Raw genomic sequence first — 72,089 nt, 5'->3', positions numbered from 1 at the left:
TTTTAAAATTATTTGCTCTAGTTCTGTGAAAAAATGCCATTTGTAATTTCATAGGGATTGCACTGAATCTGCAGATTGCCTTGGGTAGTATGGTCATTTTAACAATATTGATTCTTCCAGTCCAAGAACACGATATATCTTTCCATCTGTTTCTGTCATCTTCAATTCCTTTCATCAATGTCTTATAGTTTTTGGAGTACAGGTCTTTGCCTCTTCAGGTAGGTTTATTCCTAGGTATTTTATTCTCCTTGATGCAATGGTAAATGGAATTGTTTCCATAATTTCCCTTTCTGACATTTCATTGTTAGCATATAGAAATGCAACAGATTTCTGCATATTAATTTTGTACCCTGCAACTTTACCAAGTTCACTGATGAGCTCTAGTGGTTTTCTGGTGACACCTTTAGGATTTCCTATGTATAGTATCATGTCATCTGCAAACAGTGACAGTTTTTACTTCTTCCTTTCCAATTTGGATTCCTTTTTTTTTTTTTCTTCTCTGATTACCGTGGCTAGGACTTCCAAAACTATGTTGAATGAAAGTGGCAAGCATGGGCATTCTTGTCTTGTTTCCCATCTTAGAGGGAATGCTTTCAGCTTTTCACCGTTGAGTATGATGTTATCTGTGGGCTTATCATATATGGCCCTTATTATGTTGAAGTAGGTTCCCTCTATACCCACTTTCTGGAGAGTTTTTATCATAAATGATGTTGAATTTTATCAAAAGCTTTTTCTGCATCAATTGAGATGATCATATGGCTTTTATTGTTCACTTTGTTAATGTGGTGTGTCAGACTGATTTGGGATACTGAAAAATCCTGGCATCCCTGAGATAAATCCCACTTGATCATGGTGTATCATCCTTTTAATGTATTGTTGGATTCAGTTTGCTAGTATTTTGTTGAGACTTTTTGCATCTATGTTCATCAGTGATATTGGCTGGTAATTTTCATTTTTTGTAGTATCTTTGTCTGGTTTGGGTATCAGGGTGACGGTGGCCTCAAAGAATGAGTTCGGAAGTGGTACTTCCTCTGCAATTTTTTGGATTAGTTTCAGAAGGATCAGTGTTAACTCTTCTCTAAATGTTTGGTAGAATTCACCTGTGAAGCCATCTGGTCCTAGACTTTTGTTTGTTGGAAGTTTTTAAATAACTGATTCAATTTCAGTACTGGTAATCAGTCTGTTCATATTTTCTATTTCTTCCAGGTTCAGTCTTCAGAGATTGTACCTTTCTAAGAATTTGTACATTTTTTTCTAGGTTGTCCATTTTATTGGCATAGAGTTGCTCATAGTAGTCTCTTAGGATCCTTTGTATTTCTGTGGTGTCCGTTGTAAGTTCTTTTTCATTTTTGATTTTATTGATTTGGGCCCTCTCTCTTTTTTTCTTGATGAGTCTGGCTAAAGATTTATCAATTTTGTTTATCTTTTCAAAGAACCAGCTTTTAGTTTCATTGATTTTTTTTGACCGTATTTCATTTATTTCTGCTCTATTTTTCGGATTCCTCTCCTAAAGTAAAGAAAATATAAGCAAAAATAAACAAATGGGACCTAATTAAACTTAAAAGCTTTTGCACAGCAGAGGAAACCATCAACAAAATGAAAAGACAACCTATTGAATGGGAGAAAATATCTGCAAATGATATGACCAATATAGGATTCATATCCAACATGTATAAACAGCTTATAAAACTCAACATCAAAAACAAACAACCCAATTAAAAAATGGGCAGAACTGAATAGACATTTTTCCAAAGAAGAAATGCAGATAGCCAATAGGCATATAAAAAGATGCCTAACATCAGTAATCATCAGGGAAATGCAAACATTGGGTGGGCCAAAAAGTGCCGTTAGTTATTAAGGAAAAATAAAAGACACATCTTTCATTTTCACCAAGAACTTTATTGAACAACATATTCACCCATTTGTTCCACTACCTTCTGCCATTTTTCAGGCAAATTCATGATTCCATCTTCCCATAACATTTTATCTTTTTGAGCAAAGAACTGTTCCAGGTGCCTTTTACAGTCTTCCGGGGAATTGAAAGTTTTTCCATTAAGAGAACTTTGTAAAGACCAAAATAAACGGAAATCCAAAGGTGCAATGTCTGGTGAATAGGGCAGATGAATCACAACTTCCCAGCCCAGCTGTAACAGTTTTTGCCTGGTCATCAAAGAAACATGTGGTCTTGTGTTATCCTGGTGGAAGATTAATGCATTTTCTGTTGACTAATTCTGGATGCTTTTGTTGACTGCCACTTTCAGTTGGTCTAATTGGGAGTGCTACTTGTTGGAATTAATCCTTTGGTTTTCTGGAAGGAGCTCATAATAGAGGACTCCCTTCCAATCCCACCATATACACAACATCACCTTCTTTGGATGAAGACCAGCCTTTGGTGTGGCTGGTGGTGGTTCATTTCGCTTGTCCCATGATCTCTTCCATTCCACATTGTTGTACAGTATCCACTTTTCATCACCCATCACAATGTGTTTTGAAAATGCAACGTTTTCATTACGTTTCAGTAGAGAATCGCAGGTGGAAATATGGTCAAGAAGATTTTTTGCACTTAACTTATATGGAACCCAAACATCAAAGTGAGTCACATAACCAAGTTGGTGCAAATGATTTTCAGTGCTTGATTTGGATATTTTGAGTATGTTGGCTATCTCCCACGTGGTATAATGTTGATTGTTCTCAATTACTGTTTCGATTTGATCGCTATCAACTTCAACTGATCTACCTGACCATGGAGCATCATCCAGCGAGAAATCTCCAGCACGAAACTTCGCAAACCACTTCTGACATGTTCAATCAGTCACTGCACCTTCTCCATACATTGCACAAATCTTTTTGTGCATTTCAGTTGCGTTTTTACCTTTCTTGAAATAATAAAGCATAATATGCCAAAAATGTTGCTTTTTTCTTCCATCTTCAATATTAAAATGGCTACACAAAAATTTACCAATTTTGATAAGTCTTTCTTTATATGCATGCTGATATGACAGCTGTCACATACAATCTAACAAAATTGTTTTGAAGAAAGTTAAAGACAACTAAGTGCTACTAGAGCCATCTTACAGAAAAAACTGAACGAACCTTTTGGCCCATCCAATAAAAACCACAGTGAGATATCACTCCACACCTGTCAGAATGGCTATCATCAAAAAGTCAACAAATAACAAATGTTGGTGAGGATGTGCAGAAAAGAGAACCCTTGTACACTGTTGTTGAGAAAGTAAATCGGTGTGGAAAACACAGTGGAGTTTTCTCAAAAATCGAATGGCAGAGATACCATGTGACCCAGCAATTCCACTCCTGGGTATATACCAAACAAACAAACAAACACTAATTCAAAAAGATACATGCATCCCAATATTCAAAGCAGTGTTATTTACAATGCCAAGGTATGGAAGCAACCTAAGTGTCCATCAACAGATAAATGGATGAAGAAGGTGTGATATATATATATATATATATATATATATATATATATATATATACACACAATATATATATATACAAATATATATATAATGGAATACTAATCAGCCATAAAAAAGAATGACATTTTGCCATTTCCAGCAACACGGATGGACTTGGAGGGCATTATGCTAAGTGAAATAAATCAGACAGAAAGATAAATACTGTATGATATTGCTTATATGTATCATCTAAAAATACAGCAAACTAATTAACATAACACGAAACAAGCAGACCCACATATATAGAAAACAAACTAGTGGTTACCAGACATGAGGGGAAAGGGGAATATAGGGGTGGGGGAGTGGGAGGTACAAACTCTTGGGTGTAAGACAGGCTCAAGGATATATTGTACAATACGGGGAATATAGCCAATATTTTGTAATAACCGTAAATGGAAAGTAACCTTTAATATTGTATAAAAATTTTAAGTACTTTAGCAAAATAATTTTTAAATGAAAGAATAATATGAGAATTTTAAACAGTGGTGATACCATATGATCTGTAAGAAGAAAATAAATCTCCAAAGAAATAAAAATAAATACATTATGGCTGCAACTAGAGAAAACCCGCATGCAGCAACAAAGACCCGACATAGCCAAAAATAAATTAGTAAATAAATACATTTTTAAAAATAAAGAAAATAAATAAATAAATACACAAGACTTTGGAAACTGAGACATTTACCTCTTAAGCAGTAGGTGATTAACATCACAGATTTATATTTGTTACTCTATAGATCCAATTGCAATCCTTGATTTTTCCATGAATAATAACAGTTAGATTTTTATCTCTTTCATGGTGCTTACAACAATGCCCATGAAAAAGCTGTTTTCTAAAGATTTGATTCATCTTGGATTATTCTTTTATCACAGTATTTTTCATGACAGAATTAATTGTTCTAAACATGTTTATTAACTTGTCAAGGGAATATTTATCATTTCCTTTGTTAGATGTAGCTGAATGATGTTTTCTACCTAACTAACAAGTATGCCTTAGTTTCTCCTTGTGAATGAGGAATGATAAATGCCTCTTTTGCCTCTGGCTCTTCCTCTGTAAACTGGACTCAATATAGATTCTTTCTAAATTTCGTATGAAATCAAACAAATGGGTTATTTGTAAATCAATATAATTTATGTAACATGGTTTTGCATGTTATCTGTCTCAGAATAAGCATCCAGTATAATATTGCTATTTCATACAGTATAATTAGAATTAGAAAACAGAAGTACACTATATTCAACGCATAAAGGGGAAGCAAAAGTCATAGAGATCTTCTTATATCTCACAAATATTTTCATTTATTTATAGGAATATGCTTTAAAGTCTCAAGACATTTAGTAGATTTCATGTTTATTTATATAGTAAGAGAATTTTCATAAGGGTATAATTTTAGCTTCCTTACTTAGAAAAATTCTGAGGAACTTATATAAGAGCCAATGTTTCAACCATTCCCTTTAATAATACTGTAACTAGCAAGCTAATGAGTATTCACTTCTCTAAAATATCCTAAAGTTCAACTGGGCAGCTTCAAAATTTTTCATATGACTGTTGATTAAAACTTTTATTTGTACCTTGTATCCATTTCATTTTTTTTACTTTCCAAAAGAATATATTGTATAAAGGACTCATATCTAGGATATATAAAGCACTCTTAAAACTCAACAATGAGAAAACAAGCAACCTAACTTTATATATGTGTGTATACACACACACACACACACACAATCTATAAGAACAAAAGAAAGAAAAATACATATACACATATTTTTACCAAAGAAGATATACAGATGGCAAATAAGCATATGAAAAGATGCTCAACATCATATGTCATTAGAGAGATACAAATAAAACCACAATGAGATATAACTACACACCTATTAGAAGAGCTAAAATCCGATAACTGACAATACCAAATGCTGTTGAAGTGCAACAAGAACATACATTCATTGCTAGTGAGAATATAAAATGATACAGTTATTTGGGAAGACAGTTTGACAGTTTCCTACAGAGCTAAGCATAGTTTTACAATAGGATCAGGCAATCATATTCCCCAGCTAATTGAAAACCTATATTCACACAAAGGCCTATACCCAAATGGTTATAGCAGCTTTTTTTATAATTGTCCCAAACGGGAAATAATCGTATCATATTATCCTTCAACAGGTGAATGGATAAACAAACTTGGTATTCGAGATGATGGATACTTCAGGGGATAAAAGGGAAGAAACTATAGATTCACAGAACAACATGGATGAATCCTAAATGCATGTTGCTAAGTCAAAGAGGCCAAATTCAAAAGTCTACATATTGTATGATGCCGTTTATTCAACATTCTGGAAAAGACAAATTATAGGGATGGAAGACAAATCAGCATTTGTCAGAGGTTGGGAGTGAATGACTACAAAGGCCACTCACAGAGAATATTTTAGGTTGATGAAACTGTACTGTATGGTACTAGGCATAAGATACATGACTACGCATCTGTCAAAACACGTAGAATAGTACATCAAAGGGTGAACTTTAATGTATGCAATTTTTAATCAGAGTATCCTGGATGTAATGCATACTGGGACAAATAAATTTAACTGTATTCCCAATATATGATAAAACGGCACTGAAGGGGGTGGAGAAAAAGGAACTGACATAAGTGACTTTGGAAAATGATGTTCTGATTGGTAAATCTAAGACTAGGTGCAAAAATAACTGTACATAAACACCATTTTAGTTGGTAAGTTTGTTTCTCACAGGAATACAGTTAAGAAATATGAAAACACATTTACACTAGTGTAGAACAAATAAGTAAATAAATGGTAAATAATTTGAGTCAGGTTTCTCACTGTTAGTAACAGAAGTTACAAATAAGCAAGAGGCAAAAGCTAGAATGAACCATGTGATACTGGATTAGAGTCAGACATTACTATGAACTCTCGTTTAGTTTAATAGGTATAGAGATAGACACCTATAGAAATGATTATAGATATGTGTGTATATATTGGTTAATATACATGCATATATTCCATAACTCTGCGGACAGACTAGAAACAATGACACCAAGTAGCAACAAACACAGCTAGCATCCAGGCCTTAGTTTCTAAACATGGTTCTCCAAAATGACAAAAACCAGACATCCTTGGAGAAATGACTAATTCTAGGCCTGGGGCAATGAAAACACAAGATGAGCCTGGAGCATTATGTAGGGACAGGAAATAAGGCGGCACTCAAAAATCAAAAGGATAGAGGCAGATCAAAGGGACACAAGAACCCAACTGAAGGAGCACCTGATGGCCTAAGCTGGAACAATTTGAGTCATAAAATTAATTAAACTTTAAAGTTATAGAGAAATATAAAATAAATATTCATGAGTCCATACTGATAGAAATAACTGAATACATAGATAAATGGGGAAAAAGGTACAAATCTTTCTTACAAAGAATTTCAAATAACATATGTAAATACTCTTCCCTCCAGGAGATGGGGCTTAAGCTCCCTCTTCGGAGTATTGGCTGGATTCCAAAAAATAGATTATGGAAAGGGAACAATAGTAACTTCACAGTGAAGAAATCTGGCAGACCTCACCTTAACCAAGTGATCAAGGTTAACATCACCAGTAAGTCATGACTGACACAAGGTGATGAGAAAGACATTTCACCTCTATGGTAATCTTCCCCAAAACCCCCAAAACCCTGGTCTGTCTAATCATGAGAAAAACAGCAAACAAAGCCAAATTCAGGGCCATTCTACAAAAGGCTGGCCAGTACTTCTCAAAATTATAAAGGTCATGGGAAACAAGGAAAGGCTGGGAACCTGTCAGAGACCATAGAAGAGAGATGATAACTAAATTCAATGTGATATACTTGATTAGGTCCGAGAACAGAAAACAGACATAATTGTAAAAAAAAAATCGGTAAATCTGAATAAAGTCTGGAGTTTAGCTAAAAGTAATGCACCGCTGTCTTTTTAGTTTTAACATATGTACTACGTAAAATAGTAACATTAGAGTAAGATGCGTGAAGAGTATATGAGAACTCTCTGTACTATTTCTGCAACTGTTTGATGAATCTAATATTCTCAAAAGAAGGTTTAGTTTTTGTTTAAGTGCATAGTTGCATTGCATTATGATGAATCAACACAGAATAGCTATTAAGCATAGTAGAAACTGTAGCTCCTGTAAAGTGCAGATTTGCAAAACCCCCTCTCTCCATATAAATTGTATCAGAATTTTCTAGAAATGGAGCCAAGAACCTGCATTTCATATAGCTATAGGTGAATTTTATGCACACCAAAATCTGAGGATTCCATTTCTAGAGCCCTGTGCCTTTTATAGTCCCAAAAGACTTTTAAAGGCTTTAAAAACCAAAGTAGTAATGGTATTATCCAAGGTAACCAAATTTGAAGAAAGTCAAAATTCAGCATATGCAAGATAGTAAGGAAAGATAATATGTATATAACTGGTGGGCACACAGGATAACAGGGTCATGATAGTTTGGCAAGTGGATTCAAAGTATGGTAAGTATCCAAGTGGCAGCTCAAAGACTAAAAGTGGAAGCAACTTGCTTATTCAATCAACCCTTCCTGGGTTGAAGAAAAGTGATATTGCTATGGAGTGCAGAGAAATTACAACGGGCCTGTTCAATCAATAGGCAACAACTGCCTTAGTATGAAGTGATACTACTCCAAAAATGAAGAGTGCTGTACTGACAACCAAAACCAACACCACTAAGCTAATAAACAAATGCTCAAGCAAGTTGAAAGGCTCTGACTGGAGTGTTCTATAATGAACAGATGAACAAGGGAATGAGAATAAACTATGAAAATCAACGTGATGAAACTCACTGGTTAAATGAAGCCTAATTGGTCTCAAGTATGACATCCTCTGTGTCTCTGCCCACCCTCAGTTGCCTACCACATTTACTGTGGTAGAATTCATGCTGGCTCAGGGCACCAGTTTTGAGCCCCAACAGATTCAAGTAGTCCACAACCTTGCTGCCTCCTCCACCCACACAGCGTATGCCAGCCCTCCTCTGACACCCAATCACATTCCCTCTGAATGAACCCACTTCGGCATTCTTCTGCCTGCATCAGCTAGCCCTCACTCATGTTTACCATTTATGATGGTTAATTTTACATGTGAACTTAGTCTATGGTGCCTGGTTCTTTGGTCTAGAAGCTGCTGTCAAGGTGTATTTTAGATGTGATTAACTTGTAAATCAGTAGACTTTGAGAAAAGCAGATGATTCCTCCATAGTGTGCTGGACGTCATCTAATCAGTTGAAGGCCTTCAGAATGAAGACTGAAGTCTTCCCATGAATAAAGAACTATGCCTCCAGACTGCAATAGAGAAACTCTGTCTGAGTTTCTAGCTTTGGGACTCAAGACTGCAACATGAACGTTTACCTTAATTTCCAACCTGCTGACCTACCCTGCAGATTTCTGACTTGCCAAGCCCCAAAATCACATAAACCAAAGCCAATAGACAATTCCTTAAAAGAAATCTCCCCTCCCCACATATATACATTTGATCCTTGGACAACATGGGGGTTAGGGTGCAGTTAAAAACTGCATAATCCGGTTCTGCGTCCGCAGATTCAACCAACCACGAATCGTGTAGCACTGCAGTATTTACTGAAAAACATCCGTGGATAAGTGGACCCACACAGTTCAAACCCATATGGTCCAAGGGTCAACCGCAATACGATAGCTTACCCTATTATATAAAATACAATAACCTATTATATATCCAATCCAATACAATATAATATAAATATCCTATTAGGTCTGTTTCTCTGGAGAACCCTAACTAATACACTATTCTGATCATTTTTCTACCAGTAACACTGTAACCATCTTCTCTTATAATGAAATACACTGCAGCTATTTTACCATTGCTACACCCAATGATATTTTTTCTTAGTAAGGTATGATATTTAGATAAGTTATAATCAATATATAGACTGAGAGATTCCCATTTTGTTCTTTGCATCAAATAGCATAGAATCAATATTCCATATCCTGGCTGAGTATCAGAATCACTTGTGGCACTTCTTAAAAGTACAGTTGATCCTTGAACCACACGGACTTGAACCGGGTGGGTTCACTTAATCTACAGTACTACTCAGTCTGGGGTTGACTGAATATGAAGATGTTCAACCATAGATACGGAAGGCCGATTGTAAAGTCATACTTGAATTTTCGACTGTGTGAGGGTCCACACCCTTAACCCCAAAGTTGTTCAAGGGTCAACTGTACATATGCCAGAGTTCAACCCCGAACTTGCTGAATCAGAATTTCCTCAACTGATTTTGATTCACAGCCAACGGCTGGAATCCCTGGGCATAAAATCATTTGACCACAGTATCTGCAACAGGATCTAGTCCAAGGTCACTTTTTTAAATAGAGAACTTGAGGTTAAGGGAGAATAAATTACTTATTCAAATTCCCAAAAAGGGTAAGAATGAACAGTATCAGGCTGCTATGTTTTTCATATTTCTATAAAGTACCTTTTATTTTCTTATATAGACATTTCCAGAAAAAAGATAACAAGTGGCATTCCAATCACTCAGTGCACACAGTTATGCATATCTTATCATCTGATCCACAGCTCCAGTTCACTAATATAGATAGATTATAATATTTAGAAAATAAAAAGAGGCAGCTCTATTTTATAAGGTAGTTCATGCCATGTACACATCAAACTATCTGGTATATAGTTAGAAGACCTTGTAAATAGCTAAAATCTTGGCTATTAATTGTGTTGTAATAAAACTTTGAGGACATGTAAATGGTACTATGTTATGTTTGATGATTTAATCAAAGAAGGGTGACCTCACTTTCCTAGTGATGGAACTTCGGTAGATGCATTCAAAGAGCTAACATAAATCTTAGCTTATTTTCTAGTAGCTAGCAAAAAACTTCCAAAATCACTTCATATTGTGGATATGAAAACACAAAATCATCAATAACCTCAGTTTTTCACTACCGCTGACTTCTAACACTCCATGGCTTCTAATACAACATTTGTATTTTTTAAAGAATTAAAAATGGACAGAGTATATACATACACAATCAGCTAAGATGCATGTTTCCACTAGTGTCTGCTTTACCTAACTAACGTCCAATATTGGAAGGGTAGGCAAAAATATTCAATATTATTATTATTTTTAAATTATACCACTCTAACCCTAATTATAAAATACAGAATACTATTTTATATTAATAATCATATCTCTTTATAATAATTTACTACATATATATTCATACTACAATCCACATTAAGGTACAAATTTTAGCGAACATTAACATTCGTGATCAAAGCCCAATATGTACGTACGAATCTGTGCACTCCATACATACATACACACAGAATGGTTTTCTAAGATGTCACTGAACGTAGCGCAAAATGTGAATTGAGATGTTATTTTGTAGAGAGTTCTAATATTATATTATTACCTGTTTTCTCTTGTTCATTTGACCCAACAGCATTCTTTTGCAACAAGATAGTCTGAGGGATGCTCTACATCATCCAGCTATGAAACAGAGTTTTATAAACCCAAGTGTCCCATAGAGACATTTACTCCAAGGAACTGGTATAATTCAAAATGTAATCTAACCAAACATGCTTCATAGTCTGGCTAGGAGAAGCAATACCATGGTTTATAGAATAGTGTCTCTGGAAAGAAAAGGAAGTGGACTCTTGGTTCTGCATAAAATCTTGTTAATCCTATTTCCATTTCCCCCTCCTACATTTGTAACAACTGAATAAACTGATTATGTTTTTTTATCTTGTAGCTGCAATCTCTGTAGACAGACTGATTAAAATACTTACATTGATGTGATCAATATAGTTACCAATCAATAACGCTCCAGGAATTGATTTTTATAATCTGAGGAATTCTGCACCTTGATTCATTTATATACTATTGTCTTTTTTTCTAAAAATTAGGGATTGTTAATGTGGAAAATAAAAAAAAAGGATTAAGGGGGAAGGGCCACGAAGGGAAAATTGCAGTTCTCTACAGCATAACTGAGGAATACATGTGATTAAGGAAAAAGTGATGATTTGGGGGGGGGGGATAAAAGCGTGGATAATTGATAGAGAACTCGTGAAAGAGGGAAGCAATTGTAAATAGATTATTGTGGATGTGGAACTGACATTTCCAGTTATCATTACTGTTTTTTGTCCTTGACAGTTAAGACCTGAGGAATGTTAAGCAATGTTTCAATAGCTGCATGTATAAGACAATAATATTCCCGCCACCAGAAGCTGCTCTAGTACAGCTTCCCCCTTCTACACTAGGCCATGGACTCTACCACACAGACACTCAAAGGCAAGAAGAGTGTTATCCCTTAAAATTGTCAGTAGTTCTCTTCCCCTCAACTCCCAGTTCCAACAGCCTCTTCCCTTTCTAATGGGCTGCCTTTAGCCTCACCTTCCTTCCCAGATCCAGCAGTTACTCCACAATAGATCTGCATTGCACGTCCTGTAAAGGAATGCAAGGTTTTGTCTTGGCGTTCAGTCTTCCAAGAGATACACACACACACACACACACACACACACACACACACATAATGTATAAATTCATATTACTGCCAGTGGTTTCAAAGAATCACTTTTCTGGCAGAAGAAAATCAAGGGATTACATTACTAATGGAGCATTGAGTCATACAGCTGACAGTATTTGGCAGATTATTAATGAGCCTTTAATCCTGGGTTGTTTGTCATGTATGAAATCAGAACTGAAGAGCACCATCTACATTAGCAAAAGCAGGTTGATAATCCTTCTATTTAAAGAACGTATGCCAATCTTTTAATTCACTTTATAATAAATGAGATTTAAAATCATTTGGGCAGAAAGTTACTAAATATCAGATATTTCCTAGAAATTTGAAACTTTAAATAGGTTTAACTGACCTTAACTACTCAGATATATTTGGAAAATGGCAAAAGACTTCAAGAAAATAAGTCAAAAGGACATTGTTTATTTTTCATGTATGAACTGAAATATAAAAAGGTCAGAGGAAAAGTAATAAATGTGAGTAATACACAGGAAACACTTTACAAAACATTTACTTTGGAAACTGCTTTTTGCTGAGTTTAACAGTGGTTGGTTGAGGTATCATATTTTTATAAAAAAGGAAATCAGCAAATAAGTCATTGAGAATATGGTTTAAAAGTTTAGAAAATTAGGGCTTCCCTTGTGGCGCAGTGGTTGAGAGTCCGCCTGCCGTTGCGGGGGACACGGGTTCGTGCCCCAGTCCGGGAGGATCCCGCATGCCGCAGAGCGGTTGGGCCCGTGAGCCATGGCTGCTGGGCCTGTGCATCCGGAGCCTCTGCTCCGCAGCGGGAGAGGCCACAACAGTGAGAGGCCCGCGTCCTGCAAAAAAAAAAAAAAAATTAGAAAATTAAAATGTGAGAGCACATTACTTATGTCAAATTATGAAGAATAATGATTACATTAAATACAAGCTTATTAACACATTGGGTTAATAGTATAGTAAGGTATGGAATCATAAGGAACATTTTATAAGGATTTTGCATTTTTTTCCTAACTTGTTTGGAAAAACTTACACTTGATTTTAGTGAAACAAAGTATCTACACCTTCAACCAAGACATTCTGGATTTGTAGGTTGACTAACACCATTCCACCAAAATTATTTTCCCTAAACCTAATTGCTATGTAGGAAAAGGTATGAGAACGTCTATAGCAATTTCTGTATCTGTGACAATAGTAGTAAAGATTTCAAACAAAATATTATTGAATATATATGAATATTTCAATATATATATACATATTCTATTATCAACTCATTAGCATCTAATTTTACATTCATCACATATACATTCTGTCAGTGAACATAGTGAACTGAAACCGACTCTAGGGCCCATGAGATTAAAGTCAACGCCTGTTGCAATCATTCAGCATTTAGCACAAAGCTGGAATATATTAGGTCCTAGATAGTTATTGACTAGATATATGGTGTGTCCATGCCATTCTAACTCAGTGTTCTCTACCTGTATTGGTGAATTCCATGGATCTGTTCTTGTGTTTACATCCAAATGAAAAATGACTGGAAGCATTTTCAGAATTATCTGGATCTGTCTATAGCTCAATGCAGCAGCACAAACTCACTGTCCATGCCTGCGTGTGTGTTTTGAATCACACTGAGTGTGACTGCTGCTAGGCTGGCATGTTCTAGTGTAAAAAGGACAACTGTCGCATGTCCACCCTTATAGTCACATTTTACCAGCTGCAAACACTAAAATTTCCTTTTAAAGTGATGACTGGGAGGTGAAAAATAGTTTAATAGAATGAAACTCAAAGGGAAGAGTGTTATCCCTTAAAATTCTGTCAGTAGTTCTCTTCCCCCTCAATTCCCAGTTTGAACAGCCTCTTCAGTTATTGAAGTTACTGAGGCTTTTAATGGTATTTCATGAAATCAACAAACTGCATCAGAATTACTTTTCACAAACTAATAAAAAAGAACATGGACAGACACTATTTGAATGATGACTTCCACTACCTGAAAGCAAAAGTACATTATGAATCATCATATGAGCTAAAGTACGTCATGTCTTCAGTACAGAAGGGCGGTAGAGCACTGAGATCTTTCACGGATGTCGGGACACAGACACGGCACACTCGAAAGGGAACCTGCATCTCGTCAACTAGTGTGTTCTCAGTGACAAGGGACTGTGTTTAAGACAAAAAGCATAATCGGGTGCATAATTGGAACTTCTTACTTTTAATAGTTTTATAGTTCTATTTGCATATATTTACAAATTGTCTGGTTTACAGTTATAAAAGCATACCAATTTCTATGCCTGGTTTTATGTTTATGCATATTAAACTAAAATTATAATAGTAATTTATCACCATTGGGTGTCTTTGATTTTTTTTCCTTCTAAAGGAAATAGAGTTTAAATATATATTCAACATCTACTCCCACTCATTTTTTTAATTTGGAGAAATAATGAGACTAAAGCTTTTCATAGGCCACTCAATATTTTAATTTATATTTTTGAGCCCCTACTATGTGAAATTTAGCATCACAAGTTGAACAGTCTTTGTTCTAATGGAGCTCATGGTCCAGCCAAACTTCCCAAACTACCTAGAGAGGAATCCAATTCAGAGTGTCACTCTCTGCTATTTATAAGCTCTGTGTTTGATCATCTTACATACTTTAATTCACAATTTCTTTATCTGTGAAATATGGGTAATAATAATCTAATCCAGTATCTGTAATAATGAGGTAATGCAGAGTGAACGGCCCAGAGATATAGAATATCGATGTATCACTTTTCACTACCTCTCATTAAATGATTGATTTATACATATGTATACACACACACACACACACACACACACACAAAACACAGAGAGTGAGATAAGCCACCGACTGCTGCTACTTATGGTCTACTTCCTTAAGATTATACCATTGATCCTACTTCATCTATTAATTTTCAAAGAAGGAATTATATGTAACATTTACTAGCACTTAGCTACAAAAGAAATACAAATATGAGGAGCTTACAGAACAAGTTTTTATGTTAGTACCTATAAAATACCTGTCATATAATAGGTGCTCAGTAGAAATATGCTGAATGAATGAATGAGAGCTAATCATTGACACGGAGTCAGAACTTATTGTCTAATATCAGTTGTGTAACTATTAGTTCTGTAACATTTGTAAATTAATGAAGGGAACTGAAAGTCAAAACAGTTTTTGCAGATTATAGCATGAGAATTTTTATTTGTTGACTCTGCATTTATCATGAGTAATACTGTGATAGCTAATTTTTATATGTCAACTTCAAAGGGGGTACCCAGATATTTAGTCAAATGTTATCGTTTGTGCCTGAAAGGGTGTTTTTCCATGAGGTTAACATTTGAAATAGTAGACTAAGTAAAGCAGATTGCTTTCCTTAAAGTCGATGAGCCTCATACAATCATTTGAAGGCCTGAATAAAATAAAAATGCTGACCTTCCTCTGAGTAAGCAGGAACTCCTCTTGCCTGACTGCCTTGGAGCAGGGACATTGTTTTTTCCTGCCTTCAACTTGAATTTCCTGGGTCTTGAGCCTCCTGGCCTTTGGACTGGACCTACACCATGGACTCTCCTGGTCTCAAGTACGGCAACTGCAGATTTTGAGACTTGTCAGCCTCCATAATCACGTGAGCTAATTCCTTATTTTATATAATATACAAATATATCTTCTATTGGTTCTGTTTTTCTGGAGAATCCTAACATAATACCAACACTGACCACAAACATTTCAAAGAAACCTTCATCTTATAGTCCTATATTGATATTTTAAAAGACATTATCTTAGCACAGACCAAGTTATAAACTATAAAATTTGATTATCAAATTTTTTTAATTTCGGGGGCTTCCCTGGTGGCACAGTGCTTAAGAAACCACCTGCCAATGCAGGGAACATCCGTTTGAGCCCTGGTCCGGGAAGATCCCACATGACACGGAGCAACTAAGCCCATGTGCCACAACTACTGAGCCGGCATGCCACAACTACTGAAGCCCAAGCACCTAGAGCCCGTGCTCCGTAACAAGAGAGGCCATCGCAATGAGACGCCCATGCACTGCAACAAAGAGGAGCCCCCACTCGTTGCAACTAGAGAAAGCCCACATCCAACAAAGACCCAATGCAGCCAAAAATTTAAAAATAAAATAAATACATTTAAAAAATAAAATTTAAAATTTTTCTAAAAACATCATCTGCTCTGAAGTTTTTTCATTCTGTGTTTGTATTTAGCTTTACATTCCTCATTAAAGAAAAACTGGATGCAATGTTTTTGTTTAGATATATGTATATTTCCTTCATGGAAATTTGAGGTTCCAGTTCATGCTAGTTTATTGATTTCCCTTTAAAAAGTTAGATTTTAAACCTTAGGTTTCTCTTAGTTATAACATGTATTTTAACATTATCTTCTAACCTAGAGAGTAATGATGAGGGATAAAAAATCTGAGAAACACCATTATCACCCCTTAGTAGACATACAACCATTCAATAGTATTATTTTAATATTTGAAGAGTAAAGTTGTCCAGATAAATTAATTATTAAATGATCTTGGGACATAAGGAGAAAATGTTCTACAAAATCAAGATTTCTTCTATTTAAATAGATTCTTCCAGTGAAGTCTACAATGGACTCTTCCAAGGAAATTTTTGAAAGATTGCAATTATATTAAGACTAAACACTGGTGTTAAGCAAACATAGAATACAATTTTATCTCACTGAGAAACTGATCATGTAGTTCTTTTCCATCTCTAATGTATGATCCTATCATTAACATCAACTTATCAAATAGACATTGTTATTATTCTATTTCTTTACAGACTCAACAATTAAATGCCTCTAAAATTGCTCAGATAAGTGTACAAAGTGACAGTTGATATTTGATCCTTTGCTTCCTTCATAAACAATGATTATAGCACAGCATGAGCTTTCAAAGAGAAATAAAGGGACCCCCCAAAAAAGTACATTAGTCAAAGTCATGGTAATAAAACTGTAAGTGAAAACAGCTATTTTATCCAAAAACTTTAAAACCATTGAGAGCACTTAAAACAGTCCATCACTCTTTCTTGTACCTTGAGAACAGAGACCATGTCTGATTCTTCTGTGTATCTCCAGAGTCAAACACTGACACATATTTGGAATACTGTCTAGAAATGGCTGTTGAATTAATTAATTATAAATACCTAGATTGGTCTTATGTCTTCCACTATAACATCCTTAACTTCTAAGAAAATATTGACTTATACATGTGTAATATCTTATACGTATTTACTGGAGACAAGAAAGGGAGAAAAACAGTAGTTTTTTGTTTTGTTTTGTTTTGGTCTGCTTCTCCACTAGAATACAAACCTCATGGGAACAGACTTTGTCTTTCTTTGTTACTAATATATGCCCAAATCCCATACCAGTGCCTGGGCCATACTAAGTAATCAATAAATATTTACTGAATGAATGAATGAAAGATAATTTGAGATCAATGGTATTTCCTACCACTGTGGCTCATTCCATACAACATCATTGAGGGGTTAAAAAAAATGCTTGCTGAGTGGCAGTGAAAGGACAAATGAGGCTGGAGGGGATAAATACATCCACACAGTTAAGCTCTTTCTCTAAGAATACACCTAAGCCTTTTGTTTTCTGACAAACAAAAGAGAAGTCTGCACTTACCCAAGACGAAGGAAATTGCTAAATCACGTGAAAGGGACTCCGAGACAGGTACCGCAGGCCCCGCGGCTTCGCCTTCACCTTGGCCTTCACACCCACCACGCTGCCCGCGCCGCCCTCGCAGGTGCGCCAGAGCTACCACGCCGACTGCGAGGCCGCCGTCAACAGCCATTTCACCCTGCAGCTCCACGCCTCTTTCGTGTGCCTGGCCGTGGCCTTTTACCTCCACCGCGACGACGTGGCCTTGAAGCACTTCAGCCGGTTCTTCCTGCGCCACTGTGGGCCCAGGGCCTGAAGCGCCTGCAGAACCAGCGCGGGGGGCCGCCTCAACTTCCAAGACATCAGGAAGCCAGTCAGTGACGAGTGCAAGAGCGGCCTCAAGGCCATGAAGTGCGCCTTGTTCCTGGAGAAGCTAGCGACCCGGAGCCTGCTCCACTGCACCAGCTGGCCACCGACAAGTGCGACCCCCACCTGCTCCACTTCCTGGCAACTCACTACCTCAGCCAGTAGGTGGCGCTCATCAGACAGCTGGAGGGTCATGTCACCACCCTGAGCATGATGGGGGCCCCAGACATCGAGCTGGCAGGGTAACTCTTTGACAAGCTCACCCTGGGCGACAGCGACAAGAAGAAATGAGCCTGGACTGGACTTCCCCAGAGCCACGGGGTGACCAGAGCCCTGGTCACCATGCCTGCCATGCAGACGGCAAGAGTGCCCTTGCAGAAGAAGTTCACTTAAGTTTTGGTTTTGTTTTTTTTTTGGCAACAAGGGCAGGACTCTCTTTTCCTGGACTTTATTTTATCACTTAAGTTTTTTTCTTCCAGTTTTTCCGTTTCTTCCAATAAAGTTATTGGTTCATAAATAAATAAAGGTCTCTGGTTGATTCATGTGGGCAAATCTCTCATTTTTTAAGTTTTAAAACAGGTATCCAGGAGTTTCTGAACACAGCCATACCCCAACCAGATGCAGCTCAGGATCTCCACAGTGGGAGGGAGAAGGTGTTCCATGGGGCCCTGGAAAACACAAAATCAGTCTTCCCCTTATAAATAATGTAGGTATATGGGGGTAGACTGGGGTGGGGTGGGGTGAGGTAGGGGTACCTGGTGAACGTGGGTGCATGTGCATAGTGAAAGTATAGAACCATAGCCTGAAAATCATGATTGCAGTTGCCTCCGGGGAACAAGTGAAGGGAATGGGATTGGGCAGGGATTAAAATAAAGGGTGTCTGCAGTTTCACCTGAAATGTTTATGTGCATTAATTATGCAAATACTAATGGTTAAGTATGAGTAGCAAGATGGGGGGTGGAGGGGTTTGGAAGTCTGAATGGTGGAGTATCTCTTTGACAAGTTCACTCTGGGCAACAGTGATAATGGAAAAATGAGTGTTAGGCTGTCTTGCTCAGAAACACGGAGGTGACCTCCCATGGTCACCAATGCCTGGCATGCATGTTGTAATAACAAAACATCCACTTATATATGTTTTCTTTCTTTGTATCATATGTATATATGCATGCTTGTGTGTGTGTGTGTATACATATATATATGTATAAACATATATATATATAGATATATAGATATATAGATATATTTTAACTCCAACAAGCAGCAGAGCTCATTTTGAAGTTCATTAGGAAGACGCCCTTTGTTGAAAAGCAGTTCGGCGATCACATTACTGGAAATGATATAGCTGCTTCCTAGACCTTTCCTGAGCCTGGCTGTATTTCTGCCCTTGGGTTTCACATATCCAACTTTGATTTAGTTTTTGTTATTTGCTACCAAGAGAACCTAAGCTAATATGTCTTATTATCAACACACTTTTACCAGCCTCCACTGTATTTACACTAGAGTAAATAGCTCTTCTAGGGTAGTAAATGACATTCTCCCCTTTATCCCTACTACAGAGTCCACTGAAAGGAAAAAGGATCAAGGGTGGAAGGGATCAAATAAGAACAATTTCCCGAATGGAAATACAGAATACTGAAGCCTGCTACCATATGCATCTCTTCTCACCTAAAAGTGTTTTCCTCATAATTTACAGAATTTTAATTCCTTAGATCAACCTTCCCAAGACTGTGTTCAGTATCAGCCAGTGCCTCAAAAACATTCACAAGTGTTCAGTGGAAAACTTGTATTAATCGAATTAGCAGGATTTTTTGGTTTGTTTTTTCAGTTTTTGTTTATTCTAGGAATTTTAGGTCTGATGTAAAAAATATACATTTTGAATGTATAACGTGGGGATAAAATATTCAGTGTTTCCCAAACATTCTGATCATGGGATTCTTTTTCTACCAAATCTCACAGAACAGTATTCCAAAGAAAATAGCTTTGGAACAACGTTAAAAGGTCCCACTGTGGGCTTCTCTGGTGGCGCAGCGGTTAAGAATCCATCTGCCAATGCAGGGGACATGGGTTTGATCCTTGATCTGGGAAGATCCCACATGCCGCGGAGCAACTAAGCCCATGTGCCACACTACTGAGCCTGTGCTCTAGAGCCCGCAAGCCACAACTACTGAAGCCTGTGCACCTAGAGCCCATGATCCGCAACAAGAGAAGCCAGCGAAATGAAAAGCCCATGCACCACAATGAAGAATAGCCCCCACTTGCCGCAACTGGAGAAAGCCCGCATGCAGCAACAAAGTCCCAACGCAGCCAAAAAATAAAATAATATAAAAATAAAATAAAATTAAAAAATAGGGCCCTTCGTGTGTTGTTCCAGAAGCACACACCTGGTAGCTAAACCTCATTCACTTTCACTTAGAGGTCATTATGAGGAACGGGAACCTTTGCTGTGAAGGTTTCAGCACAGTAAGCTTTAGACAGTAAGTGTAATGCAGGGCCCTCACCATGACAGTGGGTAGATATCACACACATCCATTTTGTTTCCTGATAGGTAACTCCCAACACTGTATTTTTCCATCTGTTCTAATTTCCATTTCTAAATGAATGGTCTCTGGGAATGATAACATTGATGTTTCTCCAGCACTTATATCAAAGTCAAGAGAAACTTTAAGGCTGCTAAGTAGTTTATATTCTTCACCTCCCTCTACCTATGCATTCATCTCACCAGCAGCAGAATTCTTCATTTATTTTCCAGACTAGATGGCTGAATTTTGGTCAGTAATACACCTTTTGGTCAAAAACAGTCTGTGCCTGCATCTTTTTGAAAATAAGATGACTGTTCCTCTCACCAAAGCATGCTGAAATTTCTCAGAATTCAGACATTTAACTATAAGAAAAGAAATAAGGCATACATACTACAAAACACTGTAGTAATAAAGTCCAAGATTGTTAAATAAATATATAATAAGTAATGTGTTTAATGTGTAGCATGTTTTTCCTCCAGCAGAGATGATCAACATTATTCACATCATTATTTGATTTTTGAATGAGCACCTTATGGCAATGCATTCCTCTTTAGGTTCAATGCAGGACTTATCAAGTTTCTCTCCAGCCCTAAAATACATGATGCAAGTCTATAAATTGAAACTGCATGATTCCCAAACAATATAGTGGGCATGAGACAATATCAAAAATCTTGTATATTTTTAAAATTTAAATGTGTTCCCACAACAACCCTTAGGTATCAATTCTCATGACACCTCCACTGAATTTGATAAGGTGTCTATTTTATTCCCAGGCAGATTCAGCGTAATACAAAACTATTATTTTCTCAATATGAGAAATATTCTATCACATTAATACATGATTATATAAGGCTGGAAAATAAGAAGGTGATTAAAGCAAGCTTCTCAACAAGAATACTATTTCAGTCTGGCCCATCTTATTAGCCACAACTTTCATTTGTCTACTGTTTGGCTGATTAATTCGATTCAACAGGCATTCACTTTTTTTAAAATAAAGACCAATATTCTCGACTGTTTATTCTATTTTATTTTATTTTATTTATTTATTGGCTGCGTTGGGTCTTCATTGTTGCGCATGGGCTTTCTCTAGTGGTGGCGAGCGGGGGCTACTCTTCGTTGCACTGTGCAGGCTTCTCATTGTGGTGGCTTCTCGTTGCAGAGCAGGGGCTCTATGCACGTGGGCTTCAGTAGTTGCAGCACATGGGCCCTAGAGGGAACGGGCTTCATTAGTTGCAGCATGTGGGCTCAGTAGTTGCGGTGCACGGGCTCTAAGGTGTGTGAGCTTCAGCAATTGTGACTCACGGGCTCTAGAGCGCAGGCTCAGTAGTGTGGCGCCCAGGCTTAGCAGCTTCGCGGCATGTGGGATCTTTCCAGACCAGGGCTCAAACCCGTGTCCCTGCACTGGCAGGTGGATTCTTAACCACAGCACCACCAGGGAAGTCCCAAGCAGTTATTCTTAATAAATGAGTTTGTGCTGGGGAATCAAAGTTAAATAAGACATGTACTTGGTCCAGTTAAACTAAATAGATTAGCACTTTGCCAATTTTCTAAGAGGAAAATACAAGTCCAATATGAGGTTATTTTAATAAACAATTAAATCAATAGTATAGCTAGGGAGTGTTTTCATTTATTACTCTCCATTTTAGCTTTATAAAGAGGTATGCTACCCAGTCGTTCAACAAACTCACAAATGGGAATGCAGCAATTTTTAATAAGTATGATAAATAATGTAGGCCAGCTATTCTTCCTCTCTGAATGGTGGACTCTAAATGAATCTAAAGCATCATCAAAAAAAGTAAAATAAATCAAAAACAAATGAAGCATCATCATAATGACCATCATCTGGGTAAATTATGCTGTCGAAATAACATGTTAAGGAACTTCCTCTTCCTAATAATAAGGAATGTTACCTGATGGAGAGAGAGAATTTGGGGAAGAGCAATAATACAACATGATCAACAGACTAAATTTTAGCAAACAAGGACACTCATTTGTTTACATATTTTACACTGCTGTTCCCTACAGACAGAGGAGGCACCTGAAGGTATATTTTACTAGTGTGGGTCACATAGGAGTCTTCTAAGGAACTGGTTTAAAAACATCATTCCAAAACTAGTAAAAAAAAAAAAAAGTTATTTCCACTGTAGATTTGAACCTGTAAGTAATCTATAGGTAAATGTAATCTAAAAAATATTAGGGCAGCCTTAATGGCAGTTCTTTATATAAGAAAGAAACACATACTTGCTGAAAGCTTTTACAGCATCACTAGCTTGCATCCAATAATAAAAACAGCTTACACTTTTTATTTTTACATCTTTATTGGAGTATAATTGCTTTACAATTTGGTGTTAGTTTCTGCTTTATAACAAAGTGAATCAGTTATACATATACATATGTTCCAATACCTCTTCCCTCTTGCGTCTCCCTCCCTCCCACACTCCCTATCCCACCCCTCTAGGTGGTCCCAAAGCACCGAGCTGATCTCCCTGTGCTATGCGGCTGCTTCCCACTAGCTATCTATTTTACGTTTGGTAATGTATATATGTCCATGCCACTCTCTCACCTTGTCACAGCTTACCCTTCCCCCTCCCCATATCCTCAAGTCCATTCTCTAGTAGGTCTGTGTCTTTATTCCTGTCTTACCCCTAGGTTCTTCATGACATTTTTTTTCTTAGATTCCATATATATCTGTTAGCATACGGTATTTGTCTTTCTGACTTACTTCACTCTGCATGACAGACTCTAGGTCCATCCGCCTCACTACAAACAATTCAATTTCGTTTCTCTTTATGGCTGAGTAATATTCCATTGTATATATGTGTCACATCTTCTTTATCCATTCATCCGATGATGGAAACTTAGGTTGTTTCCATCTCCTGGCTATTGTAAATAGAGCTGCAATGAACATTTAGGTACATGACTCTTTTTGAATTTATGGTTTTTGAATTATGGTCTATGGTATATACCCAATAGTGGGATTGCTAGGTCATATGGTAGTTCTATTTGTAGTTTTTTAAGGAACCTCCATACTGCTCTCCATAGTGGCTGTACCAATTCACATTCCCACCAGCAGTGCAAGAGTGTTCCCTTTTCTCCACACCCTCTCCAGCATTTATTGTTTCTAGATTTTTTGATGATGGCCATTCTGACTGGTGTCAGATGGTATCTCATTGTAGTTTTGATTTGCATTTCTCTAATGATTAAAGATGTGGAGCATTCTTTCATGTGTTTGTTGGAAGTCTGTATATCTTCTGTGGAGAAATGTCTATTTAGGTCTTCTGCCCATTTTTGGATTGGGTTGTTTGTTTTTTTGGTATTGAGCTCCATGAGCTGCTTGTAAATTTTGTAGATTAATCCTCTGTCAGTTGCTTCATTTGCAAATATTTTCTCCCATTCTGAGGGTTGTCTTTTGGTCTTATTTATGGTTTCCTTTGCTGTGCAAAAGCTTTGAAGTTTCATTAGGTCCCATGTGTTCATTTTTGTTTTGATTTCCATTTCTGTAGGAGGTGGGTCCAAAAGGATCTTGCTGTGATTTATGTCATAGAGTGTTCTGCCTATGTTTTCCTCTAAGAGTTTGATAGTTCCTGGCCTTACATTTAGGTCTTTAATCCATTTTGAGCTTATTTTTGTGTATGGTGTTAGGGAGTGATCGAATCTCATACTTTTACATGCATGTACCTGTCCAGTTTTCCCAGCACCACTTATTGAAGAGACTGTCCTTTCTCCACTGTACATTCCTGCCCCCTTTATCAAAGAAAAGGTGACCATATGTGTGTTGGTTTATCTCTGGGCTTTCTATTCTGTTCCATTGACCTATCTTTCTGTTTTTGTGCCAATACAATACTGTCTTGATTACTGTAGCTTTGTAGTATAGTCTAAAGTCAGGGAGCCTGATTCCTCCAGCTCCATTTTTCGTTCTCAAGATTGATTCGGCTATTCGGGGTCTTTTGTGTTTCCATACAAATTGTGAAATTTTTTCTTGTAGTTCTGTGAAAAATGCCAGTGGTAGTTTGATAGGGATTGCACTGAATCTGTAGATAGCTTTGGGTAGTAGAGTCATTTTCACAGTGTTGATTCTTCCAATCCAAGAACATGGTATATCTCTCCATCTATTTGTATCATCTTTAATTTTTGACTCTTAATGGACATTTCGTTTGTTTTCAGTTTGTGCTAATGCAAATCATGGACAGGAATCCTGCTGTACCCGTTATTCTGGTGCATTTACACAGGGCAGGGGTGAGGGCTGCTGGCTCACAGGCTATTTATATACCTTCAGTTGATGGAGAGGGCTAAATGCTTTCCAAAGTAGTTGTGTCGATTTATACTCCAGTATAAGTAGGGTAGAAGATTCCCATAGTACTCGAGGTCTACAATACCTGATACTACCAGATTGTATGTATTTGTCCATCTCATTGGCATGTAGTTTCCTTGGTTTTGACTCACTTGTCTCTTATTACTTAACGAAGTCGTACGCTTTTCTCTGTTTACTGGCTGTTTGGATTTCCTTTTTTATGAGGTTTACATCAACTATTGTTATTTTTTATTATTATTTTTATTATTTTTATTATTTTATTATTTATTTATTTGTGGCTGTGTTGAGTCTTCATTGTTGCGTGCAGGCTTTCTCTAGTTGCGGCGAGCGAGGGCTACTCTTCATTGAGGTTGCTTCTCTTGTTAGGGAGCACAGGATCTAGGCGCACGGGCTTCAGTACTTGTGGCACGTGCGCTCAGTAGTTGTGGTTCGCAGGCTGTAGAGCGCCGGGTCCGTAGTTGTGGAGCATGGGCTTCGCTGCTCCGCGGCATGAGGGATCTTTCCGGACCAGGACTCGAACCCATGTCCCCTGCCTTGGCAGGCAGTTTCTTAACCACTGCGTCACCAGGGAAGTCCAACTATTGTTATTTTGAATTCTTCTCCATTTCCAAGTAATACTCTTACATGACTATTTTCTCACTAAATTGGAGGCATTATCTCTTCATTTTCTAACTTACTAATAAGTAAGGGTTTAGTTCCTTTACACTCTTTCCTATGTCCACACTGCTCAGTAAAGTTATGTCATCATGAGTTATTCCACTGCTCATGATCTCTTTGACTTGTAGTCATATACTTAAAAACCTACATTGTTGATCAACTAGAAACTCTCTCAACGTCACGCTTTGTAAAATGAGGACATTCATACCATCTTCCCTTTTTTCTACCTCCTGTCTACCTTCCAAACCTAGCTTTTACGTTGTCAAAGTTGAAATTTATATTCTGTTCTATGTGCAGTTAAGTCTTCTGTTATTTGAGAGTCAGTACGGAGTAAGGTTTAAGAGAACAGGCGGAGAGCCTGAACTCAAAGGCTCGATCCAACCTTAAATTAGGTACAGCCTGGGCAAGTTCCTTCCCTGACTTAGCTTCCTGTTCTCAAAAGTGGGAATGATATTAGCACCAACCTCATAAGGCAATTCAGAGAATTAAATGAGTTAATATATGCAAAAACACTTACAGCCTAATATATACTAAGTACATACCAGTATACAATACATTTCAGTACATACCAAGTTAATACTAATACATACTAAGTATAGTTTACTTTAGTTATTTGTGTTTACATGCAAATTGACAATAAAAGCTGAAAACCAAGACACTATTGCCATTATTACAATGAAATTAATATTGCCCACTGCAGATGTACTGTGTCTCTGTGTATAGACTACACCTCGTTCCGTACTGTGCCAGTGTCACTGCCCTTGTGCAGGGTGACCACATACCCCAAGCCGCCTTGGGCTGTTCCAGTTTATACCTGTTGTCCTGATGTTACAGCATTCGAGTGCCTCCTTACACTATTGAAGTGTAAGGAGTTTGGACAAGTTCCGGTTTGGACAACCAATTAGATAGGTGGTCATTACCCCTGTGTGTCACTGAAAAGGGGGACATCTATAGTGTCAGGTTGAAGTGGATTCTTCCCTTCCTCACCAATACTAGGTTAAAAATCAACCATAGTTTAGTGTGCTTCAAGTCTATGTCCGTATAGCCTTTTCTCCTCTGGAGTTCAAGTTCCTTCTCCTCTTCCTCTCCCTCCTCCCTTCCAACAGTGCCTAATACCTAGTAAGTACAATATGCCTCAAGGTGTTTCTATGCTCTCAATCACACAATCAATAGAAGCCTCTCCACTCTAGACTAGCTGCAATCTGCACTGAATCCCCTATTACCTTCCTTCTTGGTTTATTGCCTCATTTTGCTGGATTATTTCTATAAATAGCTTCAGGTGTAGCACAGGAGGTCAATTTTTCAAATTTCTTTCTGTACAAAATATCTTCTTCAGCCTCCACTTATGACTCATAGTTTGGCTGGATACAAACCCCTAGGGTGAAAAGTATGTGCCTGAAAAACTTTGGAGGTATCTTTCTAATGCCTTCCAGGATCCATGGTGCTCATGACAAGTATGATAAAGTCAGATTTTAAATTTTCTTTTTAGGTAGCCAGTATTTTTCTCTCTGGAATGGATGTATCCTCTCAGTATTTTATTCTATTTTAATTTATTTTTTCAGTATTTTAAAGTTTCACAAGGAAGGGTGCCTAGGTATGAGGCTATTCTTGCTCGTCTTGTATAACTATTTTCAGTCTGAGGCCTGATGTCTACTTTCAGCTGTGGGGAATTTTGTTGCCCTTTGATAGCTTCCCTCCAGTTTTTTTCTGGGTCTGGAGTTTCTAATAGTAACATGTGGGATCTCCCAGATGCAGCCTCTCTAACATATTTCTATCACATTTTCCATTGTGTCTTTCTTTTTTATACACTGAGAAATTTTTTAAATTCCTACTGAATTTATTTCAGCAACCATATTTTCATTTCCAGGAGACCTCTCTTGATTTCTGACCATTCTCTTTTTAATTAACTCCCTAGTCTTATTTTATAGTTTCTAGCTGTTTTTAAACCTCTCTCAGGATATTAATTAAGGTTTTTCCTTAAATTATTTTGTTCCCTAAATTGTCCCTGGTCCTACTAGGATATGTTTTCACTCTTTTTCCCCCTCTCTGATGTTGTAAGCTTTACTCAGCTATCAGGCAAATGACAGTTATTTTCTATTTAAGAATGAGTGCAGAGAGCTTCCCTGGTGGCGCAGTGGTTGAGAGTCCGCCTGCCGATGCAGGGGACACGGGTTTGTTCCCTGGTCTGGGAGGATCCCACATGCCGCGGAGCGGCTGGGTCCGTGCGCCATGGCCACTGAGCCTGCGCATCCGGAGCCTGTGCTCCGCGACGGGAGAGGCCACAGCAGTGAGAAGCCCCCGTACAGAAAAAAAAAAAAAAAAAGAATGAGTGCAGAAAGCTCCCTGAAGTCAACGATTGATTGGCTTCTTATGCAGGAAGAAGCGGGGAGTAACTGTAACAGGATCCCCCCCAAACACAATTTTCTCGGGTGTAAAAACTCACACTAGCTGCCCTAGATCTCGCCAGTTTCACTGTTTTCAAAATGAAATCATCTCATTTCAGGAGGGTGAGGGCGGGGCTGGGTGTCCACTCCTCCAAACACAACCCTTCAATGAGCTCCCCTATTTCAGTCACACTTTTAACTAATTCCACCCTCTCTCATACATGCGCATCAAAGCACAGAGATACTTCTGCAGGTGGGGTCAGAATCCTCCTCAGTTGCACGTGGTCCCTGTGCATGTTCTAGGTGATGCTTTTCCTCTGTTCTACTGCTTCAGTTTCACACTCTTCCACCTGTCTTCCGTCTTCCCAAACTATGTTGAAATCTCTTGATTGTTGTGGGCTTATATACTTAAATACTTTGATACCATCATTTTTGTGTCTTGTCAAAATGGAGAAGAGCTAAAAGGGTTCTCATGCATTCTGAATCTGCTATTCTGTGGTCCCAGTGTTTAAACTTCTTGGTCTTCCCCAGTGTCTATCACTGCTTTTAGAAATACAATCTCCTGGTCTACTCGTGAAGGAAATGAATACACCACATCTAAAATGACAAGGAATGCGGGTTACATGCTCTAGGGTCTTGTCGTACTCTGCCATTTACTAATAAACCACTTACGTGCTACAAATTGTAGGTGCTCATTTATAAAACAAAAGGGGGTAACTCTACATGAACTAAAGATTTCTCCTGCTCTAAATCATAATTTTCTAAGTTCTTTTCTTAAAATTTCTCTATATTATCATTAATTTTCATTAAAAAAATAAAAATCGGGCTTCCCTGGTGGCACAGTGGTTGAGAGTCTGCCTGCCGATGCAGGGGACACGGGTTCGTGCCCCGGTCCAGGAGGATCCCACATGCGGTCGAGCGGCTGGGCCCATGAGCCATGGCTGCTGAGCCTGCGCGTCCGGAGCCTGTGCTCCGCAACGGGAGAGGCCACAACAATGAGAGGCCCGCGTACTGCAAAAAAAAATAAAATAAAATAAAAAAATAAAAATCTAACTTTCTCTTTTGAAAATCAAAGAGTAATTCCCATAGTCCTACAATAATGGGATAATTAGTTCTGAAACCTGTCAAGTTTCATGTTTCATATGAAAAGAAAATCACATTAAATAATTTTTAAATTTAAATAATTAAATTTAAATAATTTTTTAAAATTAAACATGGACTTTGTAGCACAAAGACAAGGTCCCCCCAAATGGTGTTGCTTTATTTACTAGAAGTGTTCAGCTCTGCATTGAAGTTGAAATAAAATAAATATATTATTTTTGAGGTGCAAAAATTTCTTATGAAAATCAATTTTTCTTTTCTGTCCATACAAACAAAAGTATGGAATGACATTAGAGGTCAGGTTTATTTGGTAATAGAATGTAGCTTCTTGATATTTTTGATTTTAGGAAAGGAGAATATCAACATCAAAACTTTTTTCAACTTTACTTTTATTTAAAATGAGGCCATATTTTCCTCTTACAAAAAGAGAGTTCAACTAGAACTGTCAATTTTCTCATCTGTAAAACAAGAGCACTGAATCAGCTGACTGTATTCATTCAGAACTCAATTTCCTTATCTTATGATCACTAAGCTTCTCCCTAAATCTAATATACTAAGGTTCTAAGCAAAGGAAAATATATTACTAATGACATGTTTTGATTTTCGTTTCTTAGAGTTCAAATGTCCACCATTCACCTTGGTCTAAGCTTAAGGAACCATTCAAGGGGATACAATGCAGGTGGGAGGAGAAAACAGAACCCTCACACAAGCTGTGCAGTGTTGCAATCAGCCTTCCGTTTGAAAAATAATCTTCTCTATAGCTTTAAAGTGATAACTTTGTACCTGCAATGCTTCTTGTTTCAAACGGATTTTCTCTGGCTCCTCCTGAACACGTTCTGAGGAATCGTCGACCTCTTCGATTTCTGAGGAGGAAGGACTCTCTACTGTCACAGTCACAGGAAATTCTGATGGACCTGAGTGTCACAAGAAGAAGATAGGAAACCACAGAGTTGTTAAACTAAAGTGCAAAGAAAGAAGACAAGATTGTATAAAAGACAACACAAGCCAGATACCAAATATCCAAATATTAGAGGACATTTAACAAAAGTGATCTGAGGTATCATTATTTATAAATGTCTCTCACTGCTCTTTAGTGTAAAACAGGCAATGACTAAGTAAAAGTACAGTAACTTATTTTTGCTATGTTACTGTACAGACCTCTGTTGTACGTGGTTAGGATTAGTAATGGGAATTGCCCATATTATTTTATTAAGTTTCTTTCACAGAAGCCAAGTGAAGATCCAAGGTAAACATTTCTTCTCAGATCAACTTTATACTGCAAATGAAAAATTTATTCTTCACCATCAGACAAAAACAGTCTGGAAGAAAATGTAGTTTTTCAGAGGAAAATACATCAGTAAAGGGACTGATGAATAATCAGGAAGTCAACATATCTAAGCTGTGAATAATAGACATTAGAATTTTAAAAGATAAATCACATACACACACACAACTAAAACTGACCCATCAAAAACTTCATCTTCTCACCACCCTTAAGCCAAAACCAGGGCAACGATTCTCCCAGCAAGCTCACTGCCACTGCAGTGTTGTTCAACAGGACATTTCCAAACATTTAAAACTGACCTGGCCACAACCCCATAAAAGTCTACACATCATAAAGAGCTGTGCTGGGATTATATAACCACGCAGAGGACAAGTCACTAGGACATCATGTTGACAACAAGCAGCAAACCCTGCAGCCTAGGAAAACCCTAACAGGAGAACGAGGTGCACACCCCTCTCTCCAGGAACGCAAGGCCAGGACTGACACCCAAGATGCTCTTCTCTCAACCTCAGCAGTGGTGCCTTTCACAGAGCAACTAGGCAGTCTCCCAAGACCACTGGGAAGGAGAATCTGATACTGACAGTATTCGCTTGCCACGAGGCCATAAGCGAGGGAATGTGTGTGGCCTTGGTGAGAGAGCAGAGGTTTGGGAGATGTTGCTTTATATTGGCTTTCAGATCAGGAATTTGTACATACAGCCCTCAAACAACGTTTCTTGGAAACATGTGAACATTCTTGAGTATGACAGCTCCATGTGAGGGGTCAGAAATGGCAGTCAAGTTCGTCTCACTGGGTAACAGCTGATTTGCGGACTGGAAAACAGGCTTCCTTGTTTACAGACATAGCCACAAGGCTGCCCGTTGTGTGCCAAATCCACACAACTACACAGTTGCATTGGGAGAGTGACCAAACATGTTTTACATGGATTTATTTCAGAGAGGGAAATGCTTCTTGTAAGGCTCTGTCAGTTTAAAAAGCAAGAAGAATGACCATCCACCTTTCCCAATTCAAGCCCTATATATCATAAATATGATAGCTACACACCACCAACTGATTACATACATCACGAGCTTTGATGAATGGAAAGCCCCTAAAAAGATAGCAACAAAACGAAGTTAGATCTTCATGTAAATACATCACCAGTTAAACCCAGTTAATACAACTATTTAGTAGTATGAACAGTATCCATACAGAATTGTGTATAAAAATAAATAAGCTCAAAACAAGGACCTGGAGGGCTCTGCTACGGAGAAAACACAACAGAATTCAGCCTACTGGCTTGCTAATAACTCTCTGAACTGCTGAGAGGCCCCTTCAGCTCCTATGTTCAGGATGGTTGAGATTTCAGTCTCTCTTCTTTAAATGGTGATATTAATCGTTCTCTAATTTACCCCCCTGTGTGACGAGGATGGACCTGCGATTAAGTGTCTCAGGAAGAAGACAGGAAACCACAGAGCTGTGAAACTCAAGTGCAAACACTGGGGATTCAACACTATAGTTTATGCAACAGCAATTCACATTACCGGTTTGCAAAAAAGTAGTCGGTTGTCCAGTGGGGATTAGAAACATCCATTTAACATGAGCAACTGAACAGATATTTTACACAGGAACTACTTCAAGTACTATTTAAAATCAATTCTCTTTGTTTTCTTAAGCAATTGTTAATCCCCAATTTCCTGATTACTACCAAGTAAGTCACCTGAAGATCATCTAGAGCCATCTATTTCACTTAGCAAGCCTAAAGCTATAATTCAACCATTTTATTTACTGTTCTGTGACAAAAATTACTATGAACAGCTATCCCCTGGATAAGAAATCAGGTAATGCTAGTTTGACTCACTAAATCTGATTTACTGAGTTAATAAGCCAGTTGATTTAGGTCTAATGCATATTTTTCATCCATTCTGCATTAAACTATTTCCCATGCCTAAAATGTCTTTTTTCCCATTCGTACGTATCCAAATTCCTACTTCTGTGCTGTAGGGCTTCGCTCAACTACACCTGCCTTTAATCAAACTTTTCTCACATGCACAATTGGTGATCATTTTAGTCTCCTCAAGACTCCCACGGAGTTACCTCTGTTGTGACACTTGAGAAACAACTTGAAACTCCCAATTACTTTTAATTTTTCTTCCTTAGAGGGCTCATTAGGCAGAAGCCAAGCCATGTGTGAGTTACCTTTTTTCCTCTACACAAAGCACCAGAGACCACCCACATAATACAAGTTCCAAAATAAAGAACTCTAAATGACTGAAAAAGACAGGGAATGCAAACAGCTTACCTGTTGCTTTTTGCACTTTCTGCAGGACACAATGGCCGGAAACCAGACACTCCAGGTGGTAGCGCTTCAGGAGGGTAGCATTCTTTACCAGCAGAGTGTTTCCTTCCATTACTTACAGGCTTCTTTGCGGCCAAGACTACGTTTGACAAAGCATGAAAACAAGGAATCAAGATGCACCAAAGGTCTACAGAGCAACTGTCACACGTGCACACGTCGAAAGGAATCAAAAAGGCACTTGACAATGATGCCAAGCCCATTTAAAAAGAGGATCGGTTTTGTACAAAGGTTTTACATAAGCCAGCATTTTTTTTTTTTTTTTTTTTTTTTGCGGTACGCGGGCTTCTCACTGTTGTGGCCTCTCCCGTTGCGGAGCACAGGCTCCGGACGCGCAGGCTCAGCGGCCATGGCTCACGGGCCCAGCCGCTCCGCGGCATGTGGGATCTTCCCAGACCAGGGCACGAACCCGTGTCCCCTGCATCAGCAGGCGGACTCTCAACCACTGCGCCACCAGGGAAGCCCTAAGCCAGCATTTTAAAAAAATATAAGTTCTCTACAGTAACAAGTTATTTTAACTAAAACAGAAGTATTGACATGTGCAGAAATGCAAAAATAAAGTTTAAAAAAAGATCCCAAAGTATGATACATTTTATGTATCATGCAGAAACACTCAAGTTTCCTGAATCGTAGAACACCTTTGGCATTTCTGAATCTCAAGGACACAGAAACACAGATATACCCATGACTTCTGCCAAACAGAATCTTCAGAAGTAGACCAAAAGTTAAATTTAAGATGAATTTTTCTATGTAAAAACAATACAAGTTATAAGGCTGCAAGTTGCTGGGGGGTAGGTGAGTCAATTTTACCTTCCTATAAGCCTGTCAACCTTCACTGCTCCTTTGATTTCATATAGAAAACACAAAAAAACCAAATGAAACCCACTGGATGAAAGAGTGAAATGTGGAGACTTACCCTATATTTCAGTAGTAAAGAGGCAAGTATCTTTATATGAAACATTTGGTTGCAGAAACTAGACCTACGTGTTAATATTTTACTTAGAACAAGCCATATATTAAAATTCACATTTAAATATTTAATTTGAATTTACTGAAAACAAACATCATAGGTTAAAATGGTTATATTTATCCTTCACAGCTACTATATTTTATTTTATTTATTTATTTTAATAGATCTTGATTGGAGTATAATTGCTTCACAATTCTGTGTTAGTTTCTGTTACACAACAAAGCGAATCAGCCATATATGCATACCCATGTCCCCATATCCCACCCTCTTGAGCCTCCCTCCCACCCTCCCTATCCCACCCCTCTAGGTCATCGCAAAGCACCAAGCTGATCTCCCTGTGCTATGCTGCTGCTTTCTACTATATTTTAGCAGCATTAGGATGCAGGGTAAAATGGAGTGTATGTGGTAATATAGGACAAATATTTCATAGAGTGTAGCTTATTGATAATCACCACACGATCCTGTGTGATTTACATGCCTCTTAAAAATATATAGGAGCTCAGTTCATTTTGTGCTATTTTATTGTGTTTTTTAACTTCATTGCCATCAAAAAAAATGTTTGTATGCATACGGTTTGTATGTGTATACCCTTCCTTTACTTTCAGAAACTAATGCAAATACATTTGTATTAAAATTTTTTTAAATTACACTCTTCTTGTTAGGAGATTAAAAAATTTCTAATAAAAGTTCCCATCTTTTATTAGGCATACATAAGTACAATACAAATGTGACACAATTCACACCATTATTTCACTCCTATACTCACCTGGATCTAGGTATATACCCAGATACTGATTTGGCTTACCTCTATGTCTCCAAATAACTGAGGCAAATACAAAAAAAAGCCCAAGAAATAAAATTACTCTTAAAAGAGCTCAATGAGCTTGTATACTTCAGTTACATTTCCACTTTGTTTAATCATGCTAACTAAAAAAAAATGTTTAACTGTTCTCATTCCATGATGCCCTATTATTCTGTACTAATTTTACAGAATTCCTAATATGTTTTACATATACATGTTTTATTTATATATCTTTCCATTTCTAATATCATAGCAAAAGTCAGTGTAGCTATTTTAAGAATGCTTTACATAGGATATAAATTTTTAATAATAATATCTAATTAGTGTGATATCACAAATCTTAACTTCTTTGAATGTACTATTTGATTATTAAAATATCACTCTCTTGAAATAACAATTGGCAGACGATCATAAGTTTTTTGACTTCATAAACACTCTTAACAACTTATTTAATACACTATTGTCCAAGCAAGTTAATAGAGAATCAAAAACATACAACTTGAAGTATAAAAAAAAAAAAGCTGTATTTATGAAGATGTTTACAATAGTTTATTTGAGGTTATTTCCAATTTTTCACCAATTTAAGAAATTGACCTACTCAATGAAACCTTGTCAATGCAATGTTAAAAAGTATAACTATGAATCACAGAATTTAAATTTAGTATGAAAAGAATGGCAAATTATATTGAAGCTATGTGGAATTATGTTTATAGACAGCAGGAAGAGAAAATAAAAATGTAAATATTGCTTGATAGGATAATGGGATTAGAGGTGTATTATGCTAATACAATACCGTTATAAAACCCAAAAATCTTCAAACAACACATTTTTTAAAAATTGTGGTAAACTACACAAAACAGAAAATTTATAATTTTAACCATTTTAAAGTGGACCGTTCAGTGATATGAAGTCAACAAAGTTTTAAAACTTTCAGAGGGCACCTGAATAAAAGATGTGTTGTCCACTGGTGATTTTAATGTATCTGGTATATAACTAAAGTCACCACAAAACTCTTTCTGGGAAATTGGCAGATCATAAACATAAAAAATTTATTTTGCCTTTTATTAAACCTTATTGTTTTGCTGTTTCAAAATTCAAATTTACTCACAAGAAAGAGTCAGTTTCATATTAGATTTGGTTTCACAAATGCTGCTCCTGCTATTCATTCTTATCACCAAAAAAAAAAGACTATTTGTGACTAACGATAATATGTTACAGAAAATAAAAAGTTAAAAGGTTTTCAATCTGCATATCTGGGAACCTAAATTAAAGCATCACACAACATTTTCAAAAACAGAAAAGCCATTTGATTTGACTCAAATCTTAGTTTTAAGATGGCAGAAAGTACCTTGATAATTTTCTTTTAAGAAAGAAAGAAAACCAAGCCATTAAAGAGAAATTCTTCCGAGAGAACTGAAACATGTTATATACCTCTGACTTGGCACTCCTTCCATCTGGAGAACTTTTTTGGTAACTGTTTTCATCACAGAGTGATCTAAAGTAAAATGAATTGAAATTAGAGTAATTATTTTCCAGTGAGTGGCTATTTCCATTTAAAACCAAAAGCCAACTAATTATTGCTTTTCCCATACATTTAAATATGAAATCTACATTATATAATTATACACTTATTTCCCCCTTTGTGTATTCTAATTTCTTCCTCAGAAACCTAAGATGCCATCTTGCAGACTGCCCACAGTGGCTACTATTTGGGCAGCAGCAAAGGTCAACTTGAAACATTTTGCATCTAAAGTGGCTTTGGCTACCTTTGGATACAAAGTACAGTCTGAGCACCGTCCAGACGCTTAGATACCTAAAGAGCATCTAAGATATCAAACCAGGGCATCCAAGGTAACAAACCAAGTCCTGATATTCCCTCAAAAGCTGCTCCTCCCATCAGCCCCCTTCTTCTAAGGGATACTACCCAGTTGCACACATAATCATCAACGACTTGTCTCCTTGTTACTATTTCTTTCATACCTCACATCTATCTGCAGGTCTTGATAGCTACACCCTCAAAACACAACCTGAATTCAACCACTTTTCACTTGCTGCAAACTTCCAACCTAACCTAGGCCATAAACATCTCTTATTTGGAGCACTGGGATAGTCTCCTAACTGGTCACCCTGTTCCTCTTTTTTTTTTTTTTTTTTTTTTTTTTTTTGAGGTACACGGGCCTCTCACTGTTGTGGCCTCTCCCGTTGCGGAGCACAGGCTCAGGACGCGCAGGCTCAGCGGCCATGGCTCACGGGCCTAGCCGTTCCGCGGCACGTGGGATCTTCCCGGACCGGGGCACGAACCCGCGTCCCATGCATCGGCAGGCGGATTCTCAACCACTGCGCCACCAGGAAAGCCCCCTGTTCCTCTTCTTTATCCTCCCAAGTCCCTTCTCTATACCAGGTCACCTTATTCAGATACGATTTGCATCATGCCTTTTTCCAGTTCAAACCCCTCTACTCATTTAGAATAATCCACATCTTTACTCTGGCCTTCAAGACTTTACAAGAGCAGACCCCTGGCTAGCTCCTTGACCTCATGTCATACCACACTCTTCTTCACTCGGTACTCTGCCCAGATTGGTCTCCTTGCTTTTCCTTAAATACTCCACCCACCTACATGCCTACATACTCATTGCCTCCTTGTCCTGGAATGTGCTTACTCCACATCTTCCATGGCTTGCTCCTCTCTTCATTCAGGTCTCCGTTCAAATGCCACTTCTCCAGTGAAGCTGTCCCCTAACAAACCTATCCAATGGAGTCCTACCTGCTCTCCCTCACTCTCCTTACATTAAGATAGTTTTGCACTTCCTACTCTCTAAAATTATATGACTTATCTATTTACTCATTTCTATCTGATCTCCTTCACTAGAATGTAAGCTCCATGAGGGCAAGACTTTTGTCTGTCTGGTTCACTGCTTTATCCCTAGTCCCTAAACCCGTCTCTGGCACACAGAAGATGATTACAAAATTACTTGTGAATCTGACAAATGAATAAAGTACTCCTGGCAAGAATTCAGAGGTTGCACAGGAAAGAAAGAATGCTCTTGGTGGAAGCAGGCTTAGTATCTAGGTTCACCTCTATTCAGAGTAGAGATAAGAAAAATTGACAAGTATAATTCACTTTAATTAGTACCTTAGCTGCTAAAAACATAAGGGAAGTGCAACACTAGAAAAGTACAGTTGAAGCTTGAACAACATGGGTTTGAACCTCACGGGTCCACTGACACACGCATAGTTTTCAATACATATGTACTATCGTCCTACATGATCCAAGGTTGGTTGAATCCACACATGTGGAACCACTGACTATAAACTTATACCCAGATCTTCAACTGCGTAGGGGTCGACACCCCTAAGCCCACGTTGTTCAAGGGCCCACTGTATATGATGAGGAAAGTTAAACACATTAAGTTTTAAAAAACTGTCAATACCTGAACAAATTTTTTGTTTTGCTATGTGTTTATCAATTTAAAAAAAGTGACCACATACCAACAAGCAGATTTTTTCTTATATCCAGAACGAGCAGAGTTCTGTTGGTTTCAAGGGCCTTTAGGAAAGCCTTTGCTCCTTCACTGGTGAGGCCGCACTGCTGCAGGTCAAGTGCTTTTCGATGAAAGACAAAAGGTCACTTGCTAACTCTACAGATTTAACATATAGAAAACTCTCATTTTCTCACGTGTGGAAGAGTCCTGCACAAGACAAGTCATGGCAGGTTTGTAATTTTGGCTATGGAAAAAAACAGAAACATATACGCACACACATAATGCATAATCCAATTTAAAAACCTCTTCTTGGATGTGCAATGATAACCCTGGCTTTAGTAACAATAAATCAGACAACATATTTTACAATTACAGAACTGAAGAATAACTGTATATAACCTATGAGCAAAAAGCATCACAAAATGAATCTCAGTTCATAATTAGCAAGGGCGGCAGGGGCGTGTAAACCTCACAAGCAAAACCTGGTGGAGCTCAGAAATGCACTGCATTCTTCTGATCATGATCTTCAGCTCCAAATCACACTTGAAACTAGTTCAAAGGGGAAAACAAAATAGAAGAAATGTAATAACTGTTAGTTTTAGAGGAAAAAAAGACAAGTCTAAGAGGATACAAATAATAAAAACTTTCAACAATGTGTGAATACAGAATACATACTAAAAACCTATCATGAAAGTATGATGGTCAAGAACCCTCGCAGTAAAAGGTCAGACAAAAACCAGAAAAACGGATCATGAATTCTAGTAGTTCTGGGGCTGAACAACCTACTCATTTAAACCAAAGGGATCATCACTAAAGCACAGGTATTAAAAAATATTACATGAAAGGAAACTATCATGAGTCTTTTGTTTAAGTGTTGTGTGGACCATCACATTAAAATAACTGGAGTCTTTCAACACCCCCATGACACACAGAAATAGCAAGTCAGACATATGGATCTGACAGGATATGATACAACCCTTACAAGCTCTCACTACAGAAGAATGGACACAGGGTATAATTAACCAAATAGCCAAATTAATACAAACAGCCAGTAAACCTCACCAGTCAATCAAATGAATACAAAATAAAACACAATGTGGTTATTCTCCTATCAGATGAAGCCAAGATTCTGTAAGAAAAGCCTTTAAATAATGTCTATACCCTTTGGATCCAACAACTCTCTTTCTAAGAATTTAACCAAAAGAAATAGTCAGAGATATAGGTAAGGATATATATCAGAGTACTATTTGTAACTGAAAAACTGGGCAAAGCTTATATACAAGAATGGATAAGCTATGTGCACTGTGGCATATTCATATAATGGAATACTGAACAATCACAAAAAATGATGCAGGAGATGCAAATTTACTGACTTGCTAAAATGCTCATACTAAATTAATTGAAAAAAGTTATAAAATTTGGAGTAATCCCACTTGCATAGAAAATGGAGAGGTACTCATTTTTGTAGTTTTACATTTTTTTACAAGTGCTACAGGCCAGTGTTTGTGAGAGGCAGGCTTCGCATCTACTGTTGGGGTGGACTACAAATTGGCATAGCCTTTCTGGGTGGTAATTTGGCCATGTGTATCAAATGTCTTAAAAATAGGTCACACTTAGTCATTCCACTTGTAGTACCTTATTTTACAGAAGTAATCCCGATGGACACAGAGATGTATATACAACGTATTCACATTGTTTCTGACAGGGAAAAGCAAACTGTCTAAATAGAATTGCAAAGAATCGATTAAACTATGGGACATCAATACGACACAATACTACATGATACATCATTAAGTGAAAAAAGCAGGAATATGAAATAGCAGGTATACTACAATTCTATTTTTGTAATCCCTAAGTGTACATATATATTTGTAGAAAAAAAAGACTGAAAGTATATACGTCAAAATGAACAGTGATTATATCTGGGTATTAAAATTATAGGTAATTGTTCTCTTGTTACTCTGTATTTTCTATAAAGGATATATGCAACTCTTAGAGAAAGTTTAAAAGCAAAATAAAAGCTATCAGTACAATGAGGCTTTAAAAAATCCTATCACAATAGTATCATGCCAAAAGCTAAGCATATTTCATATTAAAAATTCAATATTTTCAATTTTAGAATTTCCCTCTAAGCCATAAATCCTCACTAAGAGATTCTGCCAAAGCACTTGCACCCAGGTCACCAATGAGCATGTTGCAGTTCAGAGTGATGCGCCTCAAACCAGTCATGCAGTCAAGATCACGTCTCCTGGAATGAAGACTCTCAGCCCAGGTTTCTTCATGCCTTCTGGTAGTCTGATACTTCAAAGATTTAATGGGATGAAATTAAGATGCTTGAATAAGGAAACAGGGTGTGCCTGAGTATGGCTTATTCTGTCAGAGATTTACACACACACACAGATCAAGCATATATGCCAGGAGCATCAACCTGAGAAATTCAACAGTCACTTCTGGTTTACGAGTCCAGTGACCCAGATTCTGCTCGGTCAGTGATTAGATTCTAGCCACTGCATTTCCTGCTTCTGAACACTTATGTAAAGTTGGACAACTCAATTACAGTCTATGAATTATTTTCCTTATCTTCTAAGTCAGGGAATTGGTTCTAAATCCTATCTTTGCTGAGGCCCTATATTTCATCATCCTGTCCTCCAATGGCCTCCAAACACCTCACTGGGCAAACCATAAGAAAACTTTTTAATATGCATCTTATTTATTAACAAATTATATACACAAAGTTCCATACATAGAATTTATGTACATGATAAACTACACAGATTTTTAAAAATAATACAAAGGTAAAAATGTTCTCATATTTTCTTTTCCTAACTCCTAAGGCATTATTTTATTTTATTTATTTTTTTATAAAGATTTATGTATTTATTTATTTGTTTGTTTGTTTGGCTGTGCCGGGTCTTTAGTTGCAGCATGCCGGATCTTTTAGTTGTGGCATGTGGGCTCTTAGTTATGGCAGGCACGTGGGATCTAGTTCCTTGAGCAGGGATCGAACCCAAGCCCCCTACATTGGGAGCACATAGTGTTAACTGCTGGACCGCCAGGGAAGTCTCAAGCATTATTTAAAAAACTATATTTACAAAATGTATCTCACATGCTACCTTGGGTGTGCACACAAGCTTTAGAGGCCTGGACTATGCAGAGCCAGTTTGATGTGCCTTGGGAAAATAATGGTTTGACATTTAAGCAAAAGTACTGTCTTGAAGACATTCAATTCTTTATGTTCATAAAGTAAATTTTGGTAACAGGGAACACTGACTGTCAATGAAAAAAGTCTTATTACATTCCTGAAAAAGTAAAAGACTCAAAGTGCCTTTGTTACTCTAAAAGGAAAATCATTAGTGTCATTTTTCTATTAACAATAACTTATTAAAGCTCCAAGCAGAAACAACAGCAATCACTTACACAGTGCTTAGTATGTGCCAGGCACTATTTATACAAATAAGTGCATTTAAACCTCATAATGAGGCATAGAGGTTAAGTGATTTGCCCATGGTCACTAGCTATGAAATGGGAGAAAGGAATTCACTCTGTCTACAAGAGGCGGGCAGGTCAGGCGTGGATCAAGGCCGGAGAGGACGACACCTCTAGGCCACAGCAAGTAAGGGCTGAGTGCGATGCCCCAACCGAAGAAAACTGCCCCACACCGAGCGGTCTCCTGACACCCCGAGCAGGTGCTGGCCTCCGAAAACACGTGTGGGAGCAGTGGGGACAGAGCTCCTGAAGCAAAAAGGAACCGCAGTTGATTATGGAAGATTCTCACAAGAATAACGCTTCAGAGACAGCACCTCAGTCTGGTTCAACAGTTCAGGGAGCTCATATTTCTCATATTCCTCAACAGATGTCATTAAGAGGATCTGCGCCAGTGACAATTGTACCTCTTCCTGGAGAGCAAGTACAGGTTCAGGGGGTCATCCAGACAGCTCAGTCTTCTGTAATTCACCCACCACACGTGCAAACGGTATCATCTTTATCAGAAAGTGAAGAGTCTCAGGACTCATCTGACAGCATAGGCTCCTCACAGAAAACCCACGGGATCCTAGCACGGCGCCCATCTTACAGAAAAATTTTGAAAGACCTATCTTCTGAAGATACACGGGGCAGCAAAGGAGACGGAGAAAATCCTGGAGTTTCTGCTGTCACTTCTATGTCTGTTCCAACTCCCATCTATCAGACTAGCACCGGACAGTACATTGCCATTGCCCCAAATGGAGCCTTACAGCTGGCCAGTCCAGGCACAGATGGAGTACAGGGGCTTCAGACATTAACCATGACAAATTCAGGCAGTACTCAACAAGGTACAACAATTCTCCAGTATGCACAGACCTCTGATGGACAGCAAATACTTGTGCCCAGCAACCAGGTGGTTGTACAAACTGCATCAGGAGATATGCAGACATATCAGATCCGTACCACACCTTCAGCTACTTCGCTACCACAAACCGTGGTGATGACATCTCCCGTAACCCTTACATCTCAGACAACTAAGACAGATGACCCCCAACTGAAAAGAGAAATAAGGTTGATGAAAAATAGAGATCCTGTAATGTGGAGAGCTGTGATTGGAACTAATAACATAGATGGGCGTCAGCCACACTCCAAGATGATGAAAGTTAAAGCGATCATTATCCATCCAGACTTCGATGTGGAATCTTATGAAAATGATATTGCGCTTTTTCATTTAAAGAAAGCAGTGAGATATAATGATTATATTCAGCCTATCTGTCTACCTTTTGGTGTTTTCCAAAGACTGAACCGAAACACGAAGTGTTTTATAAGTGGATGGGGAAGAACAAAAGAAGAAGGTAATATTACAAAAAAATTACACGAAGCAGAAGTGCATTATATTTCTCGAAGTTTTTGTAATTCTGACAAGAGCTATGGGGATATTATTCCTTACACTTCATTTTGTGCAGGTGATGAAGATGGAGTTTTTGATACTTGCAGGGGTGATAGTGGTGGACCATTCATGTGCTACTTACCAGAACGTAAACGATATTTTGTAATGGGAATTACCAGTTACGGATATGGCTGTGGTCGAAAAAATTTTCCTGGTGTCTACAGTGGGCCATCCTTCTACCAAAAGTGGCTGACAGATCACTTCTACCAGAACTGGAAGCAGGCTCTCGAAGAGATATTTGCACAGTCATGCTCATGGCAGCATTATTCACAATAGCCAAAATGCAAAAGCAACCCAAGTGTCCATCAACAGATGAATGGATAAACAAAATGTGGTATACACATACAATGGAACATTATTCAGCCTTAAAAAGTAAAGATATTGTGTCACATGATACAACATGGATGAACCTTGAGGACATTATGTAAAGAGAAATAAGCCAGTCACAAAAGAACAAATATTGTATGATTCCAATTATATGAGGTATCTAGAGTAGTTAAATTCATAGAGACAAAAAGAATGGTAGTTGTCAGGTGCTGGGAAAGGGGGAGAAATGGAGAATTACTGTTTAATTGGTACAGAGTTTTGCATGATTAAAAGAGTCTGTGGATGGCTGGTGGTGATGGTAGCACAACACTATGCATGTACTTAATGTCCCTGAACTGCATACTTAAAAATGGTTGATTGTAAATTTCAAAAAAAAAAAAAAAAAAAGAAATGGGAGAAAGGAGATTTGAACCTAGGCCATTTGGCTTCCGCACCCAAGTTCCTGACTGTTTTCTACCTCAGGGGTCAATGGACTTGCCCTGTACAGGCTCAAAGAATTTTTCAATTTTTAAAATCTAAATTTAAACATTTCCAGATTTGTGGGCTATACAGTTTCTGTTGCAACTACTCTGCCCCACTGGTGTGGGGTGAAAGGAGCCACAACTACCATGTAAACAATGGGTGCGACTATGTTCCAGAAACACTTCCTTTACAAAGCCAGGCGACGGGCTGGATCTGGCCCACCAGCCAGAGTTTACCTATCCCTGATCTGCACCATCAAACTATTAAAAAGCCTTCATGTCAAATTATTAACTAACTTTAGGCCTAAATACAGTCATTATAACCACTGTAAAGTTGTTAAGGCATTATTTTAAAAACTGTATTTACAAATTGCTGATGTACTGACTTTTATTAGTTTAAAAACTACAACAGCTAATAAACACTTGATTCATTTAAGTCTTGAAGACTAGAATGGCATAGTTTCTTCACAGTATTACAATAAATGTTTTCAGTAAAAAAACATACATAAAAGTATTATTAGGTATTATATATTAAGTCTCTTATTTCTAAAATTAAGTGGACTATCTTTACTAAATGGTAGAATCCCAAACTGAAAACTGGTCATATTCTTTCAGCAAAATGAAAGCTGCGCTCACATGTATTAAAAGACAAAAATTAGGGCCTTCCTGGTGGCGCAGTGGTTGAGAGTCCACCTGCCAATGCAGGGGACGTGGGTTTGTGCCCCGGGCTGGGAAGATCCCACATGCCGCAGAGCGGCTAGGCCCGTGAGCCATGGCCGCTGAGCCTGCGCGTCCAGAGCCTGTGCTCCGCAACGGGAGAGGCCACAACAGTACCACACACACACACACAAAAGACAAAAATTAACTGCCCTCTGTATCAATATATTAATGTGTTTCAATCACATATGTTTTCATGAAAGTTTAAACATAAAATCACCTTTAAGATCTAGGCCATGGGATCTGCTCCATGCCATGTCAGAACACACCCCGTGAAGTTTACTTAACTTGTCTTAAGTGTGATAGAATTCTTTATACCTTGACAAATAACTAAAAGGAAAAAAAAAAAAAAACCCCCACACACAATAAGATGAAGAGCCTATACATTTGTCAATCTTGACTTATTTGCTTTTCTTGAGTCAGTTGGAGGTTTATAGCCACATTCTCAAAATCATTAACTACAATCTTCCCAAACAGGTAATTGACGAACAGATGCATTCTAAAACTTGTCAGTAACAAAGCGCTATTCCAGTTTACAGCAACAGTTTAATTCTATTTAGATACTAAAACTGAATACACTGAATACTGCAAACGTTATTCCCAACCACTCAGCAAAGTACTACATACCTTTTCAGATATAGGAAAAAAAAGAAAAAAAAGAAAAAGCATACGATTCTTCCTATTTTCATTTCCAAAGATACGTCCCAATCTTAATGATCAATCAGCGATTTCAACGTCAACTATAAACCCAGTATACTGCTGCTATGCAGTGTACTAGAGCAATGGAAGAGAGAGGACCTCAAACCCTCTGTTCCCTGAAATTCAAAGGCAGGCTTCCTGACCCCTCCAGACCACTACTGGACACAGGGAAGGCACACTAATGTTTCAGGACCCCAACCAACAGTCACCTGCTTTGTGATTACTTCCATGACACACCCTCACCAACACCACTGAGTTTGCTGCTCCTACAGGACGTTACATGTATTTCCTATTTTAACACATACCACAGTGCATCATAATTATGATTGCAGATAGATGTTCTAACAATTGAAAGAGAATGATGACTTTTTTGCTCTTTACATCTTGCTATTTCCCTTCCCATAATACTTCTTGAAGCGAAACCATAAAATATAGACAAACACAAAAAACAGAAAATATACAAAACGTGTGCTTTGCACTTTAACGCAAACTTAAGTAAAATTAGTTCTGACAGTATCCAGCATGACAAACTTCCATGGTACAAATGAGAATGGACCAAGGTTTGAGCAGGTACAGGAGACAATCCAGGCATGAACAACACCAAGGAAAGGTAGACAGGAAGTAACATGGTGTGTAGGAAATCACGAGACCAGTCTGATGGGAAGAGACTTAAACAAGACTGAAACTCACTTTCTAAACCTCCATCTCCAACTGGACAATTCGCAGGACACAGGTGCACCAAAGTGGCCAATTTATTCAATCCCTTTAATATGGAGGAAGAGTTTAAAATTTTACTGGTTTAATTTGCCCCAAAAGCAACTCTCAACAGTTATGGCCTCTGTCGTCGGAGCTTTGTATGAAATTAAGTCAAAGTGTGGAGCTCCTTTGCCTTTTTTTTTTCTCCTTAAAAAAGAAAAGAAACAATTGTTCCGAGTAAAATCAAACATATTCCAAAGCATGTGTACATTGAAAAGTAAAGAAACTTTATTAACAACTTCATAAAAACTGACTTCAAATTTTAAAAAGAAAAAAACATGTTTTGAAGTCCTTCCAACTGGAGTCGTGTCTCATAGTGTCCTTTCTTTACAGAAATAGTCGTATTAGGACACATATGCACAAGGATTAACACCATGACACACTGTACACGGCGGGCCCCGGCGAGCTCACCAGTCGTCGTCTGAGTCCAGGTCTCTGGGGAGGATCCACTCCACGGATGAGCCCAGCAGAGTCTGAAGCTCGTTCATGAACTCCACCAGATCTAAGAGCTCCTTACTTTCTGGATTAAAGGACTCTAGGTCCTTGGGGCAAGAGAATAAGAGACTTGCTGACACTTGCCGGTAGATCTCGGCCTCCGCGATGGTGACAATTTCCACATTTGGGAAATTGCAGCGGAATATGCAGGAGGACATTTGCAGTTTCTTGAGCAGGTCTGAGAGCAACAGCCAGTTATGAGGCCTACACCAGAGAAAGGACAGTGGTTTGAGTTTCCGGCAAAATTAGAGGCGCTCCCAACTATGAACTACCCGTCTCCTGGCGGTGAAAGGGCCTGCTACTTCCACTTTGATTACCCCACCCCCACCCCACTTCTCACTGTCCTTAGAAGATCTACTTCTTCTTTTGTTTTTTTTAATTTTATTTATTTATTTATTTTTGGCTGCGTTGGGCCTGTTGCTGCGCACGGGCTTAGTTGCTCCGTGGCATGTGGGATCTTCCCCGACCAGGGCTCGAACCTGTGTCCCCTGCACTGGCAGGCGGATTCTTAACCACTGTGCCACCAGGGAAGCCCGGAAGATCTACTTCTAGCGGGGGAACTCTGGACTCATGTGCATGTGTTAAGAGACCACCTAGGGCGGATCAGCCAACTTAGACAAAAGCAGGAGCAGCGCCCCTGAACGAGCCTCGTTGCAGGCCACCCCAGTGCTGCCTTGGCTCTGGCCACAACTCAGGTCACCCCTCTCCAAGTAAGTGTACCCCGTTCTAGTCACTGGGGAAAACCAGTCTGTATGCCAACCCAATGGAGATGGCAAACACCTCTTTGACCTCTCCTCTCCTCCGGCCCTCACGGAGAGAGCATGAGAAACACTCGAGGTCACCTGGCTTTCCTTTCCTTTCCCACACCTCCAAGCCGCCCCTCACTGCTGCCGGGAGTGAGGCTTTTTCGAGAAGGGAGGTGGTAAAATCCTTCCTGATGCCCTGCCATGCTTTATGATCTCTATCCCAAATAGAATGTCACCACAAAGGCAGACACGTTCCCAGCCTCAGAGTCCAAGGGGGATGCTACTCCTTAAGCACCAGGGTCAACACACAGCAGAGAAAGGTCTCCTGATGTGTTCACTCCGAAGGGTTGGTCATGGGGCACAGTGGCCCGACCGTGGGGACAAGACTCGATCTAAGCAAATCTGAAGACACATAAGATCCCAGGTGCCACATACGGCTTTCTCTAATCTTATACGAGAAGAGGGTACACATCAGTATCGTCCCGTGGACCTCACGCGCCTTGGAAGGCCCCTATGGTAGCCGTTTGGGGAGGATCCCTTCCCCAAGAGTTTACTGAAACTGTGCAATTGCAGTCGCTGACTCCCGTGTCCTTTGGGCTCTAGGGGTGTGTTCCAATGAGGGCAGTTGGCTGGGGAACCCTCCCACACCCCAAACTTTTCTGGAAAAGTTCCACTGCATTATGTGAGGTCGGTGGACACTTGGTGAGGAATTCACTCACCCCCCAACCCAGCCACCCTCATCTGCTGAAGGGGATTTCTAACTCCTGCCACCCCACAGAGCAGCTGGGCTGGCTCTCGACCACACGCTGGCCACGCTCACCCCTGAGCGACGGACACCTGGACGTTATAACACGGCAAAAGGGGGTCTTCGGAAAATTCAGATTCCAATAGGTCACCATAGGCCTCGTTGCTGTCATCCTGGTCCTCCGGTCCTGGGGGATTTGCTAAAACATCGTAACCACTTTCATCATCTGGTTCTAACCGGGGGGGCAAACAAGAGAGAGGTCAGTAAGCTGGAGCAAGATTCCAGCTGTTCGCCAAAAAGGACCCTGGAAAAATTCTTTCCCAAGCAAGTCCTGCTCACAGCACCACCCCCACCCCCACCCCCACAAGCCCAACTGAAACGAACAAGGCTGCTCACCACACACACAGCTGCCAGAGAACTCCGAAGAGCAACCAGGGTTACCGTCGTCAGGAGCCTGCAGGTTATTTAAACAGTCTGCAGAGAGAGGGGGAGAGAGAGAGAGAGAAACAGAAACAAGGACAAGATAACGCCTGCTGGTAAGAGGCAAATGCTGCTGGAGTTCGGGAACATCTCACGCTGGGGCTGGTGTCACCTCCTGATAAGTCCCACTGCACATGCCTCCAGGTATCTGACTGAAACCTCCCCACGCGTCCACCCGCCTTCCTGAGGGACTGCCCGCCTCACCGCCCCAGCCTGCCAAACAAAAGCTAGCCTGGCTAGCTAAGAGTTTTCCAGCCCCCCACCTTGCAAAACTCAAAGTATGTATCTCTCCTTTGACAGACTAACGTTGGGCCGCTTTTCCCAGTAAAGGGTCACTTAGAGTAAACGGGGGGTGGGGGTAGGGGGAACCCAGGTGAAAGGCTGTGAAGTCACCGTCTAGATGCTTGAACAAGACCGTGTCTTGACCTCTGCCATACCTGTTAAGAACTTCTCCAGAAGTTCGCTGTGGCTCACTTTCTTGATGGTTCTACCTGAGTACGTAGCCAGGGTAGGATCAGCACCGTAGGAGAGGAGCAAGCGGACAATTTCGAGATGATCATTCTTGACAGCATCGTGGAGAGGCCTAGGAGAGGTGCGGGGGATTACACCTGTGCACGAGACGCTTGCTTCTAAGGACACGGGGCAAAATCGAGCGTGTGTGGCCAAGGCTCGTAGGCGCGCTATTTCACTGAGGAGGTGAGTTTACGGTCGCTGCGACAAATTACTCTGTTATTTCAACACATAACCCTTTACAGGACAGGTGAAGGGACCATCTCAGGCCTAATTCTTCAATGCAAATCTCTCTTAATGCATGGCCCAAGGAGGAACTCAGACAACGATGAAAACGTTTCCAATGAACTTAAATAGTGACAGACTGTAAGAAGGTAACATACGGCGGGGTGGGGGGAAGAACCCCAGCATCAAGGAAGCAGATACGAGAAGCCATTGTTACACCATTACAAAAAGTGCAGTTTGTAAAAGAAACTAGGGGCAAAGTGGAACCTCTCCTGAAACCAACTTGGAGATGAGTGATCAACCCTCTCGCCCAGAAGCAGTCGACAGGCAGGGCGAGTTCTCAGGAGGATACAGAGTCCTCCTGCCCGTGTCCGCTGGGGTCAGGAACACTGTCCGCAGTCCCATCCAGAAAGGATGCTATTTGGAAACCACGAACCACCAAATACCTTACGGTTTTGCTCATTTTATGACTGTCAGGAAAGCCCCAGTGCCCTGCCTCGTGGTGGCATCCCAGGTACAACCGGGAAGATGCTTGGGCTGACTCAGACCTGGGCCTCTGGCCAATAAACCGAGGTCAAGGACAGAGTGGGGGCCAGGCCCGGGGATGTGGGTGGACACGGCAGGTCCTATCAAGCCAGTTGCCACTGGACCTGTCTGTACTCCTGCAACTTTCAACTCACATATATGTTCAAGATTGAGATTCAACAGACGCTGGTGAAGAGTCCAGGGTCTTAAAAGAGAACACCCCTGATTATTCATGCAGGCTCAACATTTTCAGGGACTTCTGTCCATAAGAGCGTCACAGACTTTTAAAGTTCTATGTAAATTTGCCAGAAAGATCTGTCCGGTTCCATTCTAGAGGACTCCGCCATCAGTGTGCTTACATGGCACTCACTCTCCATCTTTCCTTCTGGGGTTCCCCGCACACCCTGAGAACCACTGCCTATGCCCCAGCAGGGCCAGGCCAAGAGCGCAAGACCGCCACTGACCCGGTTCCATCCTGGGCACTGCAGTTGACATCGGCGCCATATTCAAGGAGGTGTCGTACGATGTTGAGCCAACCTCTTGCACAAGCCTCGTGCAGGGCACAGTAACCCGCGTTGTCGCAGTGGTTCACATCACAAATCTTGTTCTCCAGGCAGTACAAGACCACTTCCTACGGGGAGAGGAGAGGAGAGGAGAGGAGATACCATCAGACCACCATACAGTGAACCTTGTAAGGGTGACCTCCCCATAGCTTGGCGGTGCCCACTTTCAAAGGCATACATCCTTGGGGCCAAAAGCCCACCATGGCGCGGGCAGGCGGCAGGCATCCTGCTGGGGGGCGAGAGTGCGTGACAAGGGCTTGGAGATGCAGACAGTGTTGTCTAAGGCTCTGCTGCACCAGTGGCCTGGCCACGGACAAGTTACCCTTGAACTTCTCCAAGCTTCCACAGGGCTGCTGAGAGGACGCATTCGGATAACGATGAGAGCCCTCAGCCCAGGGGCCGACGTGACCAGTACAGAGGTGTCACGGCTGCTAACATCTTAGATGACACATTGCCAAGCACAGACCATTCTCACTTGATGGGTCTGTTCGGTCAGTGGCAGTGGACGATAACACAAGTTTAGATCAAAGTATGGATGACCAACACTTAAAGAGAGATTAAATCAGCCAGAGAACATTCCCCAGCTTAGAGAAGCAGGGACATGCAGGTCAGCTACATCCTCGCGCCCCTTGTTAAGACCCCAAATCAGAACCTGGGCCTCAGATGCTCTTGTCTGTACGTTAAGTAGAGTTAAAGAGAAGCTCTCTCCCTCCATTCTCGAGGAATGACCCAAAATGCCTCCAATAACCCCACCCTCTATTTTGCCTCACTCCACCCTCTCGGGGCAGAATCAGTCTTAATATTCTCATATTTACTCAAGTTAATGACAGGAACCTGATACACCACAGGCTGCAACCTCCACATTTCAAGAATCAAATAAAACGTTCACAACCCACCCCCCCCAGAGATGTTCTGTGTCAACACTGTGCATTAGAATCACTGTTATTAACCTTATTTCTTTGGCTTGTTAAAATATTAATATGAACCACTCCCAGTAAGCAGAGCAGGAACTTATTCAATGTTTTATTACCTTAAGAAAGTTTTCAGACACATCGAAAGTATTTGCCACCAGAAAACACGTTATACTGTTTATACTGGGTAAGTCGTGCCCAGCAGAGAGCCGGCAGGTTCTGAGAGCTGGGAGTAGGCAGAACGTGCATGTGGCCCAACACATGGTCTGCTGGTAAGGGGGGATGGGATGGGGTCAGAACAGGCCTCCTTGTGACATCTCTCAGGTAACTCATCTGTTAAACCTAAAACGGGGGTCATTCTAGCCGCCCATAAGTGCGAGATGGGTTCTGTAAAACCTTTTATGCCCTTTGGAGGACACGCCAATCAAAGGTGACCACTCACTTGGGAGCGAACTAGAATGTTCCATTTGCTTACCACGTGAACCCAATGGGGCATGCTGGTAAACCTGGCCATCGGTGCCCTGTTACTTCAGGTCACTGCAGCAGCTCCCTTCCAAAACAAGAGGAGGAAGAGAAAAGGCACGCCCACGAATGCATTTCTCCGTTTACATCCCAACCTGCCAGAAAGCCCACAATCCTCTGGGCTCCCAGGCCACCTGCCCCGAGCCCTGGTATCCAGGATACCGCATGAAGCTGCTGCGCTTTTAGCAGGCCCTCACTAGCCAGACTTGAGTGGACGGCTGCAAGCTAATGAGTTGTGTGCCCCAGCCAGGGAGAGGCCCTGTCACGTGGCTCTGGGATCAGGTCTGAACGCCACCAACTGCTGTGCACACATCAATTTACTCAACCCAGGGTTTATTTGCTGTGACAATCATGGCCTTCGCCTGGAAACCTTCATCACTACTAGGGCAGATTCAAGGGTACCTAGAAATGAAAGGCCGTCCAAGCTGGTGGGTAAGTCAACTCTCTTCTCCTGGAAGATGGCAGCAAAGGCAGCAGTAGCCCCACGGCCAGGTCAGACTTTTTGCCACGGGCTGTCCTAACTCAACCACGTTGATCCCACTATTTACACAGTGCTTCTCATTTCCCCAGATAAGGACGTCTTCTGTCACCCACAGGAACCCAGGAGCTAGCAGGAAAGGAAGTAGTACTATCCTCATTCAACACTTGGAAACTGAGGCCCAGAGATATTAAACCCCAAGTTCAATTAACATGAAGTACTAGACCTATAACTCAGGTCTTTGGTACCTGGTCAGCTGGGAAGATTCAAAAGGCCCAAGAGGGCCCCAGTTAGAGGGATGCAATCCAGCTGTGACGAGCATCCCACAGGCCTTCTCTGTTGGGGGTCAAGTGGGCTAACTACACTCTCCTAGCTAGGAGGGTGATGGCCTCTAAATGGATGGCAACCATCGCCACCGACACTTTCTCTAACTGAAAGGTGAAGAGGCGGGGCGAGTCTGTCCACGCAACACATTCCTTGGTTTATTTTCTCCGCTAGAAATAAACGGGACTGTCTGAAGGGCAGCCCAGCCATTCCCGAGCAAAGTCAAACTGCTTTTGTCGGACAGCTCTCTGTTCAGCGGCTATAAGCCGAATGCCATTACCCACAAAATGTAACCATAAAGGCCATAAGCCCGACGTTGTTAGTTAATTAAATGCCTCATTAACTTTTTAAAAAGCATGACTTATTCAATTCATAGAAAATTTAACCATCACCGCTAAAGGCACAAGCATGTGGTTGCACACTGGCGTTTTAGCCTAAGAAATAGAAGCCTTTTTCCCAGGAGGGAAAGGTTTGAGGTCTTTGGCCACGCAAGTGATCTATTTAACGCGGATCTGAAGCCAGAGTGTGTTTCTAAACTTCCAGAACCACATTATAATGACATAAAGCTCAGACAGCCTTTGTACTGCACATGGTATCTTTGGCTAAGCAGAAGAAAATAACCAAGAATGCTAAAGACAAAACTTCAGGAAAACCCTCCCAAACCACACCCTTATCTGCTTAAGCAAACTGTCCTTCAATTTTAAAAGGTTGAAGCTGCCACATCTCCCAACTGGGCCATCAGCCCAACATTTAAAATTCTGCCCAGAGAAATCCCAGAAAGTTGGATTCAAAGTTGAAAGCGTTCATCTACTTGTCACAATGTTCAGCATCAACACTGGTGATCTGTGGAATCTACATATTGAAATTTACATTTGAAGAAAAAAACAAATCCCACCGTAAACATTCCCAAGGCTTCCTGTGCAATCAAAGGCCAGGTAGCCTAAAAAAGTATGGATCAAGTGCCCCTTGGTCCAGGCCTCAGAGCCACCAAACCAAAATGGAAACTGTCTTAGAGGACCAACGAGGGTCTTTTGACGTCTCTGGTCCCAAAGGGAGGCTGCTGGAAATGATGCCAAGTTCACAGGTGGGGCTCGGAGCCCCGCCCTCCACGGCGGGTGCAGCAGCACCCCGCCACCCCCATCTCCAGCATTTGCTGGAAGCGGGAGTCTACTTTCTCAACCCTAGCCCAAAAGTTGGGGTTAGGGGTCTCCCCCCCACCTCCAGCGTTTGCTGGAAGCAAGGAGACTATTTTCTCAACCACGGGGGGTCTAGCTCAACACTATGTGCAACATCTGCTCTGTCCTCCTAGGCGCCCGCTCTCAGCTCTTGGGAAACCAACTGGGTGCTCCTTGGACTTCACCTGCAAGTAACTGCGCTAACTACCACAAAGTGCTCTCTAGCTAATGGAGAGGTCTCCAAGAGACGTGTAGATATACACAAGAGCACATTCAACCCACAACAACAACAAAACACCCCCAAACTAAGCATAGCCCTAGTGCTTCCAACTTCCCACCCACAGTCAGGCCTTAGGGCCAAGGCAGGCACACTTCCAAGGGCTCACGGCACTATGGACCGGGGTGGGGGGACACGACGGGAGACGGGGGACAGGGGCACAGAGCTGGCTGAGGGTGTGGGCGCCAGGGCTCCGGGCCAGCCTGGGTCCTGCCACCCCAGTGCTCAGCCACACCTCCACGCTCAGCCTGCTGAACCGCGTTTTACTGTCACCATTCAACTCCCAGAGGGCTGATGCCAGCACAGAAAAATGCCTTTGCCCTGTGGGCTATCACATCACAATTGCTACTGACAAGTATGGTGGGGGAACTGCACAGGGCATGGAGAGGCATCTGTCTCACAGAGGTTTTGAACTGTAAAAAGGGCAATTCCAGTGTGAGCCAGTCTTGCTGAGGAGCGTGGTGGGCTGTGGAGCACTGCTGGATTGCTACCTGTACGGGGATCAGCTAACCCCTCTGAGGCTCAGTTTCCTCATCCGAGAGTGGGCTAGTACTCGTTACTCCCAAGTGAAGATGTTAAAAGGGTGAAAGGAGTTACTACAGATCACACGGGCTTAGGCAGATACCAGCTCTCTTTCTATGTTGCTCTAGCAATAGAGGCTGTCACTGTCATCAGCCGTGCTGGGTTGGGATACAGCAGTGTGGACAGGGAGTTCTGTGCAAGGCTCAACCCCTGCTCCCCGCCCATCAGCCCTCGGCTCCCGTGCCCTCTCAGAAAGAGACTGCTCAGGTCTGCCCCACTCCCACCCCTACTCTGCACAGACACGTCCCACCCGCTACCCCACAGGGGCATCACTCTGCCCCAAACAGCACAAGTTAGTAGAGCTAATAACTACTCTCCTTCTTGCTATTCAGAATCCAAAAGGCTCATTAAAATTCCCCTGGTCGCCAAGCCCTGGGTTAGGTCAGATTTTATATCAGAGATAAGTGAGCCAGACTGGCCGAAGCAGCCTACCTGCCTGAACGGGAACGGAACATCAGAGAGGCCTGCCTTTCTTTTCACACCACGACTGAACAAGCCACCAAAGAGCCCGCAGTGTGAGCGGGGCCAACGCAAACACCCTGCTGGAACACCCAGCCCAGCCCGCCACGTGGAGGGGGCTGGGCTCTGAGACCCGCCCCCCATCCCCAGCCAGTGTGTCCCCCACCCAAGGAGCAGCAGCCGGCGGATCCTGATCCGGGGCACCCACAAGGATGCTCACCTCGTAGCCAAGCCGGGAGGCCTGCTGTAGGAGGGTCTCGCCCGCGTTCTTATTGACAATAAGTCTCCGCGCTTCCGGTGGCATCGGGCGGGACTGGGTGGTCTCTGGAGGGGAGCTTGAGCATGTCAGCTGCGAGGCCTGGGAAGCTGGTAACAATTGCTGCAAACGGTCCAAGGGCTTCTGGTCCTGCTTGGCTGGCGAAAGATCATAGTCGGAACTGGGCTCAGGCCGCTTTCAAAATCTCCGGACGGTCACCTATCACGAAACCAGGCAGCGCACACATTTCAGGCTGTCCTTCCAACACCCGCCTGGTTCGCCTCCTCCCTGAGTTACAAACCTGAGTGGAGGAAAGCACTTTTCCTCCTCTCTGTCTGGGGGAGGCGGGGCGCGAGGAAGGGGTTGCATTTTTACTAGCTGGAAACTTCACCACCACCCAGGAGACAGGTCCCCTAGGAAGGGGCAGGGACGTTTTGTGGGGAGGGCTTCAGGAAAAGGAAAGCTTTGTCCCCAGAAGCAGAGAAGTAAGCAGGCGGGATGTGCCTGCACAGGCCCGGGGAGCGGGGGAGAGCCAGGGGCAAGAGGTACCTTGCCATCCGCATTGTCCACGTAGGAGTCCCCTGGCAGCGGCAAGCCCCGCCTGGGCTCCTGAGGGATCAAATGCTTGGTTTTGCACGGTCGCTTCCCGGATGGTTTCTCGCTGTTGTCGGTGTATTTCTGCGGCAGGGGCGAAGGCTGCCAATCCATTTCTCCGTCCGTGCACAGCACATCTGTCAGGGGGAGAAGCAGCGGGCGTTACACAGTTGTAGCCGGTGAGGAAAGAAAAGCCCATTGTTAGCACTGATCGTTGGAGCAGCTTCAGTTTTTAAAGATATACCAATTATGTTTTCAAAGCACTAATATTTTAATCATCCCACATTCAACCGGCAAATAGGCTAGCCCACGAAACGCCAAATGGCAAGTCGCTTCAAAGGGCCGCAAGAGAGGGCAGAAGCCAGCCCTTCTTGCGCTCCCGTCCCCACCCGTGGGGGGCCTGGGTGCTCGGGACAGGGCGACTGGGGACAGCCTGAGGCTGGAATGAGGGCACTGACAAGCGCCCGGGGTCACCCAAGACTTCCCTTCCTGCCCAGCCGCGGGCTGGGTGATGAGGAGCAGCCCAGGAAGTCGAGCTCCCGCCTCACTGTCCATTCCATAAGGAAGTGTGCAGGCTGAAAGGACCTCATGAAGAAAACTCCCCGCTCGCCACACGCTACTCTTGTCAACTTGGATGGCGCTCAGGTCCCCTCCAGGGCCGTTTCCCACAGAGGGCGAGTGATCCACCCTCCAGGAGCGCCCCCCGCCCCGTGCGTACCTTGTTCATTGTCACTGCATTTAAGGGACTCCTCCAACCAGCTGCTGTTGCTTTTGGCCTCTGCCCTTTTCCTGCCAGGTTTCTCTTCGGAGATGCTATTGCCCTGGGGGGTGACCGCAGGCTGAACCGCCTGGGTCACTTCCTTCCTGCCCTGCCGGCCAGGTTTGCTCTCTGCTCCCCCCGTTCTCTAAGGTGCAGCAAGCGGCGCTGCTTTCTGGGATGGAGCCCTGTTAATTCAATGCACACCTCAGGTTGGTCAGCTCACTATAATGTGGCTCTTCTAAGTGGTTAGAGGAACTGTTTGTCATTTCCCTCTCAGGCCAGTCAGCTAATGGAGAAGTAACTACAAATTAATGAAGAAGCCCCCCGGGGCAGGGGTGGGGGTGGGGAACAAACTGTCTTACACATCACTAACAGGGGTGGGGGAGGGGACGGGTGTGGTCACTGTGTTGGCTGGAACTTGTCACCAAGTCTCGGGAGGGGGCCTATTTGCCTTTGGCCACCTTTGGGCTCCAGCCCCTGCACCTGGCTTTGGGGGGGTGGGGGGTGGGGAAGGTGTGAGTGGCTCCCCCCAGGGCTCCAGGGTGGGACTGGAACTTTCCACTGCTCCGCTCCAGGACTTCCGTAGGGTGCCCTGCGGGCCCGAAGCCAAACCAAGCTCACCTTTGGAGACCCGTCTCCGCTTGGCTTTCAGCAGAGAGTCCTCTGGGAGCCCAGTGGTCTCAGTGTGGTTCCTATCGCCAGACACCTTGCGCTTTCTGTTCAGCCGGAGGGTGGGGCTGCGTGACGCGTCCGGGGCCGCCTGGTCGGCGGGGGACTCTCTGGGGGGCCCCGTGTCCATGTCCTCAGGAAGATCACTGTCTTCTGGGGCTTCAAAGCGGTCAGGTTTGCTTCCATCATAACACTCCCCTAGGGGAGGGGAGACAACCCGGAAAGGAGGGAACAAAGGTCACCAGGAGCAGGCAGGACCCCCATGCCCAAGGCAATCTGCTACCAACAGACCGCCCCCCTTTGGAGACCAGGGGCCTCACACGCCGGAAGCACAAAACCCTCAGAAAGACGTCCCGAAGGAAGGACAGCTGAACACAACCAGCAAAGAAAGCAGAAAATGAGGCGCGTAGTCCACTCACAATCCATCCTTCAAGGGTCAATGTGAGGCATCTACACCATACGTCTATAGGCATGTGAGATCACTCCCTAACTGCTTAACTCTCCAAGGTGGCTTACTTTTAAAGGGGGGTGAGTGACCTCACAGTAAGATCCAACCAATCAGGGCAGAGCTACAAATGACTATGGAAACAGCTGCTAGTCAACAAAAAAGGCTGATGTCATCAAGAGACCAAATAGCCCCCAACTGCCATCTACACAGACATAGCACCAATGTTCACTTGGGTCAGCAGGGGCGAGGGTGAAGAAAAAGGGTAGGGAAAGAATGGTGGGAGGCTGGGAAGCTGGGGAGACCAAGGCAAGAAGAGCCTGGCAAAGGGAAAGGAAAGGCTTCCTGGTGCACACACAAGGGTCAAGGGCAATTTCAAAGAACTCAACCAGATTGCTACAAGTCCGTCTGTCCTCTTTCCACACCCGTGGGGGGAAAAGCATTTCACTGCCATCGAGGGGCTGCTCCTATTTCCTGTCTAGGAAGAAGGCCCTCAGTGACACCAGTCACCCACCTGGCACGTCTCCACGCCTTCCTTCCCAGGCAACAAGCATCTAAGGACATTTCAAAGACAAGACTCCAACCCCCTTCATGGGGGGGGGGGTGCGGCGGGCAGGGCTGAACTGCTTGCTCCTGCCCCCTCTGCTCAATCTAGCATCCACTTGGGGCTTTTCCTCCAATCAGCCCAGCCTAACATCACTCCTCACTTTTGCTCTAGCCAAAGAAACAGTTCAACTGCTTTGCTAGTCACATTGTTTCTAACACACAAAGAATTCCATAATGATCACTGTGCTGTTAAAGAGTTCCCCGAAGATGACCCTGTGTCCATCACCGGCCGGGGGTGGGGGTGGGTGTATGAGTTTGGTATTTCGTTAACACCTGAGCTAAGCTCCCACAGCCCGTTTTTCTAGATGAAATCATGGACACACCCCTCACATGCTGCTCGCATTTCTCCTCCTCTCCCTAGACCACTTCAAGTATCACTCCCACTTCTGCCCAGCCGGCTGGTCCCCTGATCAGCCTCTCTTGGGGGCATTCCCAGCATTTAATGGCAGCCAGTTGTGGGGATGAACCTCACCCTGGCCTGGGCTAGCCTGACCTGTGTTCTCAATGGTGGAACACACTTAGCTTTTCTCCAAGGGTATCCCAAGGTGGGGCAGATCCCCATCTACTCTTGCCGGAATGGTGGAATCACCCCAACCGCGAGGGTCTCCTGCCCCAAACTCCTGGCCTGTGCTTACGGGTGATGCAGCCCAGGCTACCGCAGGCCCGGTGAAGACGGCGTGCTGCAACTCTCACTCCGGCTGCTCTGTGACCCTCTTAAACACTCGGGCAGGAATGGCGCCGCTTTACAACTCGGCCCCCTTCACTTGTAAAGTGGGAATGTTACTGCTAGCCTCCCTCCAGGGGTGGGCTTCATAATCACGGGCCGGGCTCAGCACAGAGAAAGGCTGGAAAAATCCCTTTAACCAAAAGATGCCAAGACTTTCAGACCAGCCTGAATCTCAGGCCTGAAATGTAGGAAATTTTAAGAGGTGAGCCCTGCTGGTTACACCATTGGACTTCTCGGGTCCAATCTGGTCCAATCAGCCTTCCCTAAAAGCTCCGTGGGAGGGCATCCATGGAGGAATGGAAGGGCTACCTTAAGAACCCCCATGTCCAATTTGAAAGTTTCTTTTTCCAAACTAGGTCCATCCACCCTTCCCCCAACCCCGGAGCCTTTTAGGGCAAAGATCTCAATTCCCCTCAGCTAAGGCCCCCCAAGACCTTACGCTAGTGTGACCTTACCCAGGCCACTAATAACCCTGAAGGACACCCACCCCGACTGCCCAAGATGCCCATGGCCACCAGCTATGGGGTAGAGGCTCCGTGTCACTTGGAGCTTCTCAAAGACTGTTCTAACCACGACCCACAGGAGGATGACCCTTGAGGGCAAAGGAGATGGGGAGATAAATAGATACACGGGGATCCTAACCATCAGGCTTTGCCATCATTGCTACTTTTGGCCCTTCTAAAAGTGGGAAGCCATGTGCCCTTGGTCACCCAGTCTAAGCAAGATGTGAACGTGGTCCCTGCAGCATGGTCCTATGACTCACAGCACATATATCCCAAATGCATTATGGTTGTACCACAGCATCACCTCACAGAAGCATCACCACAGCAACATTTACAAGTCACTGTGGCAGCAAAGCACCCTCACCACGGTTGAGCCATGCCCAGTGAGGCCTAAACAAGGTGAGAGGGTTCTGAGTCGCTGGAAGGCTCCCCAGGATTAAAATCCCCTTCTCTGTAGCTTAACTATAGTAGCACCTCCAGTCAGGGCTAACCTTGATCAAAGTTACACCCGCTACACAAGGGGTGCAGGGACCTCTGTTCCAAAGTAGTTTACACACGTGCAGGTGCTCAGCTGGAAGAGAAGTTCCCTGAGCAAAGAAGTTTCATGAAGCCCCTCGACTGAGGCTTCCTCCAGCTCCTGGCCAGGCACTGCCACTGAGCAGGTCCTAGGCCTGTCCCAGCCAAGTGGTTGGCAAGGGAGATGGTTACTCCAAGTTTGAGAAGGAAGGGACCAATGCCTCCTTGCCCCGCCCCATCTTCAAATGCCACTGAGGGTTCCTAGTGATGAACTTCCAAGTCTGAGGAACCTCCAAACTCATTTGGTGAACTTCCAAAATAAAAATTTCACTCAGCCACCCATGTGATCATAAAGAATAAATGAGTGTCTCGGCCACTGTGTTTTCAAGTTAATTTCTTTTTTAAACAAGCCCCTAGCAACAAGATGCACCCGCACCAGGACAACCAGGGCCACGCAAACAGCACCCACCACCTTGGAAGCTCCTGGTCCCTCCATGGGTAGGGGCTGCCTCAGAAGGGGGAAGGCATCTTGAAGGCATCCTGGACCCTCTCTGGGACCCCTGCCCGCCCCAAATCCCCGCCCCAGCTCCCATGTGCTCACAGCTCGGCTCTCGGCCACACCGACACCCATGAGAAGGACCTGAGCCCGTATCAGCTCAAGACATGATGGCCCAAGAACAAGAAGGCCCGTTCATATCCAGCTGAATGGAATGAACACCTGCTGTGCCTTGGATGTGGAGGCCGTGGTAAGAACAGTGGCCCCTTCAGGTGACCTTTCCTGACCAGCTAGTTACAAACCCCACGTCTCTACAAGACAGAGGGTGGGTGGGGAACCCACCTCCATTGCCCCAATCTTTCAAACGGAGCCCCTCACCTTCCCCAACCCTTCTCCTGCCCTCCCATGGTGGCGATTCATGGCTCACTGGGCCATGTCCCGGGTGCTCCAGGAAGAGACCCGTCGGTCGGTCTGAGATTGGAGGCAGGCGGTGGGGGGAGGGGGCTTTCGGAATCATCTGGGGCTCAGGCCCTGCTCCCCATCAGCCACACCGAGTTCTCGTCTCCAAGCTCAGCAGGAAAGACTGGGAAGGACGCACACAAACGTCTCTGGGAAGAAGGGCGGGTGAGGCCACTGAGACATGAAGGGCAGCGGCCACCCTGGGTTTGGCCACGTTGCTGGAGAAAAGGGCGAGAAGACTCGAGGCCGGTTAACTGCCCGCTCCCTTCCTCCAGCCTCCCTCACCGTCCACCCAGAACAGGCAGGTCCCCTCCTCAGAAAAGTGCATCCCCGTGAACTTGGCCTTGCCCACTTTTACCACGTCTCTCTGAGAAACTTCCCCAAGAGCTGAGTTATGAGGCCACTCAGGAGAGTAAGGGCTGCGTGTCAGCTGTGAGCACAGGCAAGGAGGGAGGCCTTCTTGCTGCTTCACTCCAGGGTGGCCTGGACCCTCCGTTTTTCATTCCAATCCCGAGGGGGAGGAGCTCGGAATCGTCTACTCCAGGCACATCAAGAGCCCCATCCCTCGGGTAAGGCCGCCACTGACTAGCCCCAGAAATCCCCTTCTACGGGAGCCACGTAGGACAAACCGGTCCCGGTGTGGCTTACCCAGAACCCTGGCCACAGGCCTTTGTCTGACCCCAAAGATGAGCTGGGGCAGGGCAGTGCTCCAAGCAGCACAGAGAAGCACACGCTGCTGCTGACCACAATTTTCCCGAACTGCATCAGGCACCCACGACCTAAGCATGCGGGCGAACGCCGACCCTACGACTGGGTCCAAGGGCCTGGGCCTCCCAAACGTGCCCACCACCCCCAACTGTCCCGTCTCAGGAGGATTTCACGCCCACCCTGTCCTCGACGTTCACCTAGGTGCCCTCACTCACCATCACCGGTGAGGTTTCTGGGGTCCGGAGCAGGCTGCAGGCCACAGGCCACAGGCCACAAGCATGCACACTGAAGAAAGCGGGAGAAAGACCTCCACTTGCTGCCAACACATCTCATTAGCCCAGGAAGTCTCGAGGGCAAAGCCCGAAGTCAACCCCAGTGGGGGAGCAGCTGATGGGACCGCAGAGTGTGACTCGAGGCAAACACTAGCTTTCTCTCCAATTTGGCCTCCAAAACAGAATACACCCCGTCTGGTAGGAAGAACGCCCTCGTTGATCCCACGCCCTTGGAGCGTGCTGTCAACTCCTAATGACTGCAAACAAGCCTGCCACAGAAAATAATTATGCTCATCTTTCTGGTGCCTTCATCAGCCCTCATCTCATTTGAACGAAACCTCTGCCTTTGGAGGGAGAATCCGAGTACTCTCCACTCCCTCCCATAGGAGACTGTCACTCTGGAGGGTCTGGCTCTGGCTGCAAGTGTCATTCCACTGCTACCAAAAACCCGTATCCGTACCTGCTACAAAACAGAACACATACCTGCTATGCTGGAGGTCTTGCACCGCCATTCCTCTGCTCTACTGTATCAGACTATTACTAACTACAGGACTAGCATTGCTCCGGAAAAAGGAGATGCGTGCCAGGAAACAACATTTCATAGGTGCTTCACTCCTGGATGCCGCAACGCTCAAAAGGACAACCAGCCTTGCAATCCACAGCTGGGAAGGGTGGCCAGAGCAGCCCGTTCTCCGAACAGCCAGCACCCAGACGCTGGGCCGTCGGAAGCGTATTGTTTCCTCTCACCTCCCTCGGCACTGGGGGAGGAACCGCCCCGTTCCCACCGACGTGGTACCACACGCGAGCCGCCTGGGTTCACTTACATCTCTCACTGTCGTTCTGGTCGGCAATGGCCTCCTCCAGGGCGACCGACTTTGGCTTTTTGTCCTGACTTCCTTTCAGCCTTTCCCAGTCAGCGGGGCTGAATTTGCGCACCTCGGAGTCTTTGGTCGTCGGGTGGCCACCTTCTCGCTCTTTCATCTCCAACTCTGAGAAGCGCATCACTGCACGCTACAAAGAGAACGGAGATGGAAAAAAGACACACCTTACCACCAAAGCTATTTCACTGCCCTTACCTTAAAGGAAAGTATCTGCAAAGAAAAGTTTGCCCAAAACCAACCACAATTTATGATACAACTGAGATATTTTAAAATTGAACGATAAAAACGTAAGAGTGTCTATGTGTAACTAGTCACACACTCTTTATTCGTAAAGCCGTATGTATGTAGAGATATATGTGGTGTGTATGTATAGCCATACATACACTGTGGCATACAGACAGACATTCTCTTTCGAAGGTAAATAAAACAAAACAAAAATACAACGCAAAGAAAGCGAAACAAAAACACAACAGAAAAGAAAACAAATGCACAATGAATAAAGACGACCATGGCCCACAAACTTCCCTTTGTATATTTGGAAATGAAATTTAACTCAAAAGGTTTATGGAAGATTCTAGTAATAAAAATTTGAAGAACTGACCTCACAGTAAGCAGCGGGTAGACATAAAATACTGTCCTCTTGTAATCCTTCCATCTATGTAATTAAAATGGGCACTCAATGGATCATTTAGATAACTTCATCCATTTTTATAAGCATGAACCAATTTTTTTCTTAACATTGCAAAACAATTTGGCTTTATTTGTCTTTTAATTAAAAGTAAAATACCTTAAGGAAATTCCTATACAACATCTATCATTCACTAGCAAGTTAAATACATACTCTATCCCTTTAAGCAAGGTTTGTGTTTTTGTTTTTTTTTGTTTGTTTGTTTTTTTGGTGGAAAAACAAAATTGCACGAATCTCACAGACATGCGGCCGCTACACACCTCCACCAAGTATCACGTGAGGCATTCTGAGCAGCGCTTTTAGGTATATTTGTTAACGTACAGTAACGGCAGAGAAATCAAAGCGACTGATAGGTAAACGTCACGCAGTCTTTTAGACATCCTTCGCAATAATTAAAACTTCCGTTATCAGCATTCGAGTGGAGTTCGCTTAAAATCTACAGAATAACTTCAAGTATCCACTTACGTCCCCTTACTGGACACATTTCAAACATTTAAATTATCCTAAGCTTCATTAACCAAATCAGCCCGGTGTCCTGCCCTATCATACCCCCGGCCCCCTCCTCTTCACACATTAAAAAAACCTGACAACTGGTCAGGCTCCTGAAATTCGGGTGAGGGGGGCTCACCTGCAATGCCCGCTGCTCCCGGCCGAGCTGACTGGAGTCTGCGTACAGTCCGGTAGCGACACACTTGAACCGGGCACCCACGTAACCAGCGGAGTTTGCGATTCTCTTTGCCAGCTTAGATGGCTTTGGTTTCAGAACTTTGCCATCGGTTGATCCTGCCTCGTCAGCTCCGTCTTTGGTGTAGGTGGGGGTGACGTCCACACTCGGTGGGGCACTGCCCACGCAAAATGGTTTGGGATCCTCTTGGGTTTTCCCGAAAGTGACCGCAGAGCCGTCGCTCCCCAGGGTCGGCTCCAGGAATGGAGTCGAGACCGGCGTCGCCAGGTTCTCCTTGTTGGTTACCGCTGGAACATTCTCCTTGCTTAAGCCGGAAACTGGCTGGCCCGGAGCCTGTTTGAAAGTATAGGCTTCGTGGAAGTCACTGATGCGCCCCAACTCCTCTCTCAGGGCAATGAAATCCCGCTGTGGCTGTAGGGCCACATTTTACTTTTTTATTTTTAATATATGTTCACATGTTTCCATAAAGGATCCAAGGTGCCCCATAACGTAAGGACACACAATATTAGCTTTAAAAAAACATGAAAAAAAAAAAAAAAGGTAAATCATGATCCTGGAAATGGGTTGTATCCTTTTAAGGGGTGAGAATAACAGAATGAGTGAGCCAAAGATTTGGGAAAGGATCTCACATTTCCAAATGTCCAAATCTTAAAATTGCACCAAGTGGGAATGTAGCTGTGGCAGTATTAACCTGAGAGAGCTCTATGATCGTTGTCTTGACTCATCACTTGCTTGCAAGGTTATAAATGACAGGGTAAGTGAAGGAGGGCAAGTAGACAGATAAGAGTCATTTCCTCATTCTCAAAAGAAGGGGCATCACCTAGGGAAGGGGACTCCAAAATCCTACAGGAATCCTCTGGATATACTAAATTTTCTAGGTGGCAAAAGTATCTCATTTGACCCTAGCAGCCAGATGGAACTTAGAAAAGTAGTGAAAAGCTACTCAACTGAATGCACGTCATATGACTACGAGCACGTCAGTGAAAAGTTCAAGGGAAGATGCTGTGGAAGAGCAGTTCACCTTGTGCTTGAGCGTCCTCAGAACGTGCAATGGGAGGTGCAGTACCTGCTCTGTCTCACAGGGACCCTCCAACCTCTAAACGCATCTTTCCTGGGAAGCTGAATTCAAAAAGTCAATTTAAAAACAAGATAGGGCTTCCCTGGTGGCGCAGTGGTTGAGAGTCCGCCTGCCGATGCAGGGGACACGGGTTCGTGCCCCGGTCCGGGAAGATCCCACATGCCGCGGAGCGGCTGGGCCCGTGAGCCATGGCCGCTGAGCCTGCACGTCCAGAGCCTGTGCTCCGCAATGGGAGAGGCCACAACAGTGAGAGGCCCGCGTACCACAAAAAATTAATTAATTAATTAATTAATTTAAAAAAGATAAAAGTCTCTAGTAGAGAAATTGTATCAGAGCCTAGTATTAAGAGCTGTAGAGCCACAAGTTTCCCATGATACCGCCTTAGCAGAGGCTGTTAAGGCAGTGACAGAAAATTTGTACCGAGGGAAATAGCAGAAGAGTTTGCCTACAATTCACGAAAAGGATCCCTGCACTTGGCCTGAAGGAAATCAGCAAAATTTGTAACAGCTTGTGTATTTGTATGCGGGATTGAGAATGAATTTCATTTTTTAATTTCTCTGAATTATCACATAAGATTCAGAAGATGCTCTCTCTGCCTAGAAGCCACCCCACTGGGATAACTATGCCTACGGAGTTCCTTTGCCTATGACTCCTACTTGCTAACAGACTGGCAGCCTGGCCCCAGGGCCTGGTCGCTGCTCCCAGTGCAATGGTGGATATGGTGTCAACGGTTGCAAAATCAAAGCCCCTTACATCCTCTCCATGCCTCGGTCCCACCCCCCACCCCACTCACCATTGATGTTCAGGAAGGGGAAGGCGTCCTGGATGGGAACGTGGTGCTGTGACTGGTCCAGCTCATCTTCCTCATCTTCTTCATCCACATCATTATCTTTCTCATCCCAAGGAGCAGATCCAGTGGATCCTACCCGAGAAACACACACACACACACACAAAGGTCAAAAGTGAGGCGCTCACGTTGCACTGTCATCCCTGCAGCTGACCCACTGTTCAAGCTAGGCACTGCCAGCACAGAGGTTCCTTGGGTTCAGTGTGCACCCTCAATGCCAAAGAGTGGGAACCAAGGGTGTTCACCCCACTCCCAGCTCCTCCTACGGAGCCCCAGTGCAAGCTCTCATCCCCTCCCCTATCCAGGAGCTGCAGACCCTGCTCCCTTCTCCTAGAAATCTTTTAATTCCTACTCTAAACCCCTTTCCACACATTCGCATCCCTTCTAAGGACCCAAGGAGCACAGCTTCTCTCCTTTATAAGCTTACTGTGAAGACAGACCCTTCCCTCATGGCAGAGCCTCACTAGATGCACTGGAGGTCAAGTCTAAATTATCTGGCTCTTAGTCGGAACTGGCTCAACATTGAGTAAATATAGGGATCAGGTGGTATTCTCCTAGGAAAAATACCATACAAATTAAATGATCACTTACCCATCACTTATAAAGAGAACTTAACAGCCTTCATGATGTCATGGCAATTGATTCTTAGAACAGCCTTTGAAATACGCAGGAAAGATGAGAACCCAGATTTTATAGTGGAAGAAGCTGAGGCTCAAAACGTTGAACGACTTGATTCAATGTCCCACAAGTAGTGAAATGGAAAGACCGAGGTTTATAACTCAGACCTTCTAAGTTTTAAGCCCTCCTTCTTCTAAACTACCTGGCCTCTCTTCTCAGTGTTGAGTCCCAAGAGAAGTTATTTTTTATAGAACTCAATACCCTCTCTTCTTTCTAATGCTTTACTGTTCCACTGGGTGGGCAGGAAGACTGTGCTGAGTTTATATCTTTTGTTCTCTGGGTTCTTTCTAGGGACAGGATTTCTTGCTTTATTTACCAGTCTTCAACATTGTAAGCGAGGCGACTTTCAAGTCGACTATCGCTTTAAGGGTCCAGCCCGGAACCTGGCACACTGTCCACCTTCTCCCCAGCAGCTGGGGCCTCACCTGGGTTAATGATAGAGCCCTGGGGCTGGGGGATGTCACACACTTGATATATCTTCACTGGGTTCATGGGCACCTCCTTGGTGCCGTCGTACATCAGGTTGAATTCCCTGCTCTTGTTGAGCGCACAGCGGAGCTGGGCCTTCCATTTAGCTGGGTCGGGGTCGTCCACCCCTTCCTGGTACTTCCCCTGTCTCCACAGCCCAGGCCTGAGGAATAGGAAACTGCAGTGCATGCCTGCTTGTTGCCCAGAAACACTGGAAAGTGTGCCCGCCCTCCCTCATACAGACACAGATACACACAGCCCTGCCTGACCGCCCCATCACCCCAACTCCAATTTACAGAGACTGCAGCAGAAAACACCACGCTGGGGACCAGGCAAGGCAGGGCCTGAGACAAATTAAGCCAAATGCAAATACAGTATTTTAAAAAGAGGAGCCTCATCTCAAGTGCTTGTGCCAGCATCACCTGTCAACACTACAATGGCCTTAATGAAGGGTTGAAAATAAAGAAAAATCTGGAACAAGTATACACCAAAATACTAATGGTAACTTTTGGATAGCAAGACTTCAGGTAATTTTGTTTTGTTTTGCTTGCCTTATTTTTTTTTCACATGAATTGCTTATATAATAAGAAGAGAAAGGGAGGTGGCGTATGATATGAAGAACTTAGGCTTGCTGTTCCCTCTCCCTTCAGTCTTTAATCTGATGCACAACTAACTGTTGAAACCAAGTACCTTTAGGAGTAGCAGCCCATAGGAGGGCAGGAAGCACGCTCTGGGGGTTCAGCTGGCCTCAGTGCGAGGCTGAGGGCCTCAAGTCCTAATAAACTCACACCACCTGCCTTTCCCTGCTTCCTCAAACTCCCACATTGGGAACATTTTGCTGGGAACACCAGGGGCTGGTGGCCTGGGCCAAAACCAGTGGGGCCCCGCCTCTCTGGTTTTCAATTTCCAGGTCTAACAGGCATTTATGTGTCTGTTCACGGGATATCAGCCCTCCCCCACTGTTAACGTATCTCAGATGTCTACACTTTCTTCAGGGCTGTGACGTACGTGCTGGTGCAGAAAAGGGGGATGTCTTTTGCAGAGGACTCAAGATCAAGAGAACGAGATGGACCGGCCAGACTGCTCCCACTTGATGTTAGGAAGATAAGGTGGCCGTGTAGTTAGAATTCTGCAGGGGAACATAGCCTATAGAGTCTATGGGTTTGCGGATCCACAACTTTTATTTTTTCAGTAATGCCAACCAAGCTCATGAGAGACTGACATATAATCCAGAATGCCAGTCTACTCGTTTTCAATGGGGGATAAAGCTGGTCAGTGACCAGCATGGTTAAGTCCAATAACCTGGACGTAACCATGTATGATCTCAACCAGTAACTCCTGTATCTGGTTTCTAATGACAATTCCAAGAACATAAGACCCACTCAACATTTAAATCCAAATTTTCAGATGACTCCAAAGCTAAATGGAAATGATTTGATATTGAACTCTAAATCTGCATTATCTAGACTATCTCTTACCCAGTTGGGTAACCCAGAATCGACAGTAAAAGGCTCCTGCTTTCCCAAAAATCACAGGGCATAAAAATGAAAAGCACTGGAAAGGCAAGACCCCCAGTGAATTTGCAAAGCTGCTCTTGTGTCTTTTTTCTTTTGGACCTTGAAGCCAGGAGAAATTCTAAAAATACAAATGTATTCATTTTTAAAACTTGACTTGACTATTGTTCAGATCCCCAAGCCTACAAAAATAATTTTATTTTTTTTAAAATGTTCCCTGCCCCAAAGGAGTTTACAATCCCTTAAAGGAGACAGATGAGTCCATAGATCAGAAATACAGATACTATGTGAACACCAGTAAAACTGCCTAATCCGTAAAGAGTCGGGGGGTAGGTATGGTTGGCCAAGTTTATCAGAATTTATGATTCTAGGGCTGAATCTTGAACATGGGTAGAAGTTAACCAGGTGAGAAGCGTGGGTCACGATACTCTAAGCAGAAGAAGCTTTATGGGCAAAGGCAGAGGCTGAAAAGCACAGTGCTTAGGGGACCTACAAGCAGTTCAGCTTGCGTGGAGGCAGCATGAGATCAAAGTCTGGGCTTGTAAGTAGGAACCATGCCAAGGAGTTTGGACCTGATTCTTAGAACACTGAGAACCACTGAGAGATTTAAGCAGGTTGTGATGGGATCAGATTTAAGTTTTAGAAAGAACCATCTAGCTGCAGGACTGAAAAGGGTTTGAAGGGAGGCAAGGCATGAAGATAACACATAGTCTCTATATAATCCATATAATAGTGTCACTAGGGCCTGAACTAAGGAGGTGGCGGTAGGGATAGAGGATACAGGTAACGAACGAGCCGTTAAAGACGCTGACTTGACAGAGCTTGATGAGGAACTGAGTCCTTGAAGAAGGTGAGAGAGAAATCAAGGATGATTCCCTGGTTTAGGGTTTGGGAGACTGGGTGGGTGGTGATGCTGGCCACTGAGATAGGAGCAGGTTTAGAAAGATGATTTCCCTTTGGAAATGTCGGATTTCAAATGCCTGTGGAAGGCCTAGGGGAGAATGCCCAGCATGCCCAGGGCAGTTTTTTATCCCCACTCACCTCTCACATCACCTGAGGGACTCTCCCTGCCTGCCTCCAGCCTGGAAGAAGGTCCACCAGATTACTGACATCTCTGCCCTGTGGGCAAGGACCAATTTCTTTTCATTTCTGTATCCCTGCTCAGGCTTTAGCACACAGTAGGTCAATGTGTATTTGTTGAATTGCCTCAAATTTACAGAAATACACTTCTTGGGGAATGAATAAGTTGCTTTTACAGATGGAAGGCCAGAAAAACAGCTATGAGCAGAAGGCCAAGGAGACACTGCAGAAAGTGCTGGAGGAGAAAATGCGTGCAGGACAGCAACTGCAGAGCAAACAGGTGTGGGGATGCTCCATAATCCTTGGGGCTGGGAACCCTGGGGCAGTCTGGGTGGCAAGGGAGCCAGCTGCACAACCCCCTGGAACCCCCAAGGCACCACCCTCTCCTCTGATCTCCCTCAGCGGTCCCTGGCCCTGGCCGAGCACAAGTGTGAAGAGTGGAAGAGCCAGTACGAGAGCCACCCCCAGCATGCAACTGTCCCCTACCCTGCCAGCCCAGTAATCATGAATGCCGTCTTCCTTCTCTTTTTTACAATGTGGTACATATGGATTTTTTAAAAATGAGATTTAACCAGCTTTTAAACCTTTCTTCTTTCTAACAATATCAGTACTCTCTGACTCTCCAAATGCGCCTTTTCAAGTGGATTTAATTTATGGAAAAATCACCCTTCATACTTTCCCTTTCTTTTTTAAACCTCCCCATGGTAGTGTAATGTAGTAGAAGGAGATTTGGCCTGGGAGTTTGGACACCAGGGTTCTAGCGGCAGTAACCCACAGTTACACACGTTATATTATTAAAGAAAAAAGTAACTTACAGAAATGTATGAGGCCATTATGCACGTACACACAAATATATATTCACTCATATATCCATAAAAAAGTAGTCTGGAAGGTTCTATAAAATGTTAAAGGTGTTCATCCCAGGGTGGAGGAGATATACGTTAACTATATTACCCTCTTAAATTTTTACAGTAAATATATATTACTTTTATAATTTAAAAAGCCAAACTTTTCATTTTTAAAAACCTAAAACATGAAAGAAAACTGGAAAACCAACAAAATTAAAACAATCCCTAAGTCTGAGGCAATGATTTTTGTATCCGAGTACAAGTGATGAATGAAAATACTAAGAATGGTGTGTGACACCTTAAAGTATAGAAAAAAATACAGTAAGGCAAGTAGGCATTAAGATAATAGAATATAAAAAGTTACCCAGATATATTCAGACAATGGACTACTATTCCAGTAATAAAAAGAAATGAATTACTAATATGAGCTACACGGATGAGTCACAACAACATGAGGAGCCAAAGAAGCCACGTGCAACAGGGTACTTATTGTATGCTTCCATTCATATGAATTTCTAGAATAGGAAACACTAATACATAGTGAAAGAAAGCATGTCAGTGGTTGCCTGATGCCAGGCCTGGGAAACTGACTGTAAAAGGACAAGAAGGAACTTTTTGCAGGTATTGGAAGTGTTCTGTATCTTGACTTTGGCGATGACAATATAGATATACACATTTGTCAAAACTTATCAAATTACATGCTTAAAATGGGTACACCTTGTTGAATGTAATTCATACTTCAATAAAGTTGATTTTAAAGTTAAATTAAAAGTCACCTATGGGGACTTCCCTGGTGTCACAGTGGTTAAGAATTCGCCTGCTAATGCAGGGGACGTGGTTTCAAGCCCTAGTCTGGGGAGATCCCACATGCCGCCGAGCAACTAAGCCCGTGCGCCACAACTACAGAGCCTGTGCTCTACAGCCCGTGAGCCACAACTACTGAGCCCGTGTGCCACAACTACCGAAGCCCACGTGCCTAGAGCCCATGCTCCACAACAAGAGAAGCCACCACAGTGAGAAGCCGGCGCACTGCAACAAAGACACAATGCAGCCAAAAATAAATAAATTAATAATAATTTTTTAAAAAATAGTCCCCTAGACGTCTGAGTGAGACAGAGTTCCTTTAAGCTTTCAGTCCCAGCTCTTCTCTGAAGCCTCCCCTCATTCACCCTGGCAGCATGTGACCACTGTGCATCTCTTTAACACCTTATATTTATCGGTTCCATTCAGATTTGATGCTTGAAAAGTTTTGTATATTTTATGTCTATCTTCCATTCAACTTGGTTCCTCTAAGGCAGGAACAATAATCTCTTTCATAAATTGAGACCATTACAAAAACAGAATTATGTTCCCTTTCCTCCCAATCAGGGGAATTTGAAGTAGGATTGATGAAATCCTGGAAATCATAAGCAAAAATGTCATTTCTGCATTTTTATGGCCACAGGGTCCTGTGTTTTCATCAGATTCTTGAAGATATCACAGAGCCCAACAATGTTAAGAACCTCTGCTTTGAATCCATGTGCTTTCACCCAGCTCTGTGGTACAAGGCACCCTG

At 42.4% G+C, this 72,089-nt stretch overlaps 3 protein-coding genes and 1 pseudogene across 4 annotated transcripts; 2 read left to right on the top strand and 2 right to left on the bottom strand.

Moving 5' to 3' along the window:
* The first annotated feature begins 13,963 nt into the window (after positions 1-13,963).
* On the top strand, positions 13,964-18,311 carry LOC309808934 (ferritin heavy chain-like; annotated as a pseudogene). The gene is made up of 2 exons: positions 13,964-14,158; positions 17,713-18,311. The product of its transcript is annotated as a ferritin heavy chain-like (transcript).
* Positions 18,312-18,583: 272 nt separating this feature from the next.
* On the bottom strand, positions 18,584-33,049 carry LOC309807350 (uncharacterized protein; the record flags this gene model as incomplete). The annotated part of the gene is made up of 3 exons (XM_082626820.1): positions 32,560-33,049; positions 29,777-29,907; positions 18,584-18,688 (listed from the first exon to the last, which is right to left on the bottom strand). Exons 1-3 carry the CDS (start codon positions 32,666-32,668, stop codon positions 18,584-18,586), a joined length of 345 nt encoding a protein of 114 aa, XP_082482946.1. The 5' UTR covers positions 32,669-33,049.
* Positions 33,050-40,970: 7,921 nt separating this feature from the next.
* Positions 40,971-43,055, top strand: LOC309808933 (uncharacterized protein; the record flags this gene model as incomplete). Its single annotated transcript, XM_082629499.1, has 1 exon — positions 40,971-43,055. Exon 1 carries the CDS (start codon positions 41,628-41,630, stop codon positions 43,053-43,055), a length of 1,428 nt encoding a protein of 475 aa, XP_082485625.1. The 5' UTR covers positions 40,971-41,627.
* Positions 43,056-45,945: 2,890 nt separating this feature from the next.
* LOC309808261 (BCL-6 corepressor-like) lies at positions 45,946-65,973 on the bottom strand. The gene is made up of 12 exons (XM_082628363.1): positions 65,893-65,973; positions 63,965-64,354; positions 63,250-63,303; positions 62,592-62,778; positions 56,988-57,233; positions 55,562-55,743; positions 54,977-55,162; positions 49,930-50,096; positions 48,643-48,788; positions 48,122-48,199; positions 47,801-47,957; positions 45,946-46,438 (listed from the first exon to the last, which is right to left on the bottom strand). The coding sequence occupies exons 1-12, from the start codon at positions 65,893-65,895 to the stop codon at positions 46,147-46,149; spliced, it is 2,088 nt and encodes a 695-aa protein (XP_082484489.1). The 5' UTR covers positions 65,896-65,973; the 3' UTR covers positions 45,946-46,146.
* Positions 65,974-72,089: the final 6,116 nt, after the last annotated feature.

The sequence above is a fragment of the Mesoplodon mirus genome (assembly GCF_964341445.2).
Source record: "Mesoplodon mirus genome assembly, chromosome: 7".
Classification (NCBI taxonomy): Eukaryota; Metazoa; Chordata; class Mammalia; order Artiodactyla; family Ziphiidae; genus Mesoplodon; species Mesoplodon mirus.
Note: the sequence above shows the minus strand (reverse complement) of the source record. Positions and strands in the feature narration are given on the sequence as shown.

Coding starts and splice junctions, on each gene's coding strand:
- LOC309808261 (XM_082628363.1), bottom strand. Junction 55,744..56,987: donor GCGGAGACGGGTCTCCAAAG/GTGAGCTTGGTT, acceptor TCCCCCTGACAG/ATGTGCTGTGCACGGACGGA. Junction 47,958..48,121: donor CTCTGGCAGCTGTGTGTGTG/GTGAGCAGCCTT, acceptor CCCCCCGGTTAG/AACCAGATGATGAAAGTGGT.